Source organism: Porites lutea, chromosome 13 (genome assembly GCF_958299795.1).
Source record: "Porites lutea chromosome 13, jaPorLute2.1, whole genome shotgun sequence".
In the NCBI taxonomy this organism is placed as follows: domain Eukaryota; kingdom Metazoa; phylum Cnidaria; class Anthozoa; order Scleractinia; family Poritidae; genus Porites; species Porites lutea.
In genome coordinates, this window is record NC_133213.1 from 16,075,934 (window position 1) to 16,147,220 (window position 71,287).

Genomic DNA, 71,287 nt, shown 5'->3' on the forward strand with positions numbered 1-71,287 from the left:
GCGGAGCCAGGGAACTGGGGGACTTAAGCTTATGCTCCGAGAAACCTTGCAGCACACGTCGAGTTTTGTAAAACGTTTCGTGTACTTAGCCGGTATGTATCACTTTGTATGAATGTTCCAAGTCAAACGGAAATATTGTTGTTATGACTAAAAATTCCCGTTATTTCAGACTTGATCGAGTTTGAAATATTCACGTGGAGAGTACTGAAAATAGCATTTCCAGGTTTCTAGATTTCAACATTTTCTGGGGGAGCAATTTGCCCCAAGAAACCCTTAGAGGCTCACGCCTTTGACGCTCGCAGTATTTCCCGCTGTTAAGAAATATTCGTATCAGTACGAGCACCCCTTCTCAAACCCCAGCTACGCGCCTGTTATAATGACTCGTGCACTTTGTTCCTCAAGCGCTACTTAAAAGGCAGGGAGTCGTCTAACCCCCGGGTCTAACCAATGCACCCAGACATATCAAAATGCTACTGAGCTCAGTATTCGGCTTTATGAGCGAATAAACATTTTTAGCAAAAACCCACGCAACTACCACTTGTGTTGCACAAGATAAACACTGAGATCTACTAACACTCTCCCCCTTTCCCCTGTAGGTGTATATTTAGTTGCGTTCCATCCCCCTGATAGTTCTTATATTTTCTCGGCTTTATTTACGGTTTTGGCACCCTGAGAGCTGAGCCTCCATTTTCTTCTTCTTGATCGAGAAGAAAAGGAGACTCTCTCGATCTCTCTGCATGAATCGTGTCTTGGGTGCGCTAAAATCAAGCAAACAAAAGGGTCTGCTGGTAAGGTGGGGCCGTTTGAGGGTACAAGGATGGGTAGATCCAATTCCTCTTCTTTCTTTTTCACAAACGGTACGTATGGCTCACGAAAACCTCTTTTTTCAGTGATTGTCTCCCTTATCCATACCTGACAAACATACATTTCCCTGCTTCGTAACCAGGCGCATAAAAGAGAACATGGGAAGCCGGTTTCAGGTTAACGCAACTGTTTTAACATGACGTCACCAAAATTCAAACCAAGAAACTATCGCTTCTTCTGATTTTCTACTTTCATGTGGTATTACAGAACCTTAAACCTTTGTACAAACAAATTTTCGGTTCGAAAGGGTTCTTCGTTTAATTTTGCGATACAGGACGCTCGAATTTCCAGGCTTTTGCATGACGGCACTTAGCTGACGGCCAGGAAAGCTCTCATGTGGGCGATTTTGGGAGATTTTGCTATCTAAAAATTCCTTGTCTGAGGAAAACTCAACAACAGATGTTTCCGTTGGTTTCCGGCGGCCATATTTCCACCCCTGAAAGGAACACAAACATGGCGTCTCCATACAAAGCTCGATAAATTTGGATAAAACGTTTTTCCGAATATCTCGAATATGAAATAGTGCAGAGACCTGATTCTTGGCAAGGCTTTTTGTATACTTAAATACTTAAATTCAGAGTTAAATTGCCCGAAAAGTCATGTGCTCGTACATAAGAAGACCTGATTTAGAAAAGCATCTGTCAGGCACAGGAATGTTACAGCCCATTAAATAAACCTATCAGAGAACTGAAAAAGTTTAAATTGAACCCCTTAACAGGCTGTGCCCCGGTTGTTCAAAAGACTGGATAGTCCTATCCACCAGATAAATCACTATCCAGTGGATAAGTTATGAAAACCAACTTCGCTATATCCAGCAGTGGATAGAGATTTATTCGATGGATAGCGCTATCCACCTTTTGAACAACTGGGGCCTGGAAGCAAAAAACGTGGCACCCCATCCAGTGGCATATACCAGGCTAAAAGTTTTTAGTCTTGATATTTTTGACAAACTAGTTGGATTTTACTAAAACAATTATTTTTCTCGTCCTCATGGCCTCTGATTCAATAGCCTATTTGGCCTTCGGCCTCATGGGCTATTGACTCAGAGCCCATTTGGTCTCGTGGAATAATTGTTAAATAGCGTATACAAGGTAGTGAAGGTACCATATACCGTCCAAGGGTAACAGACGGTTACTGCCAAGACTTGCACAAAAGGAAATAGAGATAGTTGGTAACTGGAGAAACCGTACGATTTTGCTTTCTTGAGAATGTATCAGCAAACTTGTTCCTAAATTCTTCCCACACATCTCAGAGCATGTCTAAATGTTATTTGCAAATTAAACGTTTACCAGTGCGTGTGACTGTTTCGACTGTGTCTGGAGCGTTAACACTAAACCTAATTCTAAGTACTATGTAGCCGCTGACCTGTCTATCATCCTCCAGATGCAGTATATGCGGATATTGAATTCCTGGAATTTTTGTCTGATTGTTCCGAACAAGTCCTTTCCTGGAACCCAGTGACACAAGGATTATTATTGCTGGTGATATTAACCAACTTCAATTTGGGTGTGAGTGAGTTGCGCGAGCTGTGATTTTGGGATTCGCTATTGTGATTAAAACTACGTCAACTGTACTTCAAATTGAAATGTCATGGATATCTTGGGAATACGGAGCGATTCTCGACAGTAGTGGACAACAATAGTCAAGGTGTGGAAGTATATAAGCCTTGAGATGTCCGTCTCTGAGTCGTCTCAGAGCTCCGATCTTGGCATAGACCTTCTTTAAAACAGTTGATAGGTGGTCTTTAAAGGACAGCTTATCGTCAATATGAACACCAAGAATCTCCAGGAAGCCATTTATTTCGAAAGAAGAGTCGTTGCCTATGTCGCAGACACTCTAAACCTTCTGTATAGACTATACAAATGGTTTAGACGAGTGCGCGGGCCAGCTGTAACGTAGGCTACAGAGTCGCCAATATGAAGAACAAGTTCCTGAGAGCGCTTACCCAGAATCATTGCTTGGGTTTTCTTGCCATTGACTAAAAATTTCTTTGAGTGTGAAAGGTTTGAACCTAGGAGTCATTGCAAAAGTAGGTTGAGTTTGATCGTCCGGATTAACGTAGTCCTGAATAGGACTGTTGTTGTTGACAGTAATATAACTGACGTTTCGACAACCTGTGCGGCAGTCATCTTCAGAGTCAAAGTGAGTTGTATCACGTCAGATTATATACCGTCAACTGACGTGATACAACTCACTTTTACTCTGAAGACGATTGCCTCACAGGTTGTCGAAATGTCAGTCACTGTCAACAACAACAGTCCTATTCAGGACTACGTTCACCCGGACGATCAAACTCAACCTATTTTTGAAATTTCTTTGAGGCAAACCAGTATGAAAGATTCTTAACAAGATCTCGGTTTAGAGATAGTTACAAAGCTGAAATGTTGGTATTGGATGCACTGGGGGCAGTAGTGTCATCGGCGTAGAGCCTGAGGGAAGAGACTTGAACAGAAAACCAGATCGTTGATGAATACGTTAAACAGGAGTGGCCCCAGGAGGCTGCCTTGAGGAACACCGCAATACACCGGTAACCAATCTGAGAAAACTCCGTTAACCTTCACCTTTTGCTTTCGATCAGTTAAGAAGGAATGCAAGAAATCAATTGCCTCCTTCACCAACTCCATAACCATGTAGCTTTGCAAGAAGCGAATTATGACATATGGTATCAAAAGCTTTGGATAAATCCATCGCAATGAAGCCTGTAACCTTTCTGAAATCTACAGCCAGACGCCAGTCATTGACTATTTTGACCAAAGCAGTGCAGTATGAATGTCCACCAAGAAATCTAAACATATTTGAAGAAAACGGAGGTTGGAAAACGTCATAAAGCTGATCAAAACTGACTCTTTCTAAGATCTTGGGTTTGATAGAGAGAACACTGACAGGTCTGTAGTTAGATAATGATGTGCCATCATCTTTTTTAAAAACGGGTGTCACGTGGCTAAGCTTCCACTCCGCAGGCCACGTAAAAGAACAGGGGCACCCAACGAGAATATAGTTCAAAACCACTTAAACATAGCATTGTTAAACGTATCTTAGTATTTAAACGGTAGATAAAGGCATATTTTTATCCCCTAAAAATATTTTATCTGTTCGGATTTCGTAGCTAAAACTCTAGGAATCCGAAAAATATAGGGATCAAACTTTAACTTTTTGAAAATTTCAGCCAGAGAAAAGGCTCCCGAAAATTCTAGATGACCTTTTTAGTGTAAAAATTCTTGGAAAATGGACAATTATACTATTTTTTAGATGTTCGAAAATCCTAGGAGAGGCAGGCAAGCTTGAAATTTTACAACAATGTTCCGAAAATTCTAGATCTCAAATCGTCTTCCGAACAGACATTTTCTGAAAATTGACGTTGGGTGTCCCTGGAAGTATTTATGCAGAGATTATGTAACTTTGTTGGGTGAACTGCTAAGGCTGGCGCTGATAATTTAAGAATCTTGGGCATTATGTTGTCGATCAGGTCCATAAGATTTATTGCACTTGATATCATCCAGGAGAGTTTCAATATATGAGACATGTACTGGTTGGGGGGAAAAGTCCAGGTTGAAGTCACGTGATGTAATGGAAGAGACACTAGGGTGGGTAAAAAGATCTTCCTGCCTAAAGGGACTGTGTCACGATAGTACGCATGTGTGAGCTGTGACAGTAGCTGATTGTTTTTAAACCAATCGAAAGCGAGTAAGATGCACGCACGGAAATTTACATAACTCAAAATTCATTGTTCGCGAAGCGGGAGACTTCCGGGTGTGTTTGTTCGATTTTACATATCCCCATAATTCATATCTATTCTCTGGTATTCCTCAGATATACGTTGCAGCCGATAAGAATAAGATTAACAACCCTGTCCTGTTTTGAAACAAACATTTACCTACATGTATTTTTACGTACCAACGCTAGCAAACCAGTCTCCGATCCACAAACAAAAATAATTTGTACACAAACCTCACTGATATCTCTGTTTGCCCTAGAAATACCTTCAAATAGCGCCTTACCCTGTGATTAAAACATACAGTATCGCATGAGGTTTTGCTTAAAATGCCTGCTAAATGCGCACTATAATAAAATAAGCCATGCGGTCGGCTAGCGCGATGGGAACCGGCTGTAGCTCAGTCGATGGCCTGGATACCAGCAGAAAATCGTAGCAGTGTTAATTTGAAAGCAATTTTTAATTGCCCTTCATCATAAAACGCTTCCGTTGCAATTGTAGCCACATAACGTATAAGGATAAAGATTATTCTAAAAGAACAACGGAAAATTAAGCATAATTTATAAACAGGAGCCCATCAGTATGGCATAAATTTCAATTGCTTATCAGCAACTAAACAAATTCCTTCCGAGTCGTTCCGTTGGGTGTTCGCAAAACAAACGTTATCGAGTTCAACACATAACGAAACCAGATCATGAATTAACGGAACATTCAGGTAACAATTTATTTTAAAAAGATCAATTCTTAAACATTTACGCTCATGCAGCAAAGATACAAGGAACATTCTAAGTGAACCACCTCGATCCGTAAAGATCGCGTGGTTTGTTGTCAGTAATTTCTGGTATACAACAACGGATCGGAGTCATAAATCGAATGCCTGTTAAAACGTTTCATGTTCGATGGATTCTTTCTTCAAACCACACACGGGTTCCTGTACGACAAAAGATTACTGGGTTTTCTCCTTCTGATTCCAGGCACTCGAGAGAGTAAATTGTTGCCGTGAGACAATCGGACTGTCATGTCGCAGATCAGCTTCACTCGCCGCTGCGTCCTATTAGTAGTCCACGTCTATATCGAGGAAACCCCTTTCAACTTTCTTTACATAATTAACGTTTAAAAACTATCCGGAAATGGTAGATCGTTGACTGGAGAACTTAATAGACACAAATGAAACCCAAATGACCACATTAAACGCCCATTTGATCCGCTTGTAGGAACACTGACAACAAAGAGTATGGCTTCGTGCACTTCTCCTCAGTGACTTCGAATTTTCTGGACAATGCTTGCACAAACATACAAAATATACGTTTAAAACTTCCAAAATGGACCAAATAACCCTTGAACGCTGATATAATAGCTTTCTCGGGCTTCTCAGGGCCGATGGAAGAAGATTTCTTCATCAAAAGCCAATCTTGAAAAAAGTTCGCCAGACCGCCAGAAATCAAGACGCCGCACATGCACAAAAGCGTGTCACAGTCCCTTTAAGCATCAGGGCAGACTGATCCAGGATTGGAGTGGAGAAGAAGGCGGAAAATATACTCGACGGTTCCTTAACGACTTTGTCATCACCTGTTAAGTGAATATCCTACTGCGAATGGTTGGCCGCAAAGCTTGCCATACCAAAATAAAAATTACAGTTAAAAATCATTCAAGTTCAACGAAGATTTCTCCTTGGAAGAACGGTTTCGATATAGCATGAATACTGGAAAGCGCAGATCGAAAACGACTACAGTCGATCAACGAAAGAAGTGCCTTAATGTTTCTTTCACAGCTTGTCTTACTTTTCTGATCTTCCAACAGTACAGCAATGGTTTTAATGACGAGTTCAAGTGAATGATGTTAAGCGTAAAACTCCGAGCAAGGTAGATCGATAAATGCATCCCTCTTGGAGGCGTCAAAACTACAGCTATAACATACGGAAGATAACAAATAACCAATGTTCCTTGCACCCACAGTGCTGCGTACACTGCCTTTCGGTAACGATCTCTGTTCAGTGGAATTGTTTGGCTCGGTTGTCCTTGAGCAACATGGTTATGAATCTGATTTCGATTATTTCGCAGAGAGAAGAAAATTTTTGTGTAAGCAACGATTGTGGTGACTAGACACAGAGCTCCAACTATGTATCGAGACACTGAATTTATTAGGGGATTCCCAAACCAAGCAGATGCACCGACAGCAGAAAAAAACCAAACAACTATTACAGTTATGTATGTTCTTCACAAAGTTACAACTTGTCTCTATCTGAGCCCCAGCAACAGGGCGTGAAGTCTGTCAACGCTTATTGTAGTCAATGTTAGCAAAGACACTGCACACAAAGTATAACTTGAGAAACTTGCCGCCCAATTTGCGTGATAGCAAATATCCCATCTTTCCTTTACAACAGAGGTCAAATAAGTCACAGCCAAATGATCCACAATCATAACAACACAGAGATCAGTTATTGGTAGGTTACGATAAAGGAGTTTGGAAGGTGGATGAAGTGACGTTTCCTTGTGTAAAGCAACGAGGATCAGAGTGTTCCCCAGAAATGCAGTAATGGACAGAAAAATACTTAAAGTTGAAAGAAAAATAAACTCGCCATCTACATCTCTGATCTATTCGGCCGAGCAGAACGGTTTTCTGAAAGTTTCAAGGCGGTTTTCATTTTCAGTACAATTTGTCAGTGCCATCTTTGTCCGCGATGAATTGAGGTGCTAGTGAGTCTTTGTTATATATGTCGCTTTTTTATTTTGGATGGAACTGAAACGATATTCTGTATCTCTTAAATCAACTGTTGACCTAAGTGGGCTGGATATGCGATGTTTACCATTGTTAATCCTTCTTGTGTCTATTTAACTTTTATCATCTTGTTCTACAAAAAGAGAAAAAAAAACAAATTCTGTTTTGTTCGTAAAAGCTGGAGTCAGTATATGGGAACAGTGCGTATTTTTAGTGGGGCCAGACTCCTGACGGCGATAAAGGATTTTGAAAAATGGTCGTTTTTTAAACTAACATTAGTCGAACCATGATGAGCCAGGTTAAACCTCGAGGAAGAATTTAATTGATGACTTTTTAGATCTAACTATGTTTTCGTTAAATTTCAACCTTGAAATCAATTCTCCATTAAAATTGCAAAGATGTGGCAAAAATTCCAGTAACACAAGCTGCTAATAAGCTTAAGCCATCACCATTTTCCTAGCTAGAAGAGCGTACTACATGTGCTTCATTAACAAATTAATTATATCGAGTTATATTACTAATAGTGCGTGGCCAGATTTGACTGGCGCACGCATAGAGACCAGCAGTAAAATATATAATTCCCTTGTAGAAAGGAAGTCTTCAGTAACAACAGTCCAAAGATGTTAATCTGTTTAGTTTCTAAGTTTCGGCTCTGTTGCGACTGTTGAGATAGGCGGAGACGAAAAAGACGAAGCCATTACCAAGGACTAGTCATGATCATTTCGATTGAATGAACCCCAAAACTAACAATAGTACTTAGGTATATAATAAAGATATTCACTATGGCAACAATATTTTTCTCGACTAATTTTGATTATAGCTCAGGTCTTTTTCAGTTTAACACCTGACTGCTCTTTATGTTAATTCATATTTATAGCTCAGCAAATAAAAATTCACAACACGTAGATTCTTGTTATTCGTATTTTTAATTTTCTTTCCTTTCCTCCGAAAAACACATATAGAAAGCGAAATATCTACTGTTCGAAGCCTTTTTCAACCTATTTGTCAGATTTCACAATTTACTACAGATGCTTTTCGTAAACCCGGACGAAGCCTAGTTGAGTGTCTAACCAAAATATCGCGCTATTAAATTACCCTATCTTTCAGCTGTCAACTTGCATTTGCTGTAAGGTTTTATTCTACATTACTGATCCTGATCTACACAAAGATCCGGCTTCACTTTAGTTCCTGGCCGTTTACGTTATATGTACCCCTATCATAATTAAGGTCCGTTTTTCGGGTATATTCACATAGTACGATGGTATTAGCACTTTTTTTGCAAAATATTATGTGGTCGTGTGGGTCAGTTTGTTTTCATGTGGGTAAACGGGTAAAACTAAAACGGACGCCTTCTAGTACGTGCTCGAGTTTCTCTTTACACCTTGTTTTGGGCAAAATACAAATTTAATACGGTTAATGTGTATTCAATGCCTATACAGTAGCCCTTGTCACAAATTTCCCAGGCGAGTTTTGTTGTTAATTGTTCAACAGAATTTCGAACTATAATGGTCACGGTAGCCTGTCCCATGCTCAGGTGGAACGAAGTGGACGGACGATTTTTAATAATGACTTTTCATGTTGCCTGTCCTGGGGTGACAACTTACATTGTAGTAATTTGAAAATTGAAAGAAACCTCGGCTAGTAGTAGGGTATATAAAACTTTGTCCGCTGACTGCCATTTCACTGCACTGCATTCAGGCTCGCAAGTTATTCTGGCAAGTACGTGGTTTCCATATTAATATTACCAGTTTTTCCTCATATCTATATTGTGTAAGCTAATTATCAAAGCGCATGGTGACTTAATTCTTAGTTCTTCCTGTTTTCCTGAATTATTGCACTGTTAGCCAAAAGCAAAGCAGGTGATGTCTTACGGTTGTGTCATAACTTAAAGTTTAAAATAGACAGAACACAGCCTTAATTAGGATGGATGATGACACGTTTATTGATCTTGAATCGATCAGTTGTTCTCACGCACTACTTTTAAGACAGGGAGTCTAATCAATAGACATGTTAACCCCTGAGATCAATTTTCGGTTTCTTGATTTTAAGCGAATAAGTAACATTTCTAGAAAAATCCACGGAACTAAGCATCATTTTTGTAGCACGGAACTGAGATCCATTAGCTTCCTCTCCCTCTCCCCTGTAGATGCGTACAGTACTTAGTTACGTTGTAGACCCCTGACAGTTCTTATATTTCCTCGAACGTAATAATCAACGGCTTTGCCATTCATCCCTGTAGGTGTTTCATGCGACTGACTGACTCGCAATTAAAGCTCGGCCGGCATTAAGTTAACAAATCCCCAGATTTGTTACCCTACCCACATACCCGCAATTTTCATCTCCTTCCTACTTTGTTTGAGTCACAACTGACATCTTCAGCTCTGGAGAGCTAGCCCTTCGGAATGAAACCAGAACATATCCGAAGTTGTCCGAACATCATCGAAGACGTTCAGAAGATTTGTAGGGGCATGGGGACAATTGCGTTTTTAGCTGTAAAAACGCAAAAATTGTTACTTGGTCTCGATAATGGCGTTATGATGACGCAGATACGTCGGTTTTTTACATTGAAATTTGAATTTTGGTAACGTCGCTCGGAATTGCTAAACATAATGTTAAAGGAATGAGTCACGGGGCATACGTTACAGGCGCTCAAAACCGACTCTGGCATAGCCATTGCCATGCTCTGTTTTGGGTGCACTGATAACAAGACCAAGGTCCGCAGCGGCATCAGCAGTTCTGGAGGGTGGGGACTGGGCCCTTGACGTGTATTACATGTACTATTAGTTTCAAGTTCTTAGGTTATTTTGAGCATGAATTTACAGCTGAAAAGCGTACTAAACTAACTAGATGGCCAGAAAAGTTGCCTTAATGTTTCTTTAACAGCTTGCCTCACTTCTCTGATCTTCCAACAAAACAGCAACGGGTTTAATGATAAGTTCAAACCAAGAGAGCATAAAAGGGACAGAGAAGGCATCCCCCATACACACCCTATTCCATAGGTAATTTGTCTCGAGTTATTATTAGAATCGGGATAAAGTTACCTCGCGCGCTACGTGGATGTTTCGTGGAGGTTTCGCATGACTAAACGACGTGCAAAACAGTGTCGGGCGAAAGGCAATGAAAGCGTAAAGAGATCAAGAGAATTCCTGAATATTGAAGCGAAATGAGTCGGCGCTCACCTGGGAAAAGGGAATCGCTGGACTCTTTGACAACCCATGAAATCAGTTTAACTCGAAGTTGTCGTAACCTCAGTGCTTTAATAAAATGAGAAATTTCGCCGGTCTATTGAAACCGGTCGTTTGTACAATAAAGCAAGTAGGACGCCAAGTGTTATTTTTGTTGAATAATAAAAGACTAATAAAAGAATAAATATCAAACCAGAAATTACGCTCTTCAAACTGTAAATTATAAATGATCCTGAGAGAATATTTAGTGTGTTCAGAATTTTCCTGTTGTACTGTTAGCTCTATACAAGAGAGGAAGGGCGATTCTTTTTTTAATTTCCGTTTCGCTGACACAGCTTTAGCAGAAATCTGTCTGTAGTCGTTTTCGTCGACAAGACGAATAGCAATATCGCTCTCCGCGTCTTTCGCCATTTTGTTCTGCATCAATTCGTGTAGGGCGCGTGGCTCTGAGCGTGGGTCATCCACGCGCAACACATTCGCGCTATGTGATTGGCTGTTGTCTAATCCCCCTAGAGATTTGTGGTGTTAAAAATAACTCGAGACGAATTACCTATGGATTAGGGTGTGTATGGGGGATGCCTTCTCTGTCCCCCTTATCCTCTCTTGGTTCAAATACACTAAAGTAGCCCTAAATTGCGAAGCACAGTAAACGGATAAAGACATCCCTTTCTGAGGTTGCAAAGTTACTACTATATACCATACGACAGATAACAAACAACCAATGTTCCCTGCACCCACATTGCACCACAATGTTCGTTCAGAACAGATGTGAGTTAAGTCACAGTCAAAGGCTCTACAGTAATTCCAACACAGAGATCAGTTATTGCTAGGTTACGATACAGGAGTTTGGAAGGTGGATGAAGTGACGTTCCCTTGTACAGCTCAACTAGGATTAGAGTGCTCCCCAGAAATGGAGTAATGGAAAGAAAGACATTTCAAGATATCACTTTTTTCCGTGAAAGTAAATTACTCATGTTGCCTTTCCCCCAAACCTCTGGGAGAGTGGCCGCTTGAACTGTAGTTTATAAACAGTGATACCAGAAACTCATAGGGGGTTGAGACGTTCAATGCTCGTTAATATTAACTTTTTCTAAGTACAATATTTGTAAATCCTCGGTGCGACCAAAAAAAAAAAGAAATCGGTTTAATGACAACAAGATGAACTGATCGAGATGGAATAAGCGCGATAAAGTTTGAAGCAGTGCAAATACACTTTTTAACCGTTGTCGTTGCTTGAGCTCCCTCAGGTCACGTGGTGGACTCTCCGCCAATGAAAAGGAAGAAAAACTTGCATCGAATGATAATTAATTTTCTTGTAGAAAGGCAACGAGGCTAAAGGAAGTCTTAATAGCAGTCCAAACATGTCAAACTGTTTACCTTTTTAAAATTCTCTGTGCGTCTGTTTGATAAGTGAAATGACAAAGCCATTAGGACACTAATTTCGATCGAGCGTACCCCAAAACTATCATAGTACCTAGGTATATCATAAGGATTCTCACTTTATGGCAACAATATTTTTCTCAACTAATTTTGATTATAGCCCATGCCTTTTTTTTATTAACACATAAACACCTGTCTGCTATTTTATATGTTAATATATGGTTTAAAGCCCTGGCAAGCAAATTAAAATTCACGACACATAGATTCGTGTTATTCAGTTGTATTTTTAATTTTCTTTCCTAGTCCCTTTCCCTAAACAACTCGTATAGAAAGCGAAATATCGACTGTTCGTAGCCTTTGTCAACCGCCTCTTTATCACAATTAACAATGCTTTTGGTAGCCCGGACGAAACACGAACTTTAACGCGACTTCAAAGCAAGGTCAGCACTAACATCACAAACACGACCACCTAAGAACAACTAACAGCTGACAATGGCAAGAAAAAAAGCAAAGAATATTCCTAAAATGGCATTATGTATCCGCCAGTCGACGCCAGGTAAGCAAAAATTCAAGTACAAGTAAAAAGCAAAAGTTTAAAACAGAAAAACTCCTATGTGGACAAAATCAAGACTTACCTCGAACCAAACGAAACTTTGAAAATAGCTTTCAAAATACTTCACAAAGTATTAAATGTAGTTACAGTCTGTAGTTAGTTCAACGACAATTTTCGTATGAATAGTATACAGCGCGGAAAAGCATACTACACTAACACGAACAAAAGAATGTTTGCCTTAATGTTTCTTTAACAGCTTGCCTCACTTCTCTGATCTTCCAGCAGTATAACAACGGGTTTGATGACGAGTTTAAGAACACTAGAGTAACCGTAAAATGCCGTGCAAGGTAAAGGGATAAAGACATCCCTCTATGAGGTGTCAAAGCGTCCACGATGTTAAACGGCAAATAACAAACAACCGATGTTAACTGAACCCACAGTGCACTGTACACTGCCTTTCTGTATCGAGCTACGTTCAATGGAATTGCTTGGGTCGGTTGTACTTGAGCAACATGGTTCTGAACATTTATTTGATTATGACGCAGAGTGCAGGAAATTTTTGTGTAAGCGGAGATTGTGGTGACTAGACACAGAGCTGTAACTATGTATCGCCACCGATAATGTATATGAAAATTCCAAAATAAAGTAGATGAACCAACGATGGAGAGAAACCAGAAACCAAAAGCGATTATACATGTTCTTCTCAAAGTTACAACTTGTCTGTATCTGAGCCCCAACAACAAGGCGAGGAGTCTGTCCACGCTTATTGCAGTCGATGTTAATAGAGACACTGCACACAAAGTAGAAGCCAAGAAACCTACTGCCAAACTTGTGTAATAGCAAACATTCCATCTTTTATTGACAACAGAAGTCCAGTAAGCCCCAGCCAAAGGCCACACAATAATACCAACACAAAGATCAGTTATCGCTAGGTTACGATACAACAGTTTGGACGGCGGATGAAGTGAAGTTTCCTTGTATAGGGCAACTAGGATCAGAGTGTTCCCCAAAAAAGCAGTAATGGAAAGAAAAATATTTAAAGCTGAAATGAAAACGCGCACGCCATCTACACTTCTGATAAATTCCGCCGAGCAGCTCAGTTCTCTAAATGTTTTCTGGTTTTCATCGTCAGTAAAGTTTGTCTGTGCCATATTTATCAGCGGTGCAATGAGAGGCAAGTGTGGGCTTTATTTATTCACCGTTTAATTTATTTGGGTGGAAAGTTATATGATTCGCACACTGCCGGGGGGCCGGTGTTTATCACTAATAACGTAAGGCTGGATACGCGGTAATTCTTAGTATTCTTCGTCGAGCCAGACGGTGCCGGGGAGTTACGTTCAGAAAGCTAACCTAGATCTATCGACCAGGCTCAGGTCAAACTAACTCGACTCGACGTTTTAATGACTTCACATGTTGCCTGTTCATTGCAAGCTTGGCCTGCGTCGCAAGCGTTTCCGCGCGAGTTCGTCGAGAAAGTTGGGATGGGAGCAAAAAAGGGGGGAGAAGGAGGGGAAAGAAGAAAACGCTTGCCCGCAAACCCACGATTTTGAAAAACTGCGTTCGCCCACGAACGCAGCTTCTGATTGGCGCGGTGCGGGTAGTGTTGATTTAATAGCAATCAATACATCAATCAAACAAGGTATGTACGTGCGTTGCAGATTAGCCTGTTCCAGGCTCTCAGATAGTGGGGAAGACGCGAAAGAAAAAGGTACACAAAAAGTTGCTGCGCTTTCTCAATTCAGCGGAGCCGACTATCTCGGAGCCTGGAACCGCCTAGTCGCAGATCTGGTCTGATCTGGTCTGTTGTCGCAGATTAAAAATGCTGTGGACTGATATTTATTTGTATCGTGTTTGTGCGAAGGTTTATCAGATCTGTCAAATCTGGCGATTTGTCAACTTTTTGAAATGAAAAGATTCTTTTTGTTTATTGGAAATTTAGCGGCATGTATTGTAGAGAACGTTTCGCCATGGCCTGGAGAGCAGCCGCTCTGCTAATCTCATAGCCGGCGGAGCGAATTGTTCCGACCAAACCATTTGCCAACGGTAGAGGGGTTTACGGGCAAGCGTTTCCTTTTCTCCCCTCCTCCTTCCCCCTCATTCCTCTTTTTTGCTCTCGTTCCAACTTTCTCGACGAACTAGCGCAGAAACGCTTGCTACGCAGGCTATTGCAAGCTTGACGTTCAGCAATTTATTTGCATTCATTTGGCATAAAATTTTAATAACTAATGAGAGAATACAAGCTGCGAAGTTTACAAGCTTGAGCAATCATCATTTTCTCAGGCGAGCGTTAAAATATATGCGTTCTTAACAACCAACTTGAAGTCAGATGGCTGTAAAAAGATATAATCAGTGAAAGCAACAACGGTTTTAATTTCCGTGTCTATTAGAGGGGGGCAAAAACTGAAAAACTTCGCAAATGCTAAAAACCATACGGGAAAGAAACCTTGGCTAGTAGTCAGGGTATATTAAATTTGTCCACTGACTGCCATTTCACAACCCTGTAACTACTCGTAAGTCTGAGCTTTACAAATTACTAACATTAGTATTTTACCACAGCATCTACATTTTGTGAACTAATTATTTAACCGCATGGTAACTTCATCCTTAATTAGTTCTTCCTGTTTTCCTTAATAATTACACTGATAATGAACCAAGTCCAAGGCAGATGATGTCTTTGTTTATTAATTAGTTATAACTTAAAACTTCAAATAGATAGAAAACAACCCTAATTATGACTCGTGCATTAATTTCATATCAGTTGCTACTGAGCTCAGTATTCGGCTTTATGAGCGAATAAACATTTTTAGCAAAAAACCCACGCAACTACTATTTGTGTTGCGCAAGATAAATATTAGGAAAAACACTGAGATCTATTAACACTCTCCCCCTTTCCCCTGTAGGTGTATATTTAGTTGCGTTCCATCCCCATGATAGTTCTTATATTTTCTTGGCTCTATTTGCGGTTTTGGCACCCTGAGAGCGGAGCCTCCATTTTCTTCTTCTTGATCGAGAAGAAAAGGAGACTCTCTCGATCTCTCTGCATGAGTCGTGTCAAGCATTTGAAGTTGACCGACGAAGAAAGAACATCTGGACTAGTTTTTCTTGTTTTCTCTCGTCGAACTAAATTTTGTTTTTAAAATGCGAGCATCCGTTTCGGCTGACTGACCGCCGGTTATAACTGCGCTGCTGCACCAAACGCACAGCTATTAGGCCTGGGTTCGAAAGAAGGGAGAATGAGCTAAGAGAGCGAATCTCTGTGCCCTATGATAATTTTTTTTAAATCTATTTAAAGTTTGCGCCCTTGCTGCGAAGGTTATTTTTGTCTGTTGTTTCCGTGACCCGAGTGGTCAACTTTCACGTGAGCGTGACATATTTTGCCGCCAAATATTTGAAGTTTTACAGCCATTATAATAATTAGCATCAGGAGCCGATACTAATCGGTTCCTGTTGTTGACATGTTTTTTTATCAGCGCGTTCCGCTCATGATTTAGGAATGAATTTCATTTACAAAGGGATTGCTGTATTGGAGTCAAAATTTCACTTTGAGATTAAAGATTGAGATTTTCTAACGGCTGGTAGCCTCATTTTAAGTAACGAATACTGAATTCTGACACACTGTGAAAGCCAAAGGCAAAGTTTATCACGCGGGAAACACGAAACCTTTAATAAGTGGCTGGCTTCAATTGTTTATGCAAATGTGCAAGAAATTTTTTCTCTTTTTCTAGGAATATTTTTCGTTCATAAACAGTACATTTCCTTTTAAGAATTATTCTTGAAAGTTTCAAACTGCATTTCAAACTGCACTGCTTCTCAATGTCTAATACTTCGGATAAATATTTCGCTGTGCGAACACAAATCAGGTCAGATGCTCCAAGCTGTGAAACAGTCGCTAACCTGGATGCCAGGATGCTAGAGACTTTTAATGCGCGGTTTCCGGTTTCGGCCAATTCATTATAGTAAGTGGCGTTTCCCCATTTGTTTAGCGCCCTCTCAAAATTTAAATGTTTGGCGGCCAAACATTCATGTTTGAACCCACTTTAAACCTATTTTCTCGTAACGTGTCCACGGTTGGATCCAAACGATGGTATCACAACTCACTGGTGTGCGTGGCTGTCGTGGGAAGAGACAGTTGTTGGTTGTTTATATACTCATGTAGCGAAGCCCTTAATAAGCAATTTTCGTCGAGTCCCCGGGAACCGCATTCTCCGCCGAACTCCGACAAGCCAGGACCGTTATATTCTTCGGCAGCTACTTTGGCCAGATTCTTTCACGTAAAAATCTTTTGACTCGTTGACGAAAGTAATACCAATTTTGCACGTTATATCGCTTGCTGTGCGTGATCGGCAATGAAATGAATTACCCCCCAAGTTTAAAATTTCATGTGGCCACTCTAACTGACCAATAAGGTGTCGTCCCTAAAATAACCACGCAGTATGACAAAGAACCAAGAATAGATTAAAAATAATTTTCATGGGAAGAGGGTCATGTATGGGGGATTTGCTCTCTTAGATCATTCTCTCTTAGCTCATTCTCTCTTGTTCGAAAGAAGAGAGAATGAGCTCTCTTGGTAATAACAAATCAGTTCATACAGTCAGTATAAATATAAATAATGAATATTTAAATAAAACTAAAATTATAATAATATCTCACAGAAATTGTAATAGTATCGCAATAAAAATTGTAATAAATTTCTCACACACTAACAGCTAAAAATAAAATAGCGAAAAAAAAAGTCATATTCAAAATTTCAAATAAATTTTATAGCGTAGCTCCACGCGCCTGTCTATCCATCCTCGAAAATTTGGTAATCACGTGACCGTCCCAATGTTCGTCCGCACCACTGGCATACCAATGTAAAATAACTCAATCAACAGGTATGGCAACCCAAATGCAACTCGAGGTTATTACGGTTGTAAATTGCATAGTCACCCACGTCTTGTGAAGCAGAGACAACAGAAACGAGAAATGAGAAATGCTAGCGGCCACCAAGGAGAATATGAGAGGCAGTAAAAAAGTTAACAAGACGTACGACAATTTAATTCGTGTATGTATGGCGGAAGCGCCCCCAAGGGGGAGCTATGCAACAAAGTATGTACGTATGTGTGTATGTATGTATGTATGTATGTATGTATGTATGTATGTATGTATGTATGTATGTATGTATGTATGTATGTATGTATGTATGTATGTATGTATGTATGTATGTATGTATGTATGTATGTATATGTATGTACGTATGTATATAAGTTTCTGGAAGTTTCACGTTGTAGTCGTGGAAAACAACGGCAAAAAATGTACAAAAATAGTGTGCTGTGCAAAGTTGGATTTTTGGTAATTAGACCTATGTTGTTGCCTTCGCCGCTTAGCATTACTCGATTTTATATTTTGTTTGAGCAAACGCTAAATATTATCGAGAGCTTCGCTTTTAGGCCTGCCTACATCTATTTATAAAATAACTAAGATTGTACGCGCGCTCTAATTGACCGAGAGGAGTGTTTGCATGAGAGTATGCATATGTAAACGTGGTTGTGGCGTCAAGATGTTTTGCTTTTCGCGCGCTAATCACGCAAGCACGAATTTGAAAAAGTTTTCGAGTCCAAAACTCCACAAGTTTACTTTATTTACCCATTCGTTCGTCGGATGTAACTTGGAAAATCGTTACAAAGAAGGTGTGTTAATTTTTCTTCGCCTAAGCTGACATTTTAAGCTAGAAAAATCCGTATTTTGGAAAGAAACTTTTTGCAAAACAAGAATTGATAACGCGTGCAAGACTTCGTGGACAAGACTTTTTCGACTGGTAAGAATGTCTCTTTTAATCAGTGCCATACAAAGAGTTTTGCGTTTTTTCTCGGGAAAGTTATTTAATTATAAAAGCAATAGAAAACTTTTTCCCTGTGTTTGCATAGCCTGATATAAACACTTGAGGCGTTAGGAGAATTCTCGACAGTTAAGCAGACCCTCGACTTCGTGTCGGGTTTGCATAACTCTTTCGAATTCTCCCAACCCCTCTCGTGTTTATATCAGGCTATGCAAACACGGAAAACGTTTTCTATTGCTTAAATATTAGTTTTAAATGTCAACATCGCATGCATGCCGAAGGACCTCAAGAGGCAAGGAAGCTTATAAGCTACGACGACGACGATATGACGACGACGTCAACGAGAACGGCAAAAACTGAGCAATATAGGTTTAGATTAGCCTGTTTCTAGGCTCCGAAATAGTCGGGTCCATTGAATTGAGAAAGCGCGAACACGAAAATAAGTATCGCGTGCCTTTTCCCCGCTACCTGAGAGCCTGGAACAGGCTAGGTTTAGGATTTGCAAAACAACAAGTTTGCACGTGCTTCACGCTTTCTTGCAAATATACATTTCTTCAAAAAATGCCTAATTTCATGTTTTGTGGAGGGCGTGAACACAACATACGACTTTTTTTCGCTCCCTGAATTTCGAAACAGTCTTTTAGAGTGAACTTCAGCAAAAATTGCCGACATTTGACAAATTGAACGAGTTGGAATAAGAGCGATAGAGTCTGAAGTAGTGGAACTTCACTTTCTCAAGTGACGTTTATTTTCGTAGGTCGCCGTTGTTGTTATTGAGAATCGAATAAGCTCGAACTCACGCGGAAACGCTTGCTACGCATGCTAACGCCAAACAGTCCCGACTTTATCCCTAGTTGGGTCGTCTTGTGCCGCAACCCGACCACCCAACCGCCTCACTTGGTGACGGGCGACTGCAAAACACTTTGAGATTACCGGTGTCTCGCTCAGAAAGGTGAGCATGTTTTTTAATTTCCACTTTCATAATTAATTGTCTTGTTATATGGCCGATGTTTGAAGATTGTCTTTTAAGTAAGTAGGTACAATTCTCACAGATTTTAGAGCATCTGTAAGCAACTGGAAAGTTAAAGGAAAGCGATAATTATAGTTACGTATACATGCATGCAACGGACCAGAGGAATCAGGAAAAACTCACAAGCGGCCCATGCGTCTCTATATGGGAGTTCGTTGGGATTTGAATTTATAAGAGTATGTATGAAAATAAACAAAATACGGTCTAAATTACATTTTTTTAAAGAAAATTCACAATAAAAATGACTCAACTTCATTTGTGTTGTGTTTAAATAACTGTCTGTTCTCTTCTAGAGCCATTTGGAAGCCGTTAAACTCGACTCGTGAAACGGCTCCAGAAGCGAGCAGACAGTAAAAACACACAACACAAACACAAATTGAGTCATTCTTATTGCGAAGTTTTTAAAAACATCTTAGTGAATTAGATTTTGTTTATTTTCATACATTCTCTAATAAAATTCAAATTCAACGAACTCCCCGACGATTTTTAGCGCAACACAGCGTTGCAATCTTGGAACAAGGTTGAAACCATTCGAATCAGAATTGCAACAATGTTGCAACGCCGTGTTGCGCTAAAAATCGTCGTTGCGAATCGTCTCGTGTAACATCACCTTAACGGTAAAGAAAACAAAGAAGTCAACACAATAGAACCTAGAAAAAGAAAAAGCTGCAAAAAAAAGAAAAAGTTTTTACAGCGAGGTAAACCCTGAAGTACTTAGGTGAGATGAAACTTGGTCTACAGTTTAGTCTTCACTTCTTTATTTTATACTTGGTTTTGGTGTCTCACCAGTTTTTGAACACACAATAGCTAGTGGGACATTGATTTAGACTGCCATCTAAGGACTATAAATATCGTTAGGGAGGGACCAATTTGTCGTACTCCTTAGTACTGTTCACACTGCCAGGGCTAAATTCGAAGCTCTCGTTAATATCTATAGTTTACCCAAACAAAATATAAAATCGTGTATTGCTAAGCGGTGACGGCAAAGAAAACAGCCAAAAAAACATCAGTAGGTCTAATTAGCAAAAAAAAACAACTTTGCACGTGCAGGCCACTAATTTGTACATTTCTTTGCCGTTGTTTTGCACGACTCTAACGTGAAACTTGGGGAATAAAATGTTGATTGTGTTCCTGGCACTTTTTTTTTCGCTACCACTCATTTTCACCTTGCAGGCCACTAGCATTTCTCATTTTCTCACCGCCGCAATAAAATTTTCATGTTATTCTTCCAACGAGATTGGTCTCATTTGTAATGCGGGTGGTTATGAGATTTAATGCCGAAACGCGTGGGCACTTGAAATGCAAATTTTTACCCCGGCTTACACTGATGAGAAGGGGTGGACGTACTTACGAACGCGTACGGACGTTTTTCTCAGAACCAAAATTTCTTGGATGCATAGATAACCAGTAGCAACCAGTAACCGACGTTCGATATATTAAAATTCTAACATGACTTCGAGGCTTTCAGGTCATTTTTTATATCTGGTTTTGGTTTCTTTGTGCTCAAGTCTTTTCTGGGAATTGCGAGAAAATGGAGTCGTGAAAAATTTCCAATTTTGGCCATGTTAGAATTTTAAGTTACTGAACGTGGGCTATTTTTCTCTACCCATGGTGCTCCGTTGTGGGCGCTTCGCGCGCGAGAGAGCTTCTATAAAATGTTAGGTTTTCAAAAAACTCTTATTATAAAGAAGCACAATCATTATTTGAGATATTAAAAGTTGTTCGCTAAATGGACAAATTTTCTTGTGAGTCCAAAAAATTTGTTCTGACTCTCGTTGCCGCCACTAGGGCTAGAGTAAACTTCAATTAAAAATTCTTTACCGACACGAATACGCGGCCTCGCCCCATGCCGTCTCGTCCACTTAGTAGATCCGATGGTACTCTGTTCTAGGGACCCGTTTCTTGCAAAAGTGACGGCATATCGAGGCGAGGTGACGCTGTTTTGTTGGCTAGGAACTTTGCAAATCTCGTACACCGTAAGACAGCGTGACCTTCTCTTTGTTTCACTGTTTGATTTAGGGACCAAAAAGTTACCCGGACTTTTAAGAAACTGACGGCCCAGGCCTCTAGCAGAGATGGTGGAAACGGATACGAAAAACCGCGCGTCTCATTTTCTTTTAGCTTGTTTTTTGCGACATCCTCTACTATCTGAGAACCTTGTACGACTATTCCTATTGTCGCCAAGTTTAGTGTAACTGAAAGACCAACCTCGTTCCCAGGGTTCTCTCCTACTTCCCTTGGAACGAGGTTTCTGAAAGGCGTATTTAAAAATTATAAGCGGTTTCTCAGTGGAGAGGGGTAAAAAAGAACGCAATGATTCCAGTAAAGCCTGCGATCAATGTTTGTTATTTTGTAAGTTAACAGAGAAAGTGCTGTTTGCGAAATAGCAAATCAAGATCACTTAGGCCGTCTTAACACATTCGTTAGAATCATCTTTATTTCAAATAATGATGTTCACATCAAGTGTAACATAGACGGAGATGATTACATGTCATCTGTCATGACTATAAAATTAACGCAAGACAATGAAACCTAATCATTTATAACACTTTCCTATCTCTAAAATCACCCTCTCTTTTCAGTTCCAAGATAGTGCAGGAAATATAATCAGGAGCTCACTCAACCAATACCTTTACTTGCACTTGAGTTTACAGTAATTTCAAATGCTGCTACCAATTTCTCAAAAACATCTATTTATTTTTTTGTGATAGGAGATCTATAAAATCATTTGCTATGATTGACGTACTTCCAGTCCGAAATCCTACGATCTCGACTCGGATTCCGGGCCACTCGCGACTCTGTTTACAATTAAAAAATACCAATCAAAAACTTTTCGTAAACTTTTCTTAGGAATTTATTTCGAGTTTTATTACTAAACCGATTGCCTCAGTCCAATATCTCACGATCCAAACCTCCCCGACAGACAAATAAGGTATAGATCGCTTTCAATCACATGATCACTAATGATGCAAATTTCTTGGAACAAAATCCCCATGGGATTATTCTGGTACACCAGCATGCCCGCCGTAACGTTATTTAAAAAAGATCTATATTTGTTTTACAAAGTGAAATATTAAATTTCATGCATGGAAAACTCTTGGGATTGGAAAAGTCAGACACAAGGTCTCTTAACACTGAGAGGAACCGATAATAAAAGCCGCTATCTGGCCCCCTCTGATGTTTGAACCACGATATGGACTAGATGTTTTACTACGGGGAGTAGGAGTAAAGGCAATCGTTGCTTTAGAACACGTGACCATTTTTCTCCCATTAGTGTTTACGTAAAAGAAAGCGTTTATTTGCTTAGCATCCATTTTAGACGATGCGGTGTATTTAACACCAGAACGAATATGCACCCCTTTGGGAAAAAGAACTTCAAAGGTCACGTCCTGGCGATTGTCTAGGCCAATAAACGTGCCATTTCTTTCTGCGATCAAGGAATCGTTGTTAGCGTACTGTAGACGAATGCTCACGTCTGTAGTAGGGTTGTATCTCACAAATACACCCCTCATCCGGAAACCATGAAGTATAAAGTCTCCATCAGACTGGAAATCAAAAACATCGGTGTCCCTCCCGTTGGGTCCGTCATACCCCCAAGAAAAAGCCGTGAACCCTCCCTTTGAACCACGCCAGCAGTTACACTTTTCTGCAAGAAAAAGAAGAACCAGAAAACAGTCTCATTATGGGGTAGCCTGCGTACGCGCAGGCGTCGAAAGGGGTAGGGGATAGGGAGGAAGGGAAAAAGATGGGGGCTTGGGGAGAAAGGGTAAAGCTCCCTTCCCTTTTCCCCCTCTTTCGCGGTTTTCTCGCTTCCTACTCCCCTTCCCCTTTTTGCGCCTGTCACCCAGGCTACTCATGGGGTTATTCACAGTATCTTTGCAATTGGTTTGGTCACAGGCCCGAGGGCTAGGGAAGCACTCCCTTATTTGGCCAATACGAGTATGTACCGCTTGAACAAGCTAGGTGCATGTGGTTTTTCAGGGTCTTGGTTCTTATAAAGACGGTAAACGATTTTACTATAAAGTGTCTTGAACAGGGCGGTTTATTTTTGGATGAGCAGTCTGCATTTGTGATGTCCAAAAGTGCTAAACCCTATAATTTTAAATTAAAAAAATTACTTGATTCTTTCGATCTGCAAAATGAAACGAATTAGGACTGAAAAATAAGGTCGCTTGACTTAAAAACAATAGCGAAATAAACATTACCCAAACTTCCCTTGTGTGCTCCCCCGGGGTCACAGGATCAGGCCCAATTCCTCTAGCATTAATTTTTTTACTTGAGGCAGCCTCCAGTTACTTACTTCTAATCCTATTATGTTTTATTATTTTGAATTCTTTGTTTTCAATCAATTCGGTGGCGTACCTATAAACTACTTCAGGGGAAAGCTAAGCCGGTAAACTTCTAGAGCAAAAAAACAAAAAACAAAAAACAAAACAGAGCTTCAGGAGAGACTGGGAACGAGAGCAGTAAAATCTGCCAAACTATACGATATACAAACCTGCTGGAAGCTGAGGTCGCTGCACATCAACTTTTATCCGGGCTTTCGTTGCTCCGAATGAGTTCGTTGCAGCACATTCGTACAATCCACCGTCTGTAGTGACATTCAGGTCGCTAATGATAAGTGTACCCTCTTTTACTTTAGTCTTTCCAACTGGTAACGTCTTTCCTACTCTTGACCAGCTTATCCTGGGACGTGGAACACCTTCAACCTCACAGGGTATCCGGAGAGTATCGCGTTCCAGGGCTGTGGCATCCGATGGAGGCTTTTTAAGGAAGACCGGACGCCCTAGATAGGGGAGATATGAACATGTCATAACTTGTTTTGAAGTAAGTCTCAGTTCAGTTGTTTAGAAATCTTTGAAGCTTACCATCTAGTACCAATGGCCGCACCGATTTTGTAGTATAAGCTCGATTACCAGCCGCTGCTGAGGACATAAGCCAGTGCTCTTCCTCACCCCCCCCCCCCCCCCCTCCCAAAAAAAAGACTCCTCTCAGGGAGGATCGAGATCGGACCCGAGAGAGCGAGGAGAATCGAGCCTATGGTTTTGAGGTGTTGGAATGACTCAGTAATATTCCTGTCATAACCAGGGACCGGACACTCGGAGGTCTCGGAAACACCCGGCCCGAAAATCTGTCTTTTTTCTTGCACGTTAACATTCAAAAAAGGAGTTTTAATAGTTTTGAGAGTAATATACTAAAACTATAAGTGAAAAATGGCCTGGTTTGTTAGCTTGAACGGGCTTCGGCCACTGTTCTTAAGTAGATCATTTTAAACTGGTATGGATTTTAAAATTTGCTTTCGGGATCGAAATTTAGTGAAAATTTGGAGAAGCTGGTCCTTGGTACTTTGTACCAAAGCCTCCACTTTTTCAACGTCATAAGCTTGGAATTAAATATAAAAAGAGCTGTGATACGCAACTCTTTCTGCGACATGAAAATTGGAAGGGGCTGTATGACGATTGACTGGTTCGTTTTGTTAAAATGTCACTTTGGCGTCCTTTTTTTGTGGAACTTGAGAAATGATCTTGTGAATGGCCAGGAGCCCATCATCATGAGCGCCTGGAATGGCAAATTTACAGCTTCGTCAAAGAATATGTCTAGGCAACAAAAAAACAAATCGGGGACAGAGCTCACTTTTGGGAATTTACGACCATAATACTCATACCTTGGACAGTAAGGATGCCACTAGATTCAGGCCTTCCAAAAACATCTTTGCCAACACAGGTGTACTGTCCAGCATCCTTGTAGTTTAACCGCTTTATGATCAGAATGCCATTGTCACTGATCGAATACTTTTCTCCTGAGGTAAGATTTTGGCCATTGAATTTCCATTGTGTTCCAGAGGTATGCTCTCCATCAATCGTGCAGTAAAATGTCGCACTTGTTTCCATATTTGCTGTCTGTTTTGAAGGCGAAACTACCACATGCTTGTCACTTGTTGCTTTTCCGGGACGTCCGGGTGCCCCCGGGGGTCCTGAAGGGCCCATCGGTCCGGGTGGTCCCAAAAGGCCAATCGATCCATCTAGTCCTGGAGGGCCCATCGGTCCGGGTGATCCCACGGGGCCAATCGGTCCTTCTGGTCCTACAGGTCCCATTGGTCCGGGTGATCCCACTAGGCCAGTCAGTCCTGGAAGTCCTGGAATTCCCATCGGTCCGGTCATTCCTAGTGCTCCATCAGAGCCATCAAATCCACGAGGTCCCCGGTCACCCGGCCTTCCCTTTTTTCCCCTTTTACCACGGGGGCCTACCGGTCCGGGAGGTCCAGGGGGACCTGCAGGGCAGCTTGTTGCAGTTGAGTTGCAGTACTGAAGAGTCATGATCTGCAGTTTTTCAAAGTACTTGTTCATTTCTTCCAATATGCTATCCACGCTAAAATTGAAATCTGGGTTTGGGATTTCTAAAGGCGGAGTTGCATTTTCCATATTGGTAAAGTTGAAATCTGGAATGTCCGGGAAGAGGTCGGGTGTTTCAGGAATTTCGTCCGGTTCCGGGACATCCCTGCGATACCTTTTCCTGTCAGTTGCCGGCATCGCTGTAGAAACATTCCTGACTAAAAGAAAAATGCATGTGAGTCCGTAGGTAGAGATATATTTTCCTTTTTTGGAGAGGGTATAGTATTCGCAGATACGTTTTGCGCGCTCAAATAATTTTGTTAGACGAAGAACGTTTACACATGAGGATTCAACTAGCGCCATCCTATATCCTTGAGCGTGCACTTATCCTAGACAGCAAAGCTTAAAACATATCTGCATGACAAGCGTTGAAACGTTTACAAAAAGGTTATTCGAAAACACGGGAAACGATCGCACAGCAGAGAGGAAATGGTTTCCAGGCTCTTGAGTCTTAAACGTAATCCGATTGCTAGGAGCTATTTTAAAAGCGTTTTGAACAGGTTGTCTTTTTGGATTGGGAACCTTCAAAAGAGTGTGAAAGTTGGCTATGAGCGGTCCTCATTAATATTGTTTTTTTTTGTCGTTTCTTTTTTTTTTCCTTTTTTTTTGTTTTGACCAAAAAATTTTATTCTATTATATTTAGTTTGAGGAATTACTCAATTCTGTGTGCAAAACGAAACGAATCAAAGTCATAAATAATTTTCTTCACAAAGTTGTCTTAAACACGGTAGCGAAATGAAGAATTTTCGTCAGGGTTTGAAAGGACTTGGCGGCAAACCTCTACCCGCCAGTACTTCCTTTGAACGCGTCCCCCCCCGGATTTCCCCCGATCATCGCAATCCCTAATGCAAATTGTCCTTTATTCTCCGCAAGGTGAACTTCCTTGTAGATGTGTGTAGCTGGTTTGACACAGGTACACATCTGACTTCTCAATTATTTTTTATATGTCGAACTACCTAAGTCTATTTTTAATTTCTCTCTCAATTATTTTAAAGAAGTCGATATTAATTTTCCGTTTCCGGTCATCGGCGTCTCATTCGATTCCTGGGGACAGGCGAGAAACTTCTCGTCACTCATTGTTAACCTTTGACGTCAAGGATAAGGGGCGGGGGATTTCAGAAAAAAAAATCCTGCAGACAAAGCTGAAACGAAAAAATTGTACAGCAGTTGAACTTGACGCCGCTGCCTCGTTATTTAGTAAGATATTGTCTTGTGTTTTGCAATACTTTCAACAACTCAGAATAGGTATCTTTCTTTTTCCTAATTTCCTGTTCACAGACCTTCTGTTTTCTCTCTAGAGAACGTCCAGCGCATGCAGGGAGCGCACGTAAGTAAATTAAAAAACCGCGGGGGATACATTGACCACAAGAAGAAGAAAAACGTCATGATTTCGACCAATACGGCGCAAATAATAAGCAACGTTCATGTCTGAATTTCAGCGCGGTCCAAAAGGAGAATGCAACGAGAATGAACGCGCTCCATAGTCCCCTCCCGCCCCACCCCCCAACCCTCAAAAGCGTGCTTAGGCGGGCTTTGGTGTATTTCTGTTCATTTTGAATCGCGTCCAGTGCGGATTCTTTTAAGATTCTCCGCTTTAAAGATTGCCCATTGCAAAGATTTCCGCTTTCCCCGTTTTAATGATTCAAGCAAAATTCCACAACACAGTTTCCATTGCGCGGCTCTCCGTTTCTTGCCAGCATGAAGCTGAACTATGTACAAAAAGCTTATAGTCACAACATAAGCACAGTGAAGACGATTCTTACCTGTTTTATAATCGGGCAGTTTGGTGGCAGTTGGCTTTGACGGTGTACTTCCTACGACCTCTTGTGGCAAGACATCAGTCACAACGCGATCCTCTCTGAGGAACTTGTTCAAGCGATTTTCCAGCGCTATCATGCGATCATTCAGCGTTTCATTTCTCAGCCAGAGATAGCCACAGGCACAAAACAAGATCAACGAAAGAAACGAAGGCCTGATCGAGGGAAGAAAATCGCGAAGGCGACATGATTTAGAGGAGCGTGGTTTTTCCGTGACATCCATTTTTAAAATACACTCGATTACAGCGCCGTGCTGACCCTATGCTAGAAGAAAACATATGCAATGCACTGATTAGAAAGCGGTCATTTTATATCCTCGAAGGGGCTCACAGAGCTCAAATAACATATATGGGTCAGTCAATGACGCATTTATTTTTCTAGATATCTGTTTTTACACTGTTGAGAGCAGAAAGTGTCAAATTTATTTTTATATCCACGTAAGGGAATGCCGTGTATGTTACCCGTATCACTGTGCCAAACAAATCCGGTGTCACCTGACCCGAGGCGACAATCAAGAAAGGACATCCAGCTTGGGTCACTCTGCCCTGGTACCTGCCATCTCCCTTCCAATCTTGTTAAGCAATGGTTTGCTCGGTAGAGTTCTCTAATTTTGAGACCAACATTTCAATTGAAAGGAAGTGGGAAAAAGACATCGGGCACAGCATGTCAACGTCATTTTTTAAAAATTCAGTTGACCCTAGCCTGTTCCAGGCTCTCAGATAGTTTGGAGGAAGCGAAAGTAAAAGGTACGCACGAAAAGTTGGGGCGGTGAAAAAGGAGAAAAATGTTATGGGTAATGGGCTCCTGTTGGCCCGTATTTGTGTCCTCCTAACAAAATTATTGTAACAAAGGTTCGGACCGGATAGCAAAACAAGCTCTAAGCGCCGTCAAAACAACACTCACAACAGTATAGCCTACAGAGAAGTTCAAGTTACCGTTAACCCTCTTAGAAGCCCCCCTCTCTAAAAAGCCCCTTTTCAGGGGAAAAAAGTCGACAAGCCCCCCCTCTCTTTTAAGCCCCCTCCCCTCCCCCTTATTATTCTTTGCTAACAAATGATAGACTTTATTAATCAATCTTTTGACTGTATTAATCAATAATTATTATGACTGTAAAGCTTTATTTGGACTGATCCGGGATGGCTTATTTACTTTCTCCTTCCTTTCCCATCTGAATCCTATAAGTATTTTAGGTTTTATTGGAAACGGTTTGTTCTCTCTATAATGGAGAACAAACCGGTTGCAATAAAATACATAAAATGGCCATAAATCAGCTTGAGGATCGCACAGGAAAGAAGAGACACGCAACTTAGGTGAGGTTAAACGTGCCTTTCATATTCGTAGGTTACAGAAACAATCGTTTCTTCACCAGTCGCATTTGTTAGATAAGGCCATGACTCTTGAACCTCATGGCCTAAGCCGCCGTGACGAATTATTGAAATCCATATCCTTAGTATTTTTCCTTTCCAGTTTTTATGTTGTACGTCATTTCCTCCTCTCCCTTTTATTGCGACATTCTCCATCTATATACTATTGTGATTGCTACATAAGTTCAGTAACATCTGTAATCCTGAAGAAGGCTGGAATGGCCAGCCGAAATATTGTTATAAAAAACAATACACGTTGTTTTAAATCAGCTTTGCTGTAGTCTTCGGACTTCTCGTTCTTGTTTCTTTATATTTTGGCTGATTTGATCTCTTTTCTAGAGATCCAACGTTTACAACTAGCAGGATCTTCGTCCACGGTTTTTGCAGTTAATTTAATTCTTCACCATACAAATCCTTATATTTTGAAGGTTATACAACAATACCGATGGTCATACAGTATTTCGAGCTTGCACCTATGACTGGACAAATAAGGGCAAAACGAATGCGCGTGCGATGTGCGAGAAAAAAAAAAAAAAAAAAAGAAACGACGAGAAAATTGGTGCTTCAGGCCTTCTGGATAGCGCAGCAGATGTACTGTTCACAGACTCCTATTCTTCCATAAAGCGCGCTTGCTATGATGAAAGCCTCAGGAGGTGACTCTAGGAACCCAAGAGTTCCTGTTGTCTCCCATGTGAAGGGAGCCATCTTGATCTTGATTTCAACTTACCAAGGGGGGTGGTGTCTGGGTAAAAGGAGTCTTTTTGAAACTTGACCGATAAACTCAAAGAGAAAAGGGGGGACAGAGATCTAGAGCGAGAGATAAAAAGCAAAGGAGACATTTTTTTGTTGGAAGAACAACATGAAAATTTTGTAGCGGCAGTGACAATGTTATTGGCCACCAATGCAAGGAGAAAATGAGTGGAGTGAAAAAAAAGTGAACGAGAACACGTACGAAATTTCCTCCATAAAAAAGTTTCCGGAAGTTTCACGTTGTAGTCGTGCAAAACAACGGCAAAGAAATGTACAAAGAAAGTGTGCTGTACGTGTAAAGTTGCTTTTTTGCTAATTAGACCTATTGTTGTTTTTTTCACCGTTCTCCGGCGTTGCCTTCGCCGCTTGGCATTACACGATTTTATATTTTGTTTGAACAAACTATAAATATTATCGAGAGCTTCGCTTTTAGCCCTGGCTAAATCTATATATTAACAAGCAACCAAAACAACCATTATAACACCTCGTTCAAGATCTGCCTTTTTTTCTTGTCACACTGCACAGTAAATTTAGATTTGAAAAAAAAAAAAACAGTTTTTGGTACCACACTTGTAGACCACCTAGAGCCAACTCAACACCCTGAAAACTATTCCATTATACAAAACGGCCACAGAGCACTCGATAAGTAGGGATGAACACTCTACTAAGTACGTCTCACATTTTCCCCTACACTTCTTTCGGGCTCGACAAAATACAAAACAAAACTTCCTCCGTGCCCTAGCCGCTTTCTGCTTGCTTTACAACAGAACAGAGCACTGTCAAGCTTCTTTATTTGTCAAATATAGCTGACTGCAATAACCAATATTTATCAAGATGGTAAGCATTTGGCAGCGCTTTTTTGGCATATTAACTATTTTACAAAAAATAACAAAGCTAAATAGATTTATAGTGAATCTACACAATGAATACTCCGTCCTGATTGTTCCTTGAAAAGATTGTATTTTTCTGTCAGTTATCATCTATTCAACGTTAACATACATCAAATTTTGATATATCGCATATAAGTGAAACTGCATAGCTACAGTAAGAAAGATTAATGTTCAGCTAGCGCAAGAAAGAACAGGGCGCCCGAAGGACACATGCGAGGGGAGAGGGAGGTGTCTCTCTCTCTCGCGCGCGCCTCGTTCTTTCCTGCACCCATTTCTTCCAAGCGCCTGCTACGTAGGCTAGAAATTCGGTGGGTTTGCGCTGTTGTTCGAGTCTACCAATAGCAAAGCTCCAGTTCAATTTTAGTTCCTGTTCTCTCCTGACTGTCCTTGTATTTTGGTCTGCCTCAAGGGCAGAGCGTTTGGCATTGCGCAACATAACAACGCATAACTGGTGAGGAGAAGGTATTCAATGGATAAAGAAAACTTGCTCTGCCACAGACTTTTCCAGACTTGTCCAGAGTGTTTCAGGACCCCAACCTCATTTTCACCAGTCTCTTTTTCGGTGAGGTTTCTTTTTTGATTTCAGGATTGGTCTTCCCGTCTTTTACTCTTCTTTTCGTCTCTTGTCACGCAAAATGTTTTTCAGACAACAGTGAACACTAACGATGAAACGTTCTGAAGTGAAGCGTAATATTTTAAACGGAGCGTGCAGCGATGATTGTTTCGTTATACACTTCATGACAAAGCAACTCTCTACTATCGTGAGCCATATAGCTGCATGTTGCGCCATACAAAGAACCTTGCCCGTCGCGAACCTTATTAAACAAAGGTCCCTTCTTTTTCATACTTAAAAACAACGTCCGCCTCTTTGTATTCGTCAACAAAGGCAAAGTCTTCGGCAAATAGATTCTCCTCAGATGCGCTATATAGAGAAGTCGGCCTTTCTTTCTCCCTGTAACGTAAAATAAACAGTATATAATGATTAGCGGTGAATTATGTTTACAAAGAAAACACCTCAAATTATATTGGTTAACGTGTTGCAGCCATTTCCTTGATATCAGGGGCACCCAATGAGAATATAGCTCAAAACCACTTAAACATAGCATCATTAAAGGTATTTTAGTATTTACAAGGTAGATATGGGCATAGTTTTATCCCCTAAAAATTTTTCATCTGTTCGAATTTCCTAGCTGAAAGTCACCCTCTGTAGTGACCTGAATATTATAGGGATCAAAACTTACCTTTTCGAAAATTTCAGCCTGAAAAAGGCTCCTGAAAATTCTAGGTGACCTTCTTAGGGTAAAAATCCGTTAAAAATGGGCACTTATACCATTTTTTAGATGTTCGAAAATCCTGGGAGAGGCAGGCAAGCGAGAAATTTTACAACAAATGATCCGAAAATCCTAGATCTCAAATCGTCCTCCGAACAGATATTTTTCGAAAATTGACTTTGGCTGCCCCTGTTGATTTGAATGGTTTCCACAACAACAATTCTTTTCTCCTGAGCGCTCACTTTTGTACACCATTGGTAAAAACGCGGGACCAAGAGGCTGCGGAGAGAAAAAAGAATGCATGCAAAGAACGATGATGGGACGAAGAAAAACTTTCTCGTTTACTGCCAACAGGAACTACAGCAGAGGAGGAAGGACCAAGCTAAACCGATTCAGCTTGGATAGTATTCCGACCTAGTACCAAAGAAGCGCCAATTAAATTGTGGATATATGGAACGTGCGTCCAAAAGAGGAAGTCATTTGCAGAGAAAGAATGAAGATGAATCAAACTGATACTCTAAGACTGAAGGTATTTCATTATTAGTGGGACGTGTTTTTATTTGTTGTGGCTCCTGGTATGCCTGTGCAAGAAGTGCTTCGTTATAATACTTACCGTGGATTATTGCTTTTGATGAAAGGTGTGTTTCCTTCTTCATCCTCTTCATTTTGTTCGTCATTCTCTTCTGTTTTCACTTTTCTTTCCTGATTTTGGTATTTCACAGAACCATATTTGTTTTCGCGTAATTCAACTGCAGGAAAAATCAGAGTCAAGTCATTAACATCACTCAGATAAATAGCCTGCGTAGCTGGCGGGATTAGCGGGCTAATGATGTGGTTTTTCGGTGTCGGAGCCGCGTGAAAATTGAAAGCAAGTCAACCCGCCGCTTTGCCGCTCCCGAAAATCCCGCGTGGCGGCTCCCCCGGGCGCAACAATCCCGACAGCTATGTAGGCTATCAGATAACGAACATGCCTGTCTACTGAACGCTTTCATTCTCAACGACGACGAAAAGCAATAAAAACTCTTCAAACGCAATTGTACCATGAGAAAGATGTGATAATCATCATGATGACTCGAATGCAAGAAAAAAGAAAACTCTACTTGCGTCTCGACAGGATTTGAGCCAACGACATCCCTGACACATACAGGTGTACGCTCCATTCACAACGCGCAAGAGAATCTCAAGTATTGCCTCGCTCTTCATGAACTTCTCCTTATCTCAGTGGAGAAAGGACCCGTTTGGTGTCTGGGAGGTCATAGCTACAATCATGGTTAAAAATCGTGGGGCACTTTTCATTTCTGGGGCGTTTTCCAATTTACATAAGCCCAGCCTCTTCCCTCAACCAACAAACAACGTTGGACTCGTGTATCCAGAATTTTTCTTTTTATGAGTTTCAACTTTATATAGGGTGGGGGAGGGAAAACTGAGAGAAAATTTCGAAAACGATGCACTGTTTCATGAGGGAACCCAGAAATTACTGAAAATTATGAATACTTCGGTACCGTCCCGAGGACTTTGTCCATGATTGTAGGTTTGTTTCCTATCGGACACTCAAGACCTTGCCAATGATGGTAATCACAACTTTTTTTGCATGCACTACCAAACATGAAATTGCCATCTTGCTTTAACAGGTATTTATCATAAAGTAGTATCATATCATAGGACTAGAGAACAAGTTTTTCCTACAAAAAAAGTAAGAACCACCTTGTATAGAACACTTAATTAACCCAAGGGAAGCATTGCTTAGTAGCTTTCATTTGAATGGTCACACCATTTTAGGATTTCAACCACAAATGCGAAAGTTAAAACCACCTTGTACAATGAACATAGTAAACAGAACCACAAGAGATTACTGCCGTCAGTAGCTAAAATTGGAATGGTCAAATCGTAGTTTTGAATTTCATCTACCCACTTATAAAAAACATAAGCTTAAGTTTTCCTCCCCAATGCCCTCTCCACGTCTTTTCTAGTGTTTTGAAGAAGCCCAGCAGATTGGTCCATTCTGACCGCATTATCCAAATCCTGCCACCTAGGTGGTTTGAAACTCTAACTGTATCAAGCCCTTATAGTAATAGAGAGGTGAGGCAAGATGCTGCGTGACCAACGGCCTTTTTTCTTGCGTTACATATAGTACATACCATTATATTTGTGTCCTCTTCCAAAACGATACTTTCTAATGAGAATAAGAACAACCACGAAAAGGACAAAATATCCAACAAGTGCAAGCACTATAACAAACCATGTCTTGGAGTAGACTGGGGATTCTTCTTCTTGCTTCAGCCCAACCACATCTAATCAATAAAACAGTAACATGTAAAGCTATGTTAGACTACGAGTAGTCCCTCATTTTTCCTCAGGGATAGTAGAGAGAGCGAAACGCAAGCGCGCGTGAAAATCACCCCACCGCGTCTCGCCTTTCTCGCGTGGGGTGATTTTCACGCGCGCTCGATTTTCGCTCGCTCTACTATCCCTGAGGACAAATGAGGGACTACTCGTAGTTTAGGCAATGTTCGCACTATAACGAACAGCGTTTCGTGTCTATCCGGAGTAGAATAAACCGTAACGCACAGCACTAAGAGTAGCCTGCTAGCTCTCCGTTTATAGGCAAAGCGAGCGCGTATCCTTTTGCGTGCTGCTTTCGCGTGACTTTTCGCGACTCTCCCAAATGGAGAGCTTGCTCGCAGGCTAAACTCAGAGCAAGGCGTTTACACACGTCGAAAATCGTGCCAGAGCGCTTGGCCGAGAGGGTTTGGATCTCTACATCCCAATCCTCACTCCTAAATATTTACTTCCGCCTCAGTAAATTCCAGTCCTCTTTCCTTCTTATTCACTTCCGCTACGGTCCGAATACGTGTTCACACCAAAGTGTAGCACAGGACCTTTCCGATATGTGACGCTCCACTTTCGAGATCGGCCCAGCACAGCCTCGCACCGTCACAGATATCGCGGCGAAATCACCCAATAACATGAGTAGATCTTCTTTCCCGCGCATTTGCGCGTTAACTTGCACCAAGTACGGGTTTACGTGCAATAAGGTCGCACGAATGCGTTCCTTCCTTGCGCACGGCACGAGCAGGTACCTTCTCCGATTTTTCTTTGTTTGTTTTGTTTTGTTATTTATTTATTTATTCCGGCATTCTTGCTTGGAACATCTATAAGCCGTTAGAACGCAGCACCGAATCTCCAACACGTTTAACAAAAAGGAGAAATCTGTTCTGTGAATAGAGCCTAAGTCGTTTCAGCAGTTTATTGTAGTTATACCTGTTGGGTTCTTAGCGGCCTTGGTCCCACAAATTCCCTCAGCTGTCGGTATACTTGGGCGACTAGAGCCAAATTTGTTGAAAGCTATCATTCGGAATCGAGGCACAGTCCTCTTAGTTAGATTCAAGACAATTTCTGTGACTTCAGGGTCCGTGACGTTATGTATGAAGAGAAAGTCCACAGGAATACCAGAAGACTCCTTCTCAATCAAGTAGTAATCGATAGGGGCGCCGTTCGAGGCTCCAGGGATCCACGAGAGCTTCAGGGTCAATTCATTGCAGTCCAGATCACTTACCTGGAGATTACTTGGAGGGGAAGGAGATCCTGAAAGTAAATAAACACGACGAATAAATTTGTTGTTACTTTATGGAGGTGGTGATCCAGTCGTAGCGGCATTTTGAGTCAACCTCGTTCCCAGGGCTCTCTCCTAAACCCTGGGATTGAGGCTGATTTTGAGGTTGCACTTGGGAGGACTGGGTCGGTGTCGTGTTGAATTGCACTATGGGACTGTTTGGGGAATGAATTTCGACCTTGCTTTCTGTGCAACTTAGAAATAGCCAATAAAAGAAGCCATAGTGTCCCCAAACATTCCCATAGTGCAATTCGACAAAACGCACCACCTCAAACCGGCCAAGTCGCCATTTTAGAAACGAGAAGGAAACTGGGTTGAGTTAAGTTTCACAAAGACTTTTGGGATTGTTACGGGGAAGAGGGAAAAAAATTCGGCGCGTCTAAAGTAACGATCCCAGAAGTCTTTGCGCGAGCTAACTCGGCCCAAGGGCCTGGGGCCCGTTTCTCGAAAGTCCCGGTAACTTTTCGGGCCTGAAATCAAATATTCAAATCGAAATATACAGAATAAGAGCGCGGGTCCTGGCTAGCAGACTACTCCACTTTGTTTCACTAACTGATAGTTCTATCCTGCTAGATGCAAAACTATTGAAACCTCGATCTTTAATGTAAACGGCGACAGCTTACCGGGCCCGTTAATTATCGGGACTTTCGAGAAACGGGACCCAGTTTCTCTAAAGTCCCGGTAACGTTTCTTGCCCGGAAAGCTGCTTTATGTTTGCTACGTTTGCATTCACGATCAAAATTTCAATAATTTCGAAAATGATACAACAAAACTACCAGTTAACAAAGCAAAATTGACTGGTTTGTGAGCTAGGAACTGTGCTACTATTCAACAGGTTTTGATTTTAAAATTTGACTTTGGGCCCGAAAAATTTCCGAGTCTTTCGAGAAACGGGCGCCAGATTCGTGGCGAATACATCTCCTGCTTTAAAATAAAGCAAATCACGGAAAAAGAATTAAGCACACGGCACCTACCGTCTACCCCTATGGAAATTGCAGCTTCCTCTCCCTTTCCTACACTGTTAACAGGAGCACAGGAGTATGAACCGGGCTTTTTGATGACGAAACGAAAAACACCAGTTTCGCTAAAGCCAAGTGTTTCTTGTTCTTTGTAAAACCAGTACTTTTGAACATCAGGGCGAGCGTGGCTGGTACAATTGAAGGTTATCTCACTAGCAAACGGAACGGCACTGATGTTTGGACCGCTGAACGACAACTGTGTGTCCTCAGGCTTATCTGAAATTTAAAACCAGTCATTTCAGTTTTAAAAACTCAGACCTCAGTGTTCTAACTCGTATTTTTTTCTCCAGGATCCTAAAGAAAGAATGTACGTTTTTGCCCCGTTTCTGCCAACTGATCCAAAACAAGGTAGTCTGGTCGGGTATGTATTAATAATACTTTCTATTTCTATACGAAAATTAGTTGGTCGTAATCACATATCACTTCTACCGTTTTTAGAAGGACCTACGATATTCAGTGAAAGGATGTCCTTACTTTCAATCCGTAGATCTCAAATTGACGTACGCTAAAATAACGTCATCCTTTGACGTCAAAACTCGAGTTACCCATCTGACCCCTCCCCCCCCCAAAAAACGCACCACTATTAAGGGAACCTTACATATAACTTTTACCAAAAGTTGTTTTACCACTTAACACCCGCAAATTCTCGGGCTCCGATACCGCAGTTATCTTTGAGGAATTTGAGGGATCATGTTCATCCTTGGACGAACTGAAAAAAGACGGTCGTAGTAATTCAAGTCATTGAATTCTAAAACATTCATTGGCGACCACTTACAGTGCACATCAAGAAAGGCACTGTCCTCAATAGGAGCAGCGAGCTCGTTCTTCGCCAAACACCAGTATTTTCCAGAATTATTCCTGGAGGCCGTAAATGTTAGGTTACTAGTATTTCCGATCGTTTCGCCATCTTTGATCCATGTTATTTCAGGGGCGGGGTTTCCAATGGCATCGCAATTGAATGACACAGTCCCTTGCTCTTCTACTATCTGGTCCTTTGGTTTTACAGTGAAACTTGGTTCATCTGCGAACAAAGAAATTTGTAGACATTTCTTTTGTAAATTTAAGAGCAAGCTATAGAAAATAATTACGTAGACTAGTAAATTAAAAGCCCATTCTACCGGGAGGGCGGGGGAGGGATACGCATACCCCTATAATGTCCTATACAGGGAGGCTGGTACAAGAAAGGATTTCTCTCTTTGAAGTATATGAGAGGTTTGGGAAATCTGACACTGCGGTCTGTGAAAGGACCTGTTTCTAGTGGTTTATTCATATTTAAAAGACGGTGCAACAGTTAAAAGAGATACAGCGTTCTAAACTAATATGTAAAGGGGATACCATTTTTCAATAAAAGGTATACCAAAGGGGCACCTTTCCTTTCTAAAAGAATCTATAAAAAGGTAAGGAGTAGCACCTCGGGACGGAGCCCCCCTGCATAACCTTTTGTTGAGTACTTCCCCCGGTGCTCTTCATTGTTAAGCGAACAAAATTGGGCGAAACAGACAGAGAGGGGAAACTAAGAAAACTTGTCTCTCTACTTTCCTCCTCTCTTAAAGTCTCCTTCTCGCCTAATCATTTATCCTTCCTTCAGAACGCATTATTGCTCACCCAAACGAGCAGTTCTAGTTTTCACTACTGTCTACTTGAAGGCCAAATTGTAGTTTTGGATCATTCACCTGGAGCTTTTCCTTAGAATTTGATTCTGACTGAACCAAAGATTGTTACGTTTTCTTTGAACTGAAAGCGATATGATGAGTTTTACATTTCTCAGCTCCTTGGTTCAACACCTGTACGACCTAAGATGCCGGCCCTAAGGGAGTGGCCCGCCGTCCCGGAGACCTGAGCCCCACCTTGAATTTAGGTGAAGCCGAAGCGCATAGGTCCAAAAAATATTTTTGAGGCCAGGCACCTTCTTATCTAAGGGGCTGCTCTGGATAAACCACTCCCCCCTGCCCCCACCCCCCTCTTGCTAATAATAGGGAGCTTAAGCAACGAAGACTGCGACGGCAACGAGAATGGCAAAAAATCAATAGGTTTAGATTGGCAAAACAACAACTTTGCGCGCGATCACGCTTTTTGCACGAGTACGACGTGAAACTGCCTAATTTCCCGTTATATGGAGGACGGGAACACACGACAACGATTTTCTTTTTTCTTTTTGTGAACTTAAAGTGACGTTTTCGCTGCCGTTACCGTTGCTTAAGCTCCCTAATACTGCTAATTACGGCTGTGCACAGCCTCCTCCTCAGGCGCTTCGTTTTTCGCAAGGTAGAGGAGAACGACTAGTGATGAACCGCAAGGGACCATGGGAAGGGTACAGACGCTCCCGCCTTCCTTTGCGCGCACATTTTCATCGAGAGAGAGACGTCTGGGTACGAGGCAGCGCTGTGCATATTCTAGGATATATTCATGATAGTTTAAACACGGTCATGAATATAATCAAGGTACACGATCTGTTTCCTTACATTGGACGTTAAGATAAGCACCATCCCTAATAGTGAATCCCAGGCCATTGTCCGCCTCGCACCAGTATTTTCCAGAGTCAGCCCTGTCCACTCTAAACCTCAGTGTTTCTCCAATACTCCGTTCACTCTTGCCTTTAAACCATGTTATTTTTGGAATTGGTTTCCCTGTGGCTGTACATTGAAACGTTGCATATCCTTTTTCTTTGACGGTTTGATTTGTTGGCACTCTATCAAAGCTTGGTCGAACTATGAACAAAAAGACACTGCTTAGAAACTTCTATGGTTCTTGATGATAATGGTGATGGTGGTGGCGGTGGTGTTGTGTTAATAACAATGATGATAATGATAATGATGTCGATATGGTAATGATGTTGGTAAAGGTTATGGCAATGATGGTGGCGACGAAGATGACGATGATGACGGTAATGATGATGACGATGATGACACTAATGATGGTGATTTTGATGATGACAATTATGACGATAAGATGACAATGATGATGATGTTGATGACAATGATGATAATGATCATGATGATGACGTTGTTGATGACGATGATGACGATAATAGCGACCTTACGAAACTGCGACGGCGACGGCGAGGAGAACGTCAACAAAGCAATAGGTTTAATGAGCAAAACAACAACTCTGCACGTGCATCACGCTTTTTTGTACATTTCTTTGCTGTCCCTGCTAAATTACGACCTGAGATGACCAAAGTTTTCTTGAGAACGGGAGCGGCAAGGCGATAAATTCTACCATCTCTGTTTGAACTCGGGCGAGGTCCCTTCTCTTCATCTCCAACGAAAATTCCCTTCTTTTAAGTAACAAGGCGAATTGGGATAATCGTGAAAAAGTTTAAAAGGATGCGAAGTCTATTTTTCTGTGACGTTTTCATGGACGTCGCCGTTGTCAGATCGTAAGGTCCCTAATGATCACGACGGCCACGAAAGATGGTGATGACGACTGGTAGATAGTCAAGATGGTGGTAATGCTATTATCAAGAATGATGATGATGATGTAAAGATAGTAATGAAAGCAAAATAACATACAAAAATCTTACCAAGAACAACAGTAACTGCTGTTGCAGAATCTGAGCCCAAGAAATTCTTAGCACTGCACGTGTAGTTCACAGCATCCATGTCTTTATCGACTTTCTTGATTATCAGTGTGCCATCCTGTTCTAACTCGTACCTGCTGCTATCTCCGTACGAGATGAGTACACCACTTCTAAACCATTGAAATGTCGGTCGAGGCGCGGCACTCGGATTGCAAGGAAGTCTTCCTTTGCTCTCGTGAAGCAGTTGAAAAGGACCAAACTGCACGTCGCTGAACGATGGCTTCCAAGCTACAAAGAATAAAATTTTATTCAAACTCCTTTAACCTTGATTGCCTTAAAACAATTTTTACCAAAGTACTCCTGAAGCAGGATTTATAAAAGTGGTCACACAATCGGATTTTGTCTCTTCCGTCTAAAAATAGTTATAGTTAAAGAACATACATTCCACATAATTGACCTCTAAAATTAACAAGGGTTTAGATGAATTCACTTGAGTTTGTTTAGTAAGGGAGTTACCCAGAATTCTAGCGCGTGTATTTCAGCGGTGATTACACCTGAGGGCCACGAAATCCTTACACATGGGCAACATAGGGAGCTGAAAAGCAAGGGTGGCGCAGAGGAGAGAGCACCCGCTTCCCACCAACGTGGCCAGGGTTCAAATCCCGGCGTCGATGCCATATGTGGGTTGAGTTTGTTGTTGGTTGTCTCCTTTGCCCCGAGAGGTTGTTCTTTGTGTACTCCGGATTTCCCCGCTTCTCAAAAACCATCATTTCCAAATTCCAATTCGACCAGGAATGGTAGAAGAAGAACCACTTTGTGAATGAACTTCCTCTTAATCGTTAATTAATTAATTAATTAATCAATTAATTATCCCTTACTTCCTATGACACGTCCCTAGCAACGGAGAGCGATGAGAGGCGGACAAGTTGCTCGTGTAAATAGACCCTAAGACAATGTACAGAAACTTACCCAACACACGAACCCAAGTGGCAGAAGCTATCATTCCATATTTATTTTCCGCAGCGCACTGGTAAACGCCTTCGCTATCCAAAGAGACTCCTCTAAACTCCAGTCTATCTTTATGAATTATTAAGCTGTCGCTGTAGAAATAGAAGCAATGAAAAGTATTTGTTAGAAATATACGTTTTGTTTGAATTGTTTTCCCACAAGAGGTGTTTTTTGTAAATCTTGTCTATTTTGTCCGTCTTAAACTTACTTGGAAGAAATCAGCTGCCGTCCATCTTTGTACCACGTGATAGACGCATCAGGAACTGCTGTCACGTGACACGCCAGGCTTCCATTCCTTTCAATGACGATGTCTAATTCCTTTAGTGGTGGTGCAATAGTCCACCTTGGTGCAACTAAGAAAATAATAAGCACATGATGGAACTTTTACGTTTGTCTCTACCTCCGTGAATGGCTCCTCGCTGATATCTGGCTTGTTTTTCTCGTTTTGTCTCGCACTCCCTTTAACTTTGATTATAACCGTGCCCAGATGGAAGAAATTATTTTACTTTAGGTTCTTACAATGCACTTTTTTAAAGTCACATGACCAGCTACGTCCATTATAGTGCAAAATTTTATATTTCAGAATTACAACACTTAAACATTCCTTGTGATAATTTAAAGTTTTCTTCTCGCCTCAGTCTCTGAAATGAAACCGTCATAGTTTACAGTAAACTTTTAATTTCCAAAAACTCCGATTAGTTCCATAAACATTGTGCTTATAATGATAAAAACCAAACAAATTAGACTAAAATGAACCTTCCCAAAATGTTAAAAAAGAAATATCAATAAATGGGTGTGGTAAGTCACGTGACTAAGAAAGTCCACCATTCAAAATACAACTGATATTCGTTTATGAAAAGGGTCACGCCTACAAAGTTTTAAATGAAAAAGTATAATCCTACCACCACCGCCACACTACAAAACTCTCGAGACTTACAGAGACCCACCTGGACCCACCCGAGAAAGCCTACGTGTAGCCGCACCCTTCCCACTGCAAGACAAAAGAAAACTTTTTTTCTTTTTTTCGAGGGAAGGGTGCGATTGCAGAGCGGAGGAAGCGAGGCTTTTACATACCTTCTACCACAAGATTTACTGTGTGAATTAAAGGCTGACCATTGCTCATGGAATTTTCAGCTTCACAGGAATATTGGCCTTCATGCTCAGTCTTGTTTACTCCATCAATTTTCAAACTTCTGCCAAAGAAGGAAGCAGGAATCTCAAAAGAATTCTGTCCATCAATAATTTGCTGCCCATTTTTCTTCCAAGTAATGCTTGGTTCAGGCCTGCAATATTTAAAGAAGATGTTCGGTCACTATACCATCATGATCATCATCATCATCATCATTCATTTGCCTTGTTTCCATATGTAGTGTAAGTCTACCTACATTTGTTTTGGCGAGGAGACCTCAAGAAACCCCACTTACTACCAAATGTCTAGCACTCCGAAGAGCTACAAAGAATTGACAATCATAATGCATCTTTGTGTCTTTCAGATCAGTCCGGTTATTAATCATCAAACACTTTAGCTATTTTTAATAACACTTTATTACACCGAGTTTTGACAGTTTTGTGCAAGCTCAGAATTGGTATAATGTTAAGTTACAAAACGGCCCAACACCTATGTGGTTCCAGGAACACCACTTTCCCGAACGGAGCGCCCTCACAAAATTGTATCTCTGAAACAAAGACCATCAGGTACCATACAAGCCATCTGGTAAAATATGAACCTAGCTTTTACAAAATACATTTCTTTCCTTTTTGCAAAGCGTGTTCGGAACAACAAACCTTCCTTTGGCCAGACAATACAAAGTTTTGCCTCTTCCCTCAATAGCAATTTCTTGACTTTCAGGGGTAACGAGCCAGGAGGGTGCATTTAGATTTCCGGGATCTAAAAAATACAAAAACAAAACTGTATGAAGAGAAGTAGTTGTGATCGCTTTGCTATGAAAACAAAAAAAAAAGAGATACTAAGAAATGGTTTATCTTCTCTTGGGACGGGCCATGATTCTAGTGTTCCTGGTAACTTGCAGTTGAGGCTTGGCCCTCAAGAGCCTTAACTTTTTTTTTTTCTTTTCATTTTTGAGAATAAGGAAATGGTTTATCAGTCTGTCAGCGCCACTATTCATGGGTTAGACTTGATAATCAGTGAACCGGCAATGGCTGGTTAAGGGCCCATCGCAAGCCACGGTTATTATCGACAAGTAATGTATATAAACATTTGCCAAGCATTTATTATTCCGTTTCTCTTTTTCATTCATTCATTCATTCATTCATTCATTAATTCATTCATCCGTCCGTCCATCCATCCATCCCTCCCTCCCTCCCTCCCTCCCTTCCTCCCTCCCTCCCTCCCTTCCTTCCTTCCTTTGTTCAATCGTTCGTTCGTTCATTCACTTACTCAGCTTTTTCGTTACCTGTTTGTTGCGTATTACTCTTCTCAAGTTTCAAACTTCCAGAAAGATAGTAAATTCCTGCTCCACTGATCTTGCACTTAATGCCATTATTCTCTTCGATCTCATCGATGTCCTTCTGTGTCACGTACATGATATACAGACCACCAACCAGAGATATAGCACGGCGTTTGTTCCTTGAAAATTGGATTGTTTGACTTCCTTCCCAAGTAAAGGTAACACCGAAGCTTGCTTTGTGCTCCGGACATTGAAAGCTGAACGACTGTCCAAGATTGACCCTCTGTACTACATCTCTGGGGTTAATAAATTCGCCAACAACTAGGATAAAGCAAATTTTTTTCTAGTAGCCTTCCACGCACACTTTTCTTTGGGGTTCGTCATGCGTTCCCGAGGAGGATTGAGTGACGAGCCAAAAGAACCCCTGCGTTTGAGGCTATAGGCTGTGTTTTCACTAGGGCGATTAACTAGCTGAACATTCTTTCTAAGATTTGTTTACAAACCGACTTTTATTAGTTAAACGTGACAACTGTTTTCACTGTGAAATTTAACCGGCAATCTAAGCCACTAACTCTCAGAGGATTCAAATGGCAAAAGCGCGCCATAATAAAAAATTAAAGGGGACGAAGTGCTTGAATGTAATGACTTCTCTTGTGATTATTTTCGCTGTATTTTTGCGAAGGAGAAGGAGTTTTTTTCAGCAAATGAGGCTTATGTCCTTACAAATTAGGAAGATGCGACGAAATCTTTTAATTCTGTCAATCCAACAACGAAACAACATTCAGTGCCATAACTGGGATAAACGCAAGACTATGTGGGTTTATCCAAGACCACAATTCTGGTTTAAGGACCTGGCCGAAGAAATAGAGAATCCAATGGGGTCGGTGGGATTGTAAATCGAAAGAAATGACCGTTAGAATTGTCTGCCATGTTGAATTTCTCAAGTTCAACCAAGAGGCAATAGTCTGGAAAATAATATTACCAGATTATTTGGCAGGCGTCTGTCACTACGCGCGGCCCGATTGGTTGTTGCGTTTATCAGGACAAGTTATACCATCTCGTGAGGTAGTATAACGCTGCGTCAATTTCCGCTAGTAAAGGCGAGAAAATCCCTTGTTTTTGCTTGTGAAAACAGCTCGCATTTTTAACTAGCTAAAACCAAGACGAGGTGTTTTCACAGTATTTCCGGACTTTTCCGGCTTTATGTAGTTAAAATTGTTCTAGTGAAAACACAGCCATAGGCACTTTCCATTTACTGAGAAATTCCGGAAATTCGGTTGGGATGTTAATGGGACACACGTTTTCGGACGTTCCACCGGAAAGTTCCCGGGAATAAGTGGAATTTTGAAAAGGTAGTCCTGTTTTCCCGTTGAAAATTTCTCGATGAAAAAACATGTTCCATTTACGAGTTTTCACAAGGAATCACCATGTATAGCTATGCCACCATCTTGAGTTTTGGTGACGAGAGCATAAACCAATGGAACTTGAAACACGTTCTTCACTCGATGGACCTTTCCATGGAAGTTTCCGAACGTTTTTGGTAAATGGCCGGAAAACGCTCTATCATTACAGTCGCACTGCAAAGATTGTAGTGTCAGAGCTGCGCTGACAAACGGACGAGTTTCGCTCTCTCCATCCACTTGCATCTCCCTATTTAAGCTATAACGACATAAGTTCGTCTAAATGGGAGATAAAAACTTGAAGAACGAAAATCAAAACCTGTGAAACGGAAATTAAATCCCTCATGACCGAGCATGAGTATTTTATAAAGTGTCCTTTTCTTTGTTCTTTGTTCTCCTTGTAAAATTATTATTTCACCTAGTTTTTCTTATTTTTCTTTCTTGTCCACTTCACCTTCCGCCTCGATTAGCTTAAACTAACTACGGGTTGCGTGAAATATTTCCTTTTTCCTTTCAATCTACTTTTAATTCATTCTCTGTTTTCACAGGAGTCGATTTTCACTGTCACGCCATCAAAAATAAAATTAAAGAAAATGCAAAACGTTAAATACAGAAAGTCCAGAATCTGAAAATTAAACAAGATAAATATACAAAACGCCTCGCCAGGAATTAGGTCTGTGCGATATTTCATATGCGAGATATTCGGAAAAAAGCTTTACCCAAATTTATAAAGCTTTGTATGGTGACGCCATGTTGGTGTCCCTTTGAGGGGCACAAACATTGCTGCCGGAAACCAACAGAAACATCTGTTTTTTAGTTTTTCTACAAATGCGTGAATTCATCGCTCGAGGAACTCATAAAGACTAAAGTAATATTTTATTCTGAGACAAGTAAAGTTTAAAAATGGTAACGTTTTCAGCCTACATAAGCCGGCTTCCCAGGCCGCCAGCTAAATGCCGCGTCACGCAAACTGAGCTAATTGGGAACTCAAGCGTCCTCCATCGCAAAACGAAGAACCCTTCGAACCGAACATTTGCATAAATAAAGTTGTTAAGCTGCTGTAATACCTCATGAAAGTAAGAACTCAGAAGAATTGATAATTCCTTAGTACAAATTTTGGTGACGTCATGTGCAAACCGAGAATTTCTTGTAAACTGTTTCATGTGCAATGTTGTTATTGTTGTTAAGTTGTTGTTATTGTTGTATTGAGTAATAAATGGTACACCCCAGTGACAGGTAAGCTGATAAGAATTATCCACCACCTTGTACAGGTACACTTTAGGATCTCATGTATTCACAGACTCAAAGAGGTTAGAACAACCTTTAACAAAATAATAAACAGAGTGAAAGTAATGATCAGTAGCTTTTTGTCAATGTTAGTGGTGCCAGCGAATAGGTAAAAGCAGGGCGGAAAAACTCAAAAGTACGTCGCCGTGCCTTGTCAGTACCTCGACCCTGAGGATCTCCCCAGGCCCACACGGCCAATCCATTTTGGTAATCAGTAACCGAGACGGAAGTCCGTAAAACTTTGCTCGCATTACGTGACCCATCCGAAGCGTATTGACCGTGAACGGAAATTTTGAGGCTTAGCTAGTGATTAGTTAAATAGGTACCTACCGGTAACTGCAACCTGTAGCTTTCTGCTAAATACTTCAACGCCAGTTTCTTCATCCTTTACAAAGCACTGGTATGTTCCACTATGCTCTGCATTCAAATAACTTCCGGTCAGCGTTCCATCCGCACTGAGTTTATAGCGGGAGTTGTATGGTATTTTTGTCCCGTTGTGTTTCCAAGTCCAGGTAAGATTCAGTCCTGTAGCTTGGCATGGCAGAGAGAAGGCATTTGGTTTTTCGAACTTCACCTCATCTGGGTTGATCAGATCCTTCGGCGAAAACTTTGTTATTGCTGGTGGCGGTCTCACAGCTGAAAACAGAAATTGCTCCACCTTAAATCAAAAGAGAATGAGCTCATTCTCTATAACACTTGAGTGTCAACAGTTAACAGTTGGGAAACTTGTTATCTTGCTATCTAAGAAAGCCCTCTCTAACATCCCCCTGTAACAGATCCAGTGGAATCTATATCTTCACCAGGTTCTCGGAGAAAAAGTTACCGGGTTGGCTTTCCAATTCTTCGATCCAACTTTGGAACCATTAATAGGCGTGTTAATCATTGATTAGTTGAAACCGACTGACTGTATAACTACTTTGTTGGTAATTAACATATTTACGTGAAAAATCTTTGGAAAATTACTCTTAGAGATGTATATTTTTAACTTACCCGTGCTTTTACACACGAAACAGAGAATCCAGACCAAGATAAAAAATCTTTGAGATGCTTTCATCTTAACCATCTGATAGAGCAAACAGCTGCATTAGAAACATTGGTGTTATAACAATTGTAGTATGTGCTTTCCGCTTTAATAGCGAAACAGCTGATCATCTTAAACGAACCTATATACATTTATGTGTAATGGTTGATTTGACAATAATCTGACGTTTGATGGCTTCCTGCTCCAGACTATAGACAGAATACATCAATAATTCAGAGTGAAAAAGGAACAAAAATTAAGTTTAGTCCAATACGGTACGTTATTCCCCCAAAACAGTATAAGTAGTGTTTGTATGGATCTGAATAAATCTTGACAATGCAACAGGCACTTTTGACAGAGTGTCGGGCATAGAAAAGAAGAGGACACAGTTCAGTCAAAGACCTCCTCAGTTGACCTTGTAGAGTGATCTGTCACACGTACTCCTGAACATGGAGTTTAAGATTTCTTTCTAAATACTAATGTCCACTATTGGTAAGGCGACAGTTTGATTAAGACTGGAAGGAACAGAGGGCTAATTATCATTAATAATTTTTTTCTACTTAAAATGAAGAGACGGAGTACTAACTAATAAGCGTTTTGTATTTTTAAAATCTTTAGGTCAAGCATTCCGATCTAAAATATTACTTACTCACTAATGTCTTATAAGGGTGTCCCTCTTTAAAGAAGGGGCACGTTTACCATAACAGGAGAGATTTATAGTTCAGACTAAAGAACTGCAGCTAAAAAGCAAGAAGTCAGTTAACCAAAACTAATGGTAACTACCGCAACTAAAACAAAACAGAAAGAACTGGAACACTACAAGGACTAGAAGAGGCGTGTCAGCGTAGGCAGTAAGACTTCCGTTTCCCTTGCCTCAAGCGGAAAGGGAACTTCTAATGTACTTCCATTTATATGCTTCGTTTATATTTGTCGTGTTATCGTATACTATGCCTGAGTAATCTTTATTTACATACTTTTCTTTATGTTAGTTTGTTCCATTTATTGTACTGTAGTGTCTTTACTGTTTAGTCCATCTATAGAGCCTTGTATTTGTAAATATCTCCCCTCCCCCCGGGTGGGAAAGTAATGGAAGTAGTTATATATTTTATTTCTAAAAATTTGTTGTTGATATCATTCCATCACGAATCATGTTCCAGGTACTAGTACTTCACCAAAATACAATAACGCGCACCTTCTTTTTGTTTGTGTGACATTACATAGTGTGAGACTGAATAAACTCTGATTGGTAATGATTTATAGACTGATGCTGGAGCAGCTTATGCAACCATTTTTTCCAAACAGATTATGGAACCATCTGCTGGAAGGGTAGATACACTTGCATCGTTCGAAAGTTAATGGAAACAAAAAGGTGAAACTAAAACTTTCAACGTCGGTACGTACCGTAACAACTTTGTCAGCCATTTGTTCTGCAGACCTGGCACGTGACATAGTTTGCATACGCGCCAGACAGCCGTGTTCGCAGTGAGTATTACGCGTTTCAACGCTACGAACTTCAAAGTGATAAAGTCTTATCATAAAAGTGAAGTAACTGACTATTCAGGACTTGCTCATACTCTCCTAAGATCGCACCACATGGAGTATGAAAGGAAGTAATAAACATTGTATAGCCATGGCTTAATTACTAAACACACAACTTCGTAGGCGAAATACTTCCGAGCCTTTTCCTCAAACAGTTTCATTTGTATCAACAACCTACAGTCAGGCTTCTGGACAATTTTACCTTTTTCGGCGAAAGAGAAACGACTGCATGCTCTTTCCAGAGACGAGAGCGTCGTCCACGAACAGCACTCACCTGATAAACGCAGCAGAATTTGTTACTTTATCCCACAAAACAATGAAGCCTACGTTTGGTCAAAGACCCCCAACGGAAAGTGACAATAGTCTTTGCCAACATTATGACCTTTTATAATGTTAATTTATGCGAAAGTAAGAATGGAAGTCAGTAGGAAGTTGTAATAATTACTAAGCACCCACTGTTACGAAGACGTTTGTCAGAGTTAAGCGAAAGGAAATGGGAGTCGGTAGACGTTAATAACCTTATGACGCATTAAGAGGCGGGTGATCGTGACTATATCCAAAGTTTTAGTTAACTATTTATATTTTGCATCTTATATATTCTTCTGCATTTAGCTCTTGACAAGACATGAGGCGCGGGTATTCCCTGAATACTAGTTTGTTTTCATAGATCATACATCGAGAGAGCCCATTCAGATCGTAACGATACAGTAGGTTGTGCATAGTTCCGCGTAGAAATGGGTAACTTATATCCGTACAAAACTATAGGTTTCAAACGCCGGCTTCCGAATGTAAGGCCCTTAACTTTGTTAATGCCAGATGAAAAGAAAAAACACAGACGTAATGTATGCCCTTGTTGAATGTATGCCACTACCATAAGTTTGTACCGCAGACAGTTTTTCGATATTAAGTTCTTATCATTATCTATTACAATAAAAGTACTCAGACATTACTGACTTCAACTTGGATGTTCAGTGTACAATAGGTAGCATCATTAACTCTTAAGACTATTAGTAAATCAACTGTGAAATGTTAAGTGTGACCATTCAAACGTAGACTGCAAAACAGTGCGTATTTTTGCATATTCAAGTACGCGCGAGCAGTCAATCAAAAGGTCTGGAACGAGACTATGGGCGTGTGAGGCTATCGCGCTTCGCGCGCGTAAGACTCTTACGCCACCCTTAACCGGGTGGAAAGGTACTTACATGTGATTAAATTGATGAAGTCTAGTATTGGACATAATGTCTTAATGCAGTTTTTGAACTCTTTTTGAAAAGTTCAAACAGAAACAGGTGCAAAACAAATTAATTTTGAGTTCAGTTTCAGTTTTCGTAGCCACAGAATATTTTATCCCTGACGAAAAAGAGTGAATCTTAAAGGGGATAATATTGTCAGGCTATTTACTATCTTTTTGAAAAGCTAAAATGTGTGCCGTATCGATTGAATTCTAAAAGTAATGGTCCAGTTTTGTTATTTAAGACTACAAATTAATATTTAGGGCGTGTGGCATTAAAACTGTTTTCTGTCGTCTGTTTATACGGATGGCAAGGATGGACATAGATTAAAACTGCGAAAAAATTCGGCCAACCTTTTCACGTTTTGATGCCATGACTTCAAAAATCACTGAAAAGTCTTATTATTTGTGCTCTCTGATGGAATTTCAGTGATTTTGTTACCTCTGCGTCCTGCGTCCCTGACGCATAAAACTGATCCCCAAAGAAGCAAAATAATTCCCGGCATGCGTCCCGTAGGACGCAAAGATCGATCGATCGATCGATGTGAACATGTCTATTTGTAGAAATATCCCGTTCGTGTAATTTCTGTGGCAGTTATTATCATAGCTGTTGTTTAACGATGCATACTTTTTTAGAAGAACTATATTTTAATTTCAATATATTTTAATACAGGGTGTTGAAGTCTGTCTTCAGATTAACTGAATACCTAAAGGCCCGAACATTTTCAATTTCGGACTCATTTTTTTTAACGGGGACTCGTTGTTTTTGGACTGGGACTCACGATTTTTTACAAGATGAGTCCCAGGACTCACCATAACTATTTGTAACTAAATCACTGGAATTTGTCTGATATTTTGTTCCAGGAGCATTTTAAGTAGTGGTCATGAAACTGTATAATACGTTCAGCACATAACTGACCTAAAACAGCGCTATCCCCCCATTCTAAGCAAAAGCCATCTCTCATTAAAAACTGATAAACATAACATGCCAAAATAACCGTCCAGTTATTTCAGAAAAAAATTGTGAAGTCATTTATTTTTTATTGGACGGTTTAGTAAAATCGCGGGATGTTTTTACGAGTCACGTTCTATAGTACTACGGGCGAGTCAAAATACAAGAGAAGAGTAAAAATATCCCACAATACTACTCACTAAACTGTCCAATAAGAGATTTATTATTCAACTCGAGGGGTATAAAATCAACTCAGTAAATGTGCACTCCTCCTTATAACGAGAATACGTGCAAGTCGACGAACGGTCCAGTTTTCGCGAGCTCCATTGTGGGGAATTAATGTAGCGAGCCCTAAGATCTTTTCACGAAAGGCCTTAATTGATCATGACAATGAGCTTTGCTGGGTTCTTTCAATTTCGAACATGTTGTTAGACCCGAAGGGTTTTCACGATAGATTAAAACAATCTTCAGATATAAACTCGAAGTCAAACAACTCTTTTCATTTTCAAAGAGATGGAGCCGGATGAGTATTAAAAATAACTGCTATCGTCAGCAGTCACACAAAATCATTACCAGAACCCAAAAAAACAGTCGGACAAAGTGAAAAGAGTTGTGAGTATTCTTAAAATCCCCAAATATTTTCTGCTTGCCAGACCTTTAATTTTGACACAAAAACAAATCATTAACGGCTATTTTAGATGTAAAAGTTTCAATGTGCTGTATTAGTGATCGCGTGGGTGCGTAAAACAAAGAAACACAAATGGTGATTTGATGAGAATTCTCGGTAGCTAAGCTGAAAACACGTTTCTCATTTAAAAGCACAACTATGAAAAGTTTAACTGAATATAAGGGATTAAGTTACCTTTTTCTTCCTTTATTTCCACGGACAGCCCCACAGGGAAGCAATAGTCTAATCTGATTCCTTTGTTCAACATATTTATCCATGTGGGTTTTTGCACGTTTATTAGTAACTTTAATTTCATGTCTTCTTATCTGACAAAACAAACTTCAGGTTAAGTATCAAGAGCCACTAATGTCAATACAACATAGGACCCATTAACTAAAGAAACACGCAAAATACGATATTAAAGTATGGATGTTTTAGACGAACGTGGCCATTTCTGTCCTTTCTATGACTTTTATTTTGTCGTCATTTGATACCTTTCAATTAGTTATTAATATTTTTACTTAGTGTCTACCAAAACTCGAATCTGGATACGGCTCTGCAATTCGTTTACTCCAAGTAGTATCTGGCATAAAAATAATAAAAAGATATGTCCTCAATATCGTAACAAAAAAATAACTACGATGCAAAAGAGGTCTCTTTTAAATGGCACTCATATTTAACGAATTTAAGGACTAATATAGAAAGTTAGAAAAACGTAAATATTTGATTCCGGAAGTGAGAGTTTTTTAGTTCACTTTCCACTTGGAAATAATCAGTTTCATGCCGAGCAGCAGTCACTAAATTATCACTCCGTGGAATCAACTGAAAAAACCTTGAAATGGGGGTTTAGTTTCATTTAAAACTACTCTTACTACTATTCCTAAACTAATTTTAGGTGTCTTTTCCTTTCCGCAATGGCTAGGATAGAAAAGATCTCACTTTTCCCTTTGAAAGAGCAAGAATTATTTGATTCCTTATTTTAGAGTTCCAACTGTGCAAACCGGAACGACTGAGACTAACTCAGCTCAGTTCTGACCAGTAACTTACCCTGACGTAGCCCACCCCCCCCCCCCCCCCCCCCCCTCCCCACCTACGGTAAGCAAGGACAGATAGGTACAAAATGAACTGAAACAAACGTTTTCAGTCAGAATTTAGGGAATAATCGCTCAAACTGTCAAAAACAATCATGGTTTGCTTCCAAACAATGGTTGCTTCCCAGCTCCTTACGGGACAAATTAGCATCTATCTCTGACTTGGTAATGATGAATATACTAGTAAATACTGAGCCTTTTTTTTTTTCAAATTACCAGTTTCACCACGTTTGAACGCCGGTCCTGGTTCTTATCCTAACAGGTGAAAGTACTAATTCCTTGTTCACACGCAAAATTAAAGTCATTTTCCCGCATTTGATAATAATGATAATATTTGGAATGAAAACATACATTATTTTTATTGCGTATTTTCCATAAAATACTCAAATACCCATCGCTAGAGAAAACAATAATATGAACTGTAAGCTTATTATAACAAGCTATCTGAGCTTATCTGAAAGGTAATTACAACACCGGGAAAATCAAGAAGTAAAAGGAGAACTTCTGTTAACATTAGACTTTTAAAATGTCGTTAAGGCAATACAACTGCTTGTGCATGAGGCCTCACCTTCATAATGAGGCCGAGGACAACGCGGAAATGGTTCTGTATTTAAGTTGTAGTTGAAATTTTTTACTTCCCAGTAAACTGACAAGCTATTCTTTGATCATTAGGGAGTCTAATTTCAGTTTTTAATTCAATCACATATGAACTTATTTTTAAAAAGTTTAGAGTAAAAAAAGAACCTTTAAAATGTTTTTTGCATTGAATATTGTAATTATAACATGATGACAGCTGTAATTTAATGCTTGGACTTCATATCCGTTATTACAGACTAATAAAATATTTAAGATATGTAAAATTTTTGAACTAAAGAATAGGGGTTATCGCTGTTTACATTATGATAAGGTGCATCCGTTAAAGTTTACAGGAACTTGAAACGCCTGAGACAGATCAAACTTCAAAAGAAACTGGTTTGCGTGATGCATGGTACCTTGGAGACAAAGCTCAGCCGGCACTTTAATTTAAAATTGATCCGCAATGACAGGTTTTCCGAGTTTTTACTCCAGACGTTTCTGTGTTTTACAACCAACTGAAAGATCCAAAACACTGGCAAAACGTTCACGGGATTTATGACGTTCTCAATTATGGCCGCAACACGCGCCAGAATGTTAAGCAAAGGAAAAAGAAAAAAAAATACGATAATTAACCGATTAAATCGGTCTGTGAGACTTAGGAAACGACATACTGTCATTTAAACATCCCCATTTCTCAATGTAGTTTGTTACGAATCGCGTGACCATGAAAATTCCCACTTTCTTTTCCTGCAAACATTATTTTATTTTTATTGATTTTAATTCTGGTCTATTCTTGCGGTAGATCTGTGATAGAATGATTATCTATGATTTACCTTGGCTTAGAGTAAAATGTTGATCTAAGCTCTTTCACGCCAATTTTGGCGCGTTTTAGGGGCCGAGATTTGTTTCCTCTCAGTTTAAGAATCCAAATTATATCAGTCTTTGTTGTATTATCTTCAAAGCTAATGTTGTACAAAGCTAGACTTAGCTATCAAAAAAGCATATGGCGCTTTATTGATCTGAAAATATTTTGAATTCCATAAAAAAAAATAAAAATAAATAAAAACACTTAACCTTTTATTTGCCAATGGTACATAGATCGTAGCTCATGCGTAAGAAGGTTTGTCAAGGCTACTGTAAAACAAGTCCTATAGACCTTTGTGCGATATCTTGATAGCTATCACACTGACAATTGTATTTGATTTGCTGTGGTCGAGCAGTGCTTTGCAATACTTAATTAACCGGCCACCTTAAAATGATCCACAACCGATTATAAGGAATTGGCGGGCGCCCGTTACCACTAGCGCAACATAAACGGAAAACATAAAGACTTTACTGACCGTAACACTTTTACTTTTTAAAATAGTCAGTCCAAAGGAAGATGCTATATTTGCAAACTTTGTAGTCTGAGAGGCCGAGGGATTTAGAGTAGACTAAAGACACGCACCAAAGACAAAGTGGTCTCTAAGGTCACAGATTGATTGAGGAAGAAGTTGTACTTACCTTGTTATTTCAAGTGTCTGAGTTAGACAATATTTGGACATAAATGTAGGTGAGAGTTTACCTGTTGTGTTTTGCGGCATTGAAGATCTCCCATCCTGTTACAATGTAATCATAAAGCAAACCACATAAATCCTGTTCGCAGCCGTTCTAGCGATGTCAGAGTACTCTTATTTCGTGAAAATGTGATTACGTGCGAATGAGATGACCTGCTTTGTGTTGTGACTGAGCTTACCAGTTGACCTCTTAAACTCAATTGATCACCCTTCTCGCATGTCAGCAAGGAGGAGACAGTCCAAAAGTGGCATTTGCAAAATAATAAAAAAACTCGTACTGTCAAAGAGATTTGATATGGCTTCCTTTGAGCACCAAATTATTACGCCCAAAAATTTGGAAACTGCTAGTGCAGTAAAACTGTGCTACATAACCTTGTTATCGAGTCTACTGATTAATTTGAGACAAATCGACCAGTGTTTGTTCTAATTGCCTATTGTTATCCTAGGAGAATGCGACAAAGCTCATAACGATCTAGCTCTCTAAACAAGGGTACTCTGGAGACAAAAAGAGGCGAACAGGAGATAAACTAGAGGAACAGAACTTTACGAGGAAAAACTGAAACACCTTCAGCAAAATAGGGAAGTATTTTCGTAGATAAAACGATTATAGCATTCTTTATAAATACTCTTTTAAGGGAGTGGTCAAGTGGTCGAACAGAGAGCTGAAATAAATCTGCAAACGGGACATCGATTGCTTATGCATACAATATACGAACATATTTGACACCACCATCCCAATGTTCACAGGGTAAAGTGCTGAATATCTCTGATTTTCACTTAGAAGATTGATGTAACAATAATGTTTTTCATACATTTTTTGGATCAAACCAAACCGGAAGATCTTTTTTTCAGCCAGAAACCGATACCTCGGTTCCCAGTTCCCGTTTTAGCATGTCAAACCACAGGCATCCCAAGCTCACGTTACGTGTGTGTTGTGTAAATTCTCACAAGAGAGTCGGTGTCCCGTTACAGGCGACCTTTGAGACTTTGTCTGAATACTGAGGTCTGCAAACGCTAAATATCATTATCCTTGCTTATTTTTCTATAAAATACATAAAGTAGACTTACCTTTGATGTATTCCTGTGTTTTTGGTGTGAATTCATCGATATAGTCGGGTTTTTTGGCTGTTATTGTTTGACCCCTGTCACTCTCTTCATAATACGAAGTAAAGGCAGTACCAAAAAACAGCCGGCTGTCTGACCTTGTCTACTCGAAGGCGGTTTGCTGCCCGAAAACCCATCGAATCGCAGATTTTTTCGACCAGAGGCAAACTTCTATCATCGTTGCACGGCAGTAAACGTTTAAAAGCGAAATATCCCCACGCATGTTGCTGGAAATGAACATTTCCTCGAGCCATGTCCAAAATACCTTCTTTCTCTGGACACTGTGATACGGCAACTGTGAATTGACTGAACCACCCGCGGTCGAGGGAAATTTAACGCCCCCTGTCCAGTTGCCGCATCACAGTTTACCTCAGAAGTTTACCTCTGCTCAAAAAAAATCTGCGATTCGATGGGTTTTCGGGCTGCAAACCGCTTTCGAGTAGACGAGGTCAGACCGCTTGTGCTGTTTTTCTATGCTGCCTTTACTTCGCACTATGAAGAGAGTGACAGAGGTGACAGAGGTCAAACAACAACAGCCAAAAAACTCGACTAAATCGATGAATTCACACCAAAAATCACAGGAATACATCAAAGGTAAGACTTCTTTATTTATTTTATAGAGAAATAAGTAAGTGTAATGATATTTAGCGTTCGCAGGCCTCAGTATTTTATTTCTCATACAAAGTCGTATCACCTGGATAAAATGGCTCAATTTATGTTCCTGGCTGGCTAAATGTCGGTTTTTTTTTTGCTGGCAAAAAAGGGAAGAAAGAGACATTCCTGGCTAAGGACACGCCTTTTTGGTAAAAATCCTGGCTGGGAAAAGCCCTTAAGGTAAAGATCCTGGCCGGATATTGTACTTTAAAATCTCCTTGTAGCTCTAGCTGGCTTTGGGGAGCGGATATAATTTTGCCAGAGAAGTTAATAATCAACCAAAAGACAATTAGTGACTGTTAAAATATTACTGGGAGCGATATCCAATCACTTTTGAAATTTTTCAAGTCTCGTTGGGTACTCATGTATTTTATTTCTCCACAGGCAGCCCAAGCGCACTATGTGTGGGTTCGGGCTTCAGATGTCATTTGGTCGGAATATACTAGAATTATTAGTGTATTATCTGATGCCAAATAAACGCAAAAAATTTAAAGATATGAAGTCTTCTTGTTTGTCTTTCCGTACTAGTAGCCTTTAAGATAACGAAGGTCGATATTTCTTGCATTATTACATGTGATTCGGGCCCTTAATGTTCGAATTTTGTCACATGTATTCGATTCTACAACGCTAAGAAAAAAAAAATCATGATCACGCGAAATATTGATTCAAAAAGCTCCCTTACCTTTAGTTCATAGCCACTCTGTGTCCTACGGCCGCTTTAAACGCCGTTTAGTCGACTTTCTTTCCATCGAGTACTGAACACCATAGAAGAAGTAGTATAGTATAAGTATAGTGTTCAGTACTCGATGGAAAGAAAGTCGACTAAACGGCGTTTAAACCGGCCGTAGGACACAGAGTGGCTATGAACTAAAGGTAAGGGAGCTTTTTGAATCAATATTTCGCGTGATCATGATTTTTTTTTTCTTAGCGTTGTAGAATCGAATACACGTGACAAAATTCGAACATTAAGGGCCCGAATCACATGTAATAATGCAAGAAATATCGACCTTCGTTATCTTAAAGGCTACTAGTACAGAAAAGAAAGAAAGTTAATTTACGTAACAGCTCGTAACGTGAGGTTGGGACGCCTGTGGTTATTGCAGAATTTTGATGTGTTGGGGTGCAAACCTTATGGTGGTACGAAAATAGAGAAATATTTTCTTTCCACTGCTTCTAACTGTTTTGAAAGGGTTAAAACGATAAATTAAATGTGGTTGATATAAAGCCAGTATGTTAGTATTTAATGAAAATAAAAACAGTCGGCGAACTGGGGTGCCTCTTAATAAATAACTATTTTTACAGATATATTTTGAAAATTTTGCTCGCTTGACTAAGATCAAGAAAGTCAAATTTAATTTTACTCATAACAAGTTTTCTTTAGCTTATTAAAAGACTTATATTGCTACATATTTAAAATGACAATGGCAAGGAGATGCTTTCTTTATCCTAATATTTCCCTCCACAGCAAAACTAGCAAGCATTAACTATATGCTTTAATTATCAATACTAATTCTATGAAACACAAAAATATGATTGGTCCCCGAGTCTTTGCCTGGTAACTTAGGCAAACAAAGGCAAACTATAGCCGGAATAATCACTGTTTCTCTGCTAGAAAAAACAGCCGAGATTTCTCAACGCCACCCCTAGCTGGTTTCCCCGCGAAATGACGTCTGAGAAACGTGCACATAAATTCCATTCTGACGACGTGTCACTACCCAGATCTGGGAAATGTTCTAATTGGTCGTTTCGTGAGCAAAGAATTTGCTTCAACCAATCAGAGGCACTACCCAGATCTGGGCAGTGACACGTCATCTGCATGGAATTTCTGCGCTCGTTTCTCAGACTCTATTTCGCGAGGAAACTCAGTGGTGTTAAACTGAGAATTTGAAGAGTTTCTCCAAAATAAGCCAAGACTCCCTCAATTTTTAGCCCTAATAAGCTGGTGGCAATTTTGTTTAACTGGAACCGCGTTCGGTTTACATGTAACACCCCTAACCCTCTCCTTACACTAGCAATGCCAACAAATGCATTTTAAATGTCCACTACGTTGTACGTAATAGGTAATGTTTTTCGAGTTCCCTTACGTTGGCTGACAGTTGAGTAACCATCCAAATAAGGACTGTGTGTAAAACTGCACATTCCAGTGGATACTATTAATCGCCACATGTAAGGGAATCCAAGAGAGTCATTGATCCTGGAATCCACGCCGTGGATTCTGGATTCCAGGAACTGGCATTCCAGACTTTGTAACTGGAAATTGGATTTTAATTCGAATCTGAAGTGGGATTCCAGACTCTTTGAACTGTAGTCCGGATTCCAAAGCCCAGGATTCCAGATTCCACAAGCAAAAATTTTCCCGGATTCCCTTACCATAGGCGGCGGTCAACTGATTAGGACTTAAAAAACACTATTTTGGAAAGTTCAAGTAGACGTGGACCTGTCAGTTTAAAAAAAAGAAGCAACGTACATAACCGGTTGGATTGGGACATTTTTTTCTCTATCCGCACTCCCTCCCCCATGTAGTTTTTGTTGTCAGCACCATTGAAGATTGCATCCGAGGGGTCAAAAATGTTGTCGGCGTCTTAAAAAAAGACAGAGGCCACCTTTTATTGCTTATTGGAGAAGGAGTTGGTTGGGGGGGGGGGGGGGGGGGGGGGGCGAGGTCGAAAAAAATGGAATGTCCAATTTTTTTTTCAGCCCCCCCCCCCCCCCCATTTTTTTCTTTCGCTCCGCAGTTACATGGGCCGAACTAGACGAATTCGGTTCTTCAAACACAAGCTAAAAGAACTCTTTGCAGTCAATTCTTGTAGGATCCTTCTTACAGGCGATGTAATTCTGTATCGTTTCTTCAAGATAAGGAAGCGGGTACTCGCCTTGCCGTAGCACCTCATAATGAAAGTCTTTCAGCGTGAAAACTGCGGTACCAAGCTCCGTCTTGGCCAAACCTCTGAGACGCGTTATCTCCATCTCGCCGATCATATAGCTGGTTACAAAACCTGGCACGCTTGTAATTCTGGTGATGTCTTTCTTGACAAAGTCTGTGTTGTCGTCCCAGATGTACTTCTTGTACAATTGTCTTGCTTGTGCTCGGGTTTTACCGTAGTAATTGAGATCGATGTCCACCGCTGCTCGGAGAGCGGCCAAAAGCTGTTGAAAGCAAACAAATGCCGGGACGTTATATTCGAGACTGGGCGCCTATGAACTTTTCCTGCCTTTAGGATGGGCGCTTATTCGAGGTGGGCGCTTATTCGAGTTTGGGCGCTTATTCGTATAAATACGGTAGTCGGGTCCGCTGAATTGAGAAAGCGCGAAAACGAAAATAAAACAAGAGGAAACTGGGGATCTAGCCGTTCCTTTTTCCTTTTTCCCGCCCCGTCAACTTTTCACGTTCCTTTTACTTTCGCGTCTTCCGCACTCCCTGAGAGCTTGGCCCCTGAGAAACCACTTGACATTGTTTTTTCTCGTCTGAGGTCTTCAGCGCATGCAAAAATGGCGGGTATCTTGAACAAGGTCTATTTGCCGTGAATCGGTAAGGAGGTGGCAGGCCTCATATTTTCACAAGATAGCCGCATGACAAGAGTACATTTTTCCAATGTGTGCTCCGAGACCAAATGAATCATGAATCCTAAAGGCCCAGATAAAATTGATCCGATGAACCCATTCGAAGTGTGGATTCTTTAAATTCAATATCCGTTAACCCTTTTACTGCCAGAGTGTTTGATGGAGTTTTGTAAGGTGACTCTAACTTTTGATTCTGTAGACAAAATCCTATGATGTGACCATTCAAATGAAAGCTCTCTGCCTGTACTTACACATGATGCTATTTGTTTTTCAAAATTTCACAAAATGAAATTTGGAAGTTTGGTTTAAATTTGCTTTCGGCTAAATTTGGCAGTGAAAGGGTTAAGGGGGCAGTGTGCGTGTTGTCTGGGGGAGATGATGGTGATTTGTGAAGGAAATAAATCAAGGGGAAAAGGTATAAACATATAAACCAGTTAGTCCACTTTGGGCTCAGATGCACCTTGTTGTGGTGGTGGACTATCTGGTACTTGTCTTAACTACCAATTATTCACTTAATATTTTAATTTTTAACAACCTCAAAATCCAATATTTTCCAATTTTCTAAAATTTTTAACATTCCCCAATTCTTATACATTAAAAACATTCGAAAAGTCATCTAAAAATGCTCCAAAAATTATTGAACCAAGGACTAAAGGGCTAGATATGATATAAAGAAAAAGGGCGGAAATATACGAAAAATAATACTTTTAACGATACTCGTCCTTAATGAATTTAAAAACAGGGAATTAACGCACCCAGAGTATGGCCGGCCTCTCAGGAGTTTGTGACGCGTTCCTGAGGATTGCTTGACGAGCCAAAAGAACGTCTGTGGGGGCCGGAGGCTACCCAGAGTAAAGCAAGTCAAGAGTAAAAGTGTCATATGTACCTGATAGTAGATGACTCCGTACTTTTGCAGCAGTATCTGTTTGTCTGAAATGTCAGTGTATAGGTTGGTATTTAAAGGAAGTAATATGCCCTCAGCGTAGGTAGCCCATCCCTCCGTCATTGCGGGGAACCAATTATATGCACTGAGCCAGTGAATTGCATCCGTACAGCTGTCTTCAAAAAACTCGATGAAACTTTGAACCTGTGGATTGTAATAATAATAATAATAATAATAATAATAATAATAATAATAATAATAATAATAAAATAATGATAATCAACTTTATTTAACGAGGGTAACACGGGACAGTACTTCAGTGGCCCTCAAACTAAAACTATAAAGCAAGAATTACCAAAAATACAATCATATCGTTAAAGAAAAAGAACTATAAGTATATGTACGAATAGGACTAAAAAGAGTAAAAACTATATTACAATTATAAAATATCCTTACAATGAATATCTACAAGCTATAATTACAATAAGAATACAACTAGGATGGGTCAAGCGAGAGGAAGGTTGTGAAATGCCGGATTAGCATAAAACTAAGAAATAAAATTAAGTTTCACTTAAGCAAAAATGATCAACGTCATTGTATCTCGTTAAAAAATGACTATAAATAGCCTTTCTAAATGAGGTTACACATGTTCCTTTCTTAAGGTCAATGGGGAGAGAGTTCCAGAGATTTAGGTAAGTAAAGCTGAAGAGAATTTGAAAATACAGTCAACAGTTACTGATCCAGATCTTCAGATAAGGGGGGTGGGGGAGGGGGGACGGTCATCCAGAGCCTGAGATAAGTAGGGGGCACGGTCACAAAAAAAATTTTTTTCGGCCCTTTGGGTCTCAGTCTGATCTAAAAATAGGGGGGGGGGGGGGGGGACGGGCGCTCCGGGCCCCTTCCCTGGATCCGCCACTGGTCAAAACGCATACGGACAGTTTGGTTTGTTTCTAAGGGAAAGAAAGCCCATACATTTTCCCTAAATTAAACCGTTAATACGGACAATTTCTATGGCCCCTTCCCTAAGTGTCCGTATTAAAGAGCTTTGACTATACTATTGTTCGAAATGTTTGCGACGTTTTTGGTATCATAGCGTTGTCGGATCAAAAGGTCTCTTCTTTTTCGGGAGTGTGCGCCCTCTCTCGGACGATCACATGTATAGCCTGCGAATGTAGCCGTCTCTCCTCTTTCCACTTTTACAGAATTAGCTATGAAAACAATAGACATAGAAATATAACAATGACTCTATCCCTACAACAATGGAGCTGCGTTGTATGGAGAACCAATGAAATTAGAAGTTTTTAGGCGATGCGTACTATCCCCTTGCAGTCCTAAAAGCAATTATGGAGACATACTTGCCTAGCAAAGTGTTAAATTTCGAGCCCGGTTTGTGGACAATATCCTATAAAGAATAATGGGCTATTCATTTGAAGTCTCTTTGCTGCTACTTTTACATAGAGTCAAGAGCCATGATTGGACAGGGCGGAGGGTTTGCGAAGCCCTAAGAGAGTCTGAAAACAAAGTCAAAAGGCGCCTCTCCCGAAGGGTCCATCAAGACTAAGGCATAGGTGAAAGTGCAGCAGGGACGTAACGTGAGATTTTGAGGGTACATATTGTATACGGACGCGGGGAGAAAAATTGGAGTGCCTAAGGCGGCCTACCCTGCGAGCAGAGGCCCTTCGATCTTCCTAGATAAGTCGGGAAGAGGAAGGGACCATATATTAATAAAAACGGATTTAAAACGACTTGTCCGGACACTAGGCAGAATATAATTGTGCGACCTATTTCTCATCTGCCGTGTTCTCTGGGGAGGTAACAGATCGCTCAACGCCTTATTGGTGAAAGAGATCCTTCGCCATAACTTCATATCTCTATTACGAAGAATGTCCAAGATACTGTGCTGCTTTAAGCAGTAACTTAACTTATAACACCTGGCAAAGAGCTTATCAATTCTAGTTAAATATTTACTATAAAAAGTGCACCCCAAGACCTCAATAGCATATGTGAAGACTGAAAGGATCAAAGTCCAAATTCTCAATAGATTCTTACATTTGTACAAAAAGACTAGCATGAGTAAAAGAAGGCGCAACAAACCTCAAGTTGATGGCCCGGTAGCTGTTCATGAGATGTGGTGGTATACTCGGTCCATTTTGGGCCGAATTTGTCCAAGAAAAAAGGCAGCGCCTGGGAAGAGTTTTTCTTGCAGTCTTTAGAGCCAGGAGAGTAGGCTTGAAAGCTGGCGTACGGTTGATACCATGGAATAACTTCAATTTGACAGGTAGGGATGGAGCGCTTAGGGCCACTATCGTAAAATAGAGGGTCCAAAACTGGTCTGATGGTGCTCATTGTCTGCAATCAAAAAACGCATCAAAAACCAAATGTTGACAGAACCTCCGAGGGACTTTCTTCAGAGCGGAAGACTAAGACTGTGGACAACCACAAAAGCTTTTATTTCAGTGAAAGGCTAAAAAAAACCTACAAAATTCGCCGGCAATTTATAACTAGTTTAAAAGTGAATTTTCGTAAGAAATGTTAACTTGGATAGCACTATCCGCCGGCTAAATTGCTATTCAGCTTATATTAAGTATTTGGGAACCGATTGCGTTATCCACTGGAAAGCTGATTCATCCAGTGGATAGAGTTATCCTCCTTTCAGTGAACCACTAAGGCCTGGTCTATAGTCTACTTACACTGACGGTATTCTTTATCCATGCTTGCATTGCCTTCCATCGTTCGGGGCAATATTTCTGCGCACTCTCGTCATCCAAGCATTTACTAAATGCATCGTCATCACTCTCGTTGCTAGGAAACGTTTGTTCGTTAAAAGACATGTCTGGTCTATTCAGCGCCTGCGTAAACTGATCGATGGCGGTGGTGTTGTCTTGTTGCAAGGTGTATCTTTTGGCAATGTCTACTGCCTGAAGAAAAATAAATGTACATATACTTGGTCGAGGGAGCCCCCTTTTACCGTCATAGTCAATAGTCCACGTTTGATATATTAAAATTGTAACATGACTCCGAGGCTATTTGGTCATTTCGCTATATTTGGTTTGGTTTTCTTTATTCTCAAGTCTCTCAATTCTGGGAATGGCGAGACAATGGAGTCGTGAAAAAACTGCAATTTTGTCCCTAAAGCCTCAAAGTCCTGTTAGAATTGTAATATATCGAACATGGGCTATTGGGGTCATTGGAGCCGAATGTCGGGGTGTATATATTGTAATGTCACAAGTCCTTTCCACACTTTTGGGTCTGTGGGTGATAGTGAAGTCGTTTGACTTGGGGTGATAATTGCCCAAAAAGCTATACTAAAGCAGTACTTTAGCAGTTTCTTCCTGTTGTGCTGATTATTTTGCTTTGTATAAGGTAGTTCTAGCTTCTGAATTTTGGGGATGAAAGCCTTAAGTGTGACCATTCAAATGAAAGCTACTGTAGAGCATCCTGCACACCGGATTGCTTCGAGATCCTGGACTCTGCAGCCACTAAGTACCAAGTGAAGCTTAAGGAATCCATGTTTATAAAATGGGAGAAGCCCGATCTCAACCAGCAGGTGAAACACATTAACCTGACTCTCTCCCTGTAAAGAACTAAGCGTCACTCATTTAACTTTGTTTTAGTACGCAATATTGACAACGCAATGTAACGAACTTTGTAAGATCGCGCGCGCTTTAAATTCAACGGCGATTTCAAAATATGTAACACTGAAGATGACGGATGTACCGTCGAAACATGTCTGGAAAATTAAAGAAAGTTGTTATGTTTATACGACTATCTATATTGTTGCTGCTATCTAGACCTACTGAGAAGAAGGTCGGAAGGTTTTAGAGTCCGTGAATAAAATACTAACGTGTGACCACTTGTCAAAAAATAAAATAAAATGACGCCACATATATACAAGAGCCGTACTTTCCTGTAAGTCGACTGGTTTACTATTTTGCAAAAGAAAACTTGTGGTATAACTATTTTAGAATTTTAGCGATGTTGTCACCTCATTGTACAACTCTTCCAGCCTGTTAGTGGCCTTCTGCCTCAGTTCAGCCGGTGATATTTCCAGAGAAGTGTAGAATCTCATGAAATTCTCATAAGTCTTAGCACCACTTAGTTTTTCCTTGGTGGGTAGCTCTCCAGTCGCTGTCGTGCCCGGATCAACAACGCCATTATAAAATACCGAAGTTAGAGGCAGACTTCCAAGTCCGTTGTTAGAGTTTTGTTCGGTTGGGCAGTTCAGTAGGTGTTCATGTTCAAGGTACCTTTGGGTAGAATAAACAAAAAGTTCGTTAAAATTAAGCATAATTCTAAAGCTGCCGAACTTGGACCATTGACACAGAAAGTTACCTGTATCATCCACGAGAGCGGTACGTTGGTCAATCCATGACTAAATGTGACCCGATTACTTCCGAAAGTTAGCGAATTCTTTCCGAAATTTATAGAATTACGAGTAACAGTTACACAGGCCAATCGGGACCCAAAGTTTACTGAGCGCTATGTAGTCCGTAAGAGATCGCAAACTCTACCCAGTCTTCGCTTTCCCTAGAGGGAAAAAAGGGATTGTGAGCAGTTTGGACCTTACCTTAGCATCTTTAATATTGGTTGGGCGATATTCTCTATAAGGGATCTGTTGAAGTACGACGTCACATTGAGAATGTACAGTTCCTTCCACGTTTTGTTATCAGAGTCTGACAACTGATCAAAAAAGCTTGAATTCATGAGAGTAACAGCGAATGCCTCATCGTAAATCCCTAGATGAAATTAAAGTCAAACATAAATGATAAGTCAACAATTTGGACAGCAAAATACATGTTAACAGCATTTCTGTGCGGAATAATTTGTGACAATAAAATAATTTTTGCCCACGCGCGAGTCGGTTTTGAATCAGACACCGCCAAGTTAAAGTCAGCCTGGATGGGTGTTGGTACAAATTTCCCAACTAATTCATGTGACACCAGTAATGGCTAATGTCACGTCAATCTTATTCAGACAAGGGAGTGAGAATTGTAATTATGACTTTCCCACGGGCTTCTCAGTTTTTGATCACTCGAGCATATCGCAGTTGAGTCGATTTTCAAATTAAGAAGTATGAAAGAAAAAAAAAACAAAACAGAAAACTATACAATACAGGAGCGCATAGCCCCGGTTTTTGATGACTGATTTTTAAGTCCTATTTGATATTATTCAAAATACGCTGGAAATCCATCTAAAAATAAACTGTTCTTTGAAAACGCCGTTGAATAGGCCAAGGGAGTTATTCTCTCCTGATTATGGGCTCCTGTCCAAGATAATTCTAATGGGTAAACCTGAAATAAAATTTCTTAAAGTGCGTACTTACATTAAACAACAGTAAACGACAAGTAAGGGGGAAACTTGGTCACGTAGTACAAATTGACTTAGTTCGCCGTCTGCCGTAAATGGGATTCTAAAATCCTTTGCTAATTCTATTGATCTAAAAATGGTTAAGCTATGTAATCATGAACTGCCTGAATTTTTTGAACACATGCACTGAGCACTTACCTCGCTCATTTTTCAAGGTCATCCCTCTGTACGCTACATACTTGATCTGATGCAAACCAGCTTTACACCCCTCGAGTGGCCTGACGTAACCAGCCCTTACTCCGTATTTCCAATTTTCTATATGCCGCTCTAATGTTCGATTGTAGTCTTCGAATATATCTTTTAGTTTCTCCAGCTCGGTCAGGTTACGCGGTTTGAAATAAGAAAACGCGGCGTTCAGATGAGTTAACAAAGAACAAACAGGGATGACGCAATGCGAATCGGGTCCTAAGAGCCAATCTCCATTGAAGTAGTCTTGTCCATAAGGTGCCCAGCCAAAGTTATTACGTAAAACCGATCGAGCCACATGAACTGCCTTTCGTTCTCTAAGTTTAAGTAGCGAAGTATTAAATTGTAAGGAATTTAACTCGTTAAGTGTCGCATTGGCCAACTCGGTTCGATTCCTGATGGCTTCGGGATTTGGATCAAAAGGCCGAAAAATTTTTCGGATTTCCTCGGGCGTGACTTTTGCCATCTGGTAAATCATCTCGGGATGCAGCTTATGGAAATAGATATGTTCTATCTTTTTGAACATCGCTGTAAGGTTTGAGCGATTAGCCTCCGCTGATCCAAGGCAGAGGGAAGTGTAAGGCTTTACAGGTGCAATTCTTACAGCGTAAAAGAATATTATCAACAAAATTGCGCAAAGAAAAAGTGGAGCCACAATTATCATTAACAGACCACGCCAGTCTCTGGATTTCTTCGGTTCTTTGTTGTTGTATTTATAAGGGTTAAAAGCCAATGAGGAGGATTTCATATTCTTTACACCATTCTCCATGACGGGATCACTGCAATGAAGAATTGAATCGTTAAGGGCGTGTTTAACATTATCCAAGATGTTGGTCCAACATCTTTCAACATCTTTGGTTGCTGTTGAGATCGCCCCAACAAGCAGGAGGTAATCAGTTGGCTATTTACAAGAGTGGCCGGGAGGATTTGAACTCGGGACAATTGAGAACAAATCCAGCAAGTGGCTAGAGAGAGACTCGAACCCAGGACGGCCTGATTGCGAGCTCGCTACCCACTCGGCCCGAGTAGGCCACACTACCTCTCTCGTGCCACGGAAGGAGCTGGTTAGGGCTGTTGTTAAAAATTGCAAACCCAGAACTAATTCTATCCCTTATATGTGACATAATATAAGTTGTGTATAAAAACAGTCTTTGTTTTACTCTGTTAGTGCTATATGTAAGAATACAATCTGATTCTACAAGATAAAGTTAAAAAGTAGTGCTTGTGTTTCTAGTTTTTAATAGTTTGTCCATTCAGTGGTAGGTGTAATTGAAAACCAAATGAATAAACTCTCAGTTAGCGCAAGTCCGCGTGAGGTGTAGCTTCCAGTCCCCTGCTCGCTGACTTGGAGTCAAAAGAACCGGATACGAATCATTTCAGTGTTCAGAAATGTGATATAAACAGGGAATCATTCCGCTTTGCGTGTCCCGTAAAATATGCTCTTTATGTAGCAAATGTTTACCAGACGTCAAGTTTACTTAAACTCATAAATTGTACAACAATTTGTCGTTGTTTGTTTATGAGAATATCTTGCCGAGAAAGTTTAAACTTGATGAGACATCCAACAGAACTTTAAGAATTTATAAAAAGACTCAAAGATTCAGTAAATTCTATGCTGTATTAGGTAGGCTGGTAAAATGAGGTCCTAATTAAGTGATTAAAATTCATGTATAAGGATGTTGACAAACGTTAACAAAACTCTTCAATTGTTTAATTTACATCTGAATTTAAAATAGCAGCCACAACTTAGATTACAAATCATGATTTTGACTAGAAAGAACTGACTGAGGCTATACGTATATAGGACGTCATGTCGGTTGTTGTAATAAATCTAAAGATAAATTTCCAAACAAGATGTACGATAGATGTTTGGAGGGTCAGGACGTATAAAGGGAACTACAATCTAATACGAAAATTTACATAACTATGATTTTACAACAAACAGACAACTCAAGAAGAACTTATAACGGTAAAGTTCCAGAAGAAGTGTAATCAGATTGTTGTATTAGAGTAAGACTTCTTACAAAACCTGGAACCTGTCTTTTTGCGTAGTATTTGCAACAAAGAACAGCGTACTACGGTAGCCTAACTGTTTCGTTTTCAGACATGTAAATTAGATCGTAATACCTCGAACACAACAGAGTTTTTCCGTTTCGCGTCAGTACTTGCCATTTTCATTAGCACATCGAGTCAGGCGTTTTAACTGAGAGCAAACCTTAAGCTTAACTTTGTGCTTTATCTTCACTTAAAGGATTCCCAATTCATTGCTGCCTTTTAACTCCAGTTTTAAAATCATTGTATGGGATGTAGAGTGCGTGGAAAACCATGCGATTAATCGACGTGTTTTAATATCCATCGAGAGTCACTCACGAAAACCAAACACAAAACTGATAAACGATCGCCAACTGTATGTTGAGTAGTTTTATTGAGAGCTTTCCTATGCACAGTAATTATCTGTATTGAAACAAGCTGTAAAATGGAACGAAACTCTCTAGCTACACCAGGGTAACGACTATGTGGAAGACTTAACGCAAAATATTACTTATACCTTCCGAAAGGCGGGAGCGGGGTATCAGATCGTCGAGTTCCGTCTCAAAAAACTTTCGAGGTAAATTCTGCGGTGATTGAAGGAAACAGAACCTGAACACTCTTCAAAAAAGGCTACTGCATAGAAAATGCCTAAAATTCACTTGGCCTGTACATGCCTTAAAATATTATTTCAAGAGGAGCTCTTTGTGTAACATATTCCATCAATTATCATAGCATCTAAATGCCTTAAACTCTCAATCGAAGGTCCAACGATGCAACGGAGAGAAAACTTGAATCCTTTAGAGTATCTTTTGGAAGAAACATTCGTTTGCAAGCTACAATTGTGGGAAAATTAACTACACCTTGAAAAAGGAATTGTTCAAGTGTTAGGAATGCTTGAAATATCTCACAAATTACCAAAGCTTGTACAAAAAAGTTATACCATGACAACACGGTTTTGGCTCCGTCAACCTACCTGATATTCTTTTCTACTCTCTTTTGTAGTATGTCTCACACAGAAGAAACGTCGAAAAATAACATCGTATATTTGAAAGAAACCAGACTGGTGCTTGATGTAACTAGTTGTTGATAGTACGCATTTCTTTCCATATATAATGAGATATCGGCCCGCGCGGTCATGCTTCACGGCATGATACACTGTTTAGCTGCTATTGATATAAAATACAATGCACAGTCATGGGATTTGGATTTTCGATTAAATTAAACACCTCGGGCGTTAAGAAGAATTTATTTAACAAACTAACAAATAAATTTTCAACAACTTAAATGTAGTGTAGTATTTTTTAAAAAAGGTGAGAAAAAATCAGGCCAAAAAGCGGTTAGCCAGGACGACAAATGAGCAAACGTTTTTCACTCTGTAGTCCAACCTTGTCATCAACCTCGAAAAAAGCCCTGGGTACGAGGATGCCTTGTCACTGGGTTCTACTCTGTCTTCGGAGCGAGAGAGTTGAAGAGAACTGGGAACAAGTTTAGTTGCAGTCTAGCAAAGTATAGCCTGTTTTGTAGGCACTTAAGCTACAGAAATACGTACGGGCAACAAAAAAGTTCAACTTGTTTAATTTGCAACATTGCTGCAACGAGTTAAAAAGGGATGGTGCGCTCAGTTTCAAACCTCACAGTCTTTACAGCAAATCGGGTCGTTGCGAGTTGCGCGTGTACAGACCTCTGATTGGATAAAATTACGCGGGAGTCACGCCAGACGGGAGTTACGTCACTGGCTGCCAAACAAGTTTGCAGTAGGCCGGTAAAACGCGCAACATGTACAAATTTTGTTGCAAAAAGTAAAACTACTCTCTTAACTTCCTGCAACAAATTTTCACAACCTGCCACAACATGATTTGTTGCAAGACAGGTTTGATGATTCATAGGGGGTAAAACGCGTCGTAACACTGCTTTTGAACTCGTTTCGCAGCATGTTGCAAGACAAGTTGAACCCGGTTGAACATTTTTGTTGCCCGCCTTACCGTACCTTTTAGAATCGTGCGGTGCATGATAAGTCATACGAGCGAGAGCTCTCGCGCTTAGCTGAAGACAAGCGCGAGCTCGAGAGTGGTAGCTTTTGCCTCATACGCGTATCTCCTTTCTCGTGTGCGTCCTACTCTCATGCGATCAGTTCCACCGTTTTTATTTGCGCCCCTAAATTTCCCGTCCCCCTATTAAGCTGACAAATTGCAGTATTGGAGTCCTTTTAGTCGTCTTAGCACATGTATCAGGAACACCGGCCTGGGACACGGTTCTGGTGTGAGTTTTGACACTATAGCTAGTGCATTTTCCACCCGACATGTCTAATAGCACCCCCAAACACCTAGACACTAGTGCAGGACCTCAGAAAGCGAAGTGTAAATGTACTGCATGTTACCATCGTGTTCACTGCAGGCCGCACCACGGCTCCAGGAAACGTTTTTTTTTTTATTTCAAATGCCTCCTTGTGGTTTTCTTTCTTTTTGTTACAAAAGTAATGGACACAGTCAGCTGATGCACATGCGCATTAGATACCATTTCTTAGCTGATTTGCATATTACAAGATATGCGGTTCATACTGTAAAAGACTACTCAGAAACAGGTCAAACAGGTTTTCAGTAAAATATCGAATATCAAATGAGACACTAGGAGAGATTGAAGCGGATTTCTAAATGTATCCGACTCGTACTTTTGATGTAGCGTCTGAGGTAGGTAAACGTTTTTTAAAATTGAAAACTAGTGACCACGTCAGCGAGGTCCCAAAGTTGACTGTGACTATCTAAGTCTAAAACTGTGGCACATAAAACAACATTGCTTTAAAACAGATAACTAACGGTTTTCCTTTTGAAATATGATTACATGCACAGCCAGAGGGGTTAAACCCATACGG

The 71,287-nt window shown here is 40.4% G+C and overlaps 5 protein-coding genes across 7 annotated transcripts in view; all 5 read right to left on the reverse strand.

Moving 5' to 3' along the window:
- Positions 1–12,624: 12,624 nt before the first annotated feature.
- LOC140922460 (probable G-protein coupled receptor 45) lies at positions 12,625–13,563 on the reverse strand. The gene has a single exon (XM_073372443.1). The coding sequence runs from the start codon at positions 13,561–13,563 to the stop codon at positions 12,625–12,627; it is 939 nt and encodes a 312-aa protein (XP_073228544.1).
- An 8,108-nt stretch (positions 13,564–21,671) lies between these two features.
- On the reverse strand, positions 21,672–27,757 carry LOC140923635 (uncharacterized). Of its 2 annotated transcripts, XM_073373707.1 has the most exons (4): positions 27,416–27,757; positions 24,926–25,810; positions 23,759–24,046; positions 21,672–22,906 (listed from the first exon to the last, which is right to left on the reverse strand). In XM_073373707.1, exons 1-4 carry the CDS (start codon positions 27,690–27,692, stop codon positions 22,389–22,391), a joined length of 1,968 nt encoding a protein of 655 aa, XP_073229808.1. In that variant the 5' UTR covers positions 27,693–27,757; the 3' UTR covers positions 21,672–22,388. The 2 variants fall into 2 exon arrangements, with proteins under 2 accessions (XP_073229808.1, XP_073229809.1); XM_073373708.1 differs by lacking the exon at positions 23,759–24,046.
- A 2,600-nt stretch (positions 27,758–30,357) lies between these two features.
- Positions 30,358–54,793, reverse strand: LOC140922832 (fibronectin type III domain-containing protein-like). 2 transcript variants are annotated; one of them, XM_073372859.1, is made up of 16 exons: positions 54,641–54,793; positions 46,990–47,062; positions 46,330–46,635; positions 43,319–43,633; positions 42,690–42,792; positions 41,979–42,187; positions 41,113–41,257; positions 40,866–40,996; positions 39,900–40,184; positions 38,839–39,084; positions 37,152–37,397; positions 36,332–36,592; positions 35,006–35,329; positions 33,883–34,035; positions 32,358–32,493; positions 30,358–31,425 (listed from the first exon to the last, which is right to left on the reverse strand). In XM_073372859.1, exons 1-16 carry the CDS (start codon positions 54,671–54,673, stop codon positions 31,293–31,295), a joined length of 3,099 nt encoding a protein of 1,032 aa, XP_073228960.1. In that variant the 5' UTR covers positions 54,674–54,793; the 3' UTR covers positions 30,358–31,292. The 2 variants fall into 2 exon arrangements, with proteins under 2 accessions (XP_073228960.1, XP_073228961.1); XM_073372860.1 differs by having other exon boundaries at positions 54,580–54,715.
- Positions 54,794–59,102: 4,309 nt separating this feature from the next.
- Positions 59,103–69,547, reverse strand: LOC140922852 (uncharacterized). Its single transcript, XM_073372887.1, has 8 exons — positions 69,392–69,547; positions 66,340–67,166; positions 65,402–65,570; positions 64,820–65,081; positions 63,525–63,752; positions 62,929–63,183; positions 60,838–61,038; positions 59,103–59,537 (listed from the first exon to the last, which is right to left on the reverse strand). The coding sequence occupies exons 2-8, from the start codon at positions 67,154–67,156 to the stop codon at positions 59,169–59,171; spliced, it is 2,301 nt and encodes a 766-aa protein (XP_073228988.1). The 5' UTR covers positions 67,157–67,166; positions 69,392–69,547; the 3' UTR covers positions 59,103–59,168.
- Positions 69,548–71,212: 1,665 nt separating this feature from the next.
- The window catches only part of LOC140922948 (uncharacterized), a 13,134-nt gene continuing 13,059 nt past the window's right edge, over positions 71,213–71,287 (reverse strand). Inside the window, exon 7 of the mRNA XM_073372997.1 lies at positions 71,213–71,287. This exon is cut by the window's right edge and continues 652 nt beyond it. The gene's annotated coding sequence lies outside the window, so the exon portion shown is untranslated.

Coding starts and splice junctions, on each gene's coding strand:
- LOC140922460 (XM_073372443.1), bottom strand. CDS start 13,563: ATGGCACAGACAAACTTTACTGACGATGAAAACCAGAAAACATTTAGA.
- LOC140923635 (XM_073373707.1), bottom strand. CDS start 27,692: ATGGATGTCACGGAAAAACCACGCTCCTCTAAATCATGTCGCCTTCGC. Junction 25,811..27,415: donor ACTGCCCGATTATAAAACAG/GTAAGAATCGTC, acceptor TTTTTCTTTTAG/TCAGGAATGTTTCTACAGCG. Junction 22,907..23,758: donor GCGACCTCAGCTTCCAGCAG/GTTTGTATATCG, acceptor TTTTTCTTGCAG/AAAAGTGTAACTGCTGGCGT.
- LOC140922832 (XM_073372859.1), bottom strand. CDS start 54,673: ATGGGAGATCTTCAATGCCGCAAAACACAACAG. Junction 39,085..39,899: donor AGCAGTTACTGTTGTTCTTG/GTAAGATTTTTG, acceptor TTTTGTTCATAG/TTCGACCAAGCTTTGATAGA. Junction 36,593..37,151: donor TGCCTTTCTTGATGTGCACT/GTAAGTGGTCGC, acceptor TTTAAATTTCAG/ATAAGCCTGAGGACACACAG.
- LOC140922852 (XM_073372887.1), bottom strand. CDS start 67,156: ATGGAGAATGGTGTAAAGAATATGAAATCCTCCTCATTGGCTTTTAAC. Junction 65,082..65,401: donor CCAATATTAAAGATGCTAAG/GTAAGGTCCAAA, acceptor TTCTACCCAAAG/GTACCTTGAACATGAACACC. Junction 61,039..62,928: donor TACCGGGCCATCAACTTGAG/GTTTGTTGCGCC, acceptor TACAATCCACAG/GTTCAAAGTTTCATCGAGTT.